The 72,089-nt window shown below is 42.1% G+C and overlaps 2 long non-coding RNA genes across 5 annotated transcripts in view; both read right to left on the bottom strand.

The window, feature by feature from the left end:
* Nucleotides 1-14,965: 14,965 nt before the first annotated feature.
* LOC121824350 (uncharacterized) lies at nt 14,966-67,288 on the bottom strand. Of its 4 annotated transcripts, XR_013046332.1 has the most exons (5): nt 66,831-67,288; nt 64,703-64,997; nt 56,300-56,544; nt 27,315-27,465; nt 20,049-22,448 (listed from the first exon to the last, which is right to left on the bottom strand). It is a non-coding gene; the product is annotated as an uncharacterized LOC121824350 (long non-coding RNA). The 4 variants fall into 4 exon arrangements; XR_013046330.1 differs by lacking the exons at nt 20,049-22,448; nt 27,315-27,465; nt 56,300-56,544 and adding exons at nt 14,966-16,595; nt 16,773-16,894; XR_013046331.1 differs by lacking the exons at nt 20,049-22,448; nt 27,315-27,465 and adding an exon at nt 54,263-55,861.
* Nucleotides 67,289-71,959: 4,671 nt separating this feature from the next.
* The window catches only part of LOC143269720 (uncharacterized), a 3,407-nt gene continuing 3,277 nt past the window's right edge, over nt 71,960-72,089 (bottom strand). Inside the window, exon 2 of the long non-coding RNA XR_013046329.1 lies at nt 71,960-72,089. This exon is cut by the window's right edge and continues 2,380 nt beyond it. This is a non-coding gene — a long non-coding RNA (uncharacterized LOC143269720).

Below are 72,089 nucleotides of genomic sequence, written 5' to 3'. Positions count from 1 at the left end.
AGACTAGTATGGCCAAGTGCAGGTGTAGATGAAATAGGATTCTCTCCTCTCTCTCTCTCTCCACACTGAAGTGTTAAGAACTCTGTAATCTAAGTTTCCCTGCTTATTGCTGTAGAGACATCTCAAATAAGATTAATGTGGTTAACTTCTCAGGGGGGGTTGGAATTGTCTTGAAAGTTGTGGCTAGAGGAACAGGAACATGACTTAGGGGGTGCCACACTAACAAAATCAGCACTCCAATCTATAATGCACCTGCACCTGACCTCCAATTTGGCTCAAGGAGGGAGTCTTTTTGTCTCTCCCATCAGTCCAACAATGTGCCTGGGGCTACTAAGACACTGTGAAAGACACTAATATACCAACACTCCACTGCTGTAGAGCTCACAACCTAGGAAAAATTCAAAATAAGTTAAAAACTCAAAACCTATTCAGTGGCATAAGTGCTGTAGAATTAAAGTAGCTTAAGAAGAACCACATCACAGAAGCAAAGTCTTCCAGTCTTAAGCCAACCCTCTCCAAGCAGTTGCCCCAGAGAGAAACGGGACATGGGAGACCCTCTCCTTGTGTACACATTGGGATTCAAAGATTCTAAAAGTGTGTGTGTGGCTTGGACCTCCTGCAAAGCACAACTTGAAAACATACCTCAGAGCATGTGCACGGTGCATGTATTGCCTGCTGTGCCCACACCCCTGTCAGCAGGGCATGTGCTTCCAGATGTTTTCACAGTAGTAATTATGGCTCACATTCAGCTATCTACACCCTTTAGTCTGGTTCCATCGGTGACCAAGGATACACATTTGTTCAGCAGCTGGACAAAGACAAGGGTGCCAAGCCTTGTACTACAACAATTTACCTCTCTTCTGAGCTAACGCACATTAGAAATTAAACCTCCCCCCTTCAAACTGTCAGCTGATACCATCCCCTCCATTACATTATAATAAAGACTTTGACAGTGGTTTATGTGTGATTGGTGGTTGGAGTCATAAAATGAAAGAGAAAGGATGTCTCACCTGTGTGCATGATATGTTACCAGGTCTCTAGGAGAAAAAAAAAATCTGAGTTTGTTGAATATGAACTAGTTTAAGTCTCAAGTACTCAAATAGCTATATCTAGAACTGCCATCCATATGTTTTCTTCACTAAGCAATATTTGATGCCGGGACATCTATATCAGTCCTTCCAGAGCTCAGAAAACGTTGAAGAAGATGGAGCCGGAAGAACGTAGGAGTTAAAGGGTGGGGTGCTGGAAAACGCTATCTTCTGGATACCACATAACCACCGCACTCATGAGGTCACAGCAGTGGTGCTTACCTGCACAGGACCGGCATGGGACTACACCTATCAACAATCCATCATGGATGTGGGAGAGACTCATGAGGCCCTGGACCCCTTGCTGAAGAGATACTGACAACTGATGGTTGCTAGGGATGAAAGACTCATTTTCTTCAGTGGTGTGGCCCCACTAAATAATTCCTCTACCAGTGCTCTTATAAGCCACCCTAATTAAACTAGGTCTATCTATCTATCTATCTATCTATCTATCTACCTATCTATCTATCTATCTCTATCTCTATCACACACACACACACACACACACACACACACACACACACACACACACACACACCAAAGAGAGAGAGTGAGCGAGAGAGAAACACATATGCAAATAAATATAATTTGTAAAAGCAACAAGTTTTCTTGAAGTCTACAACACTAGAATAGATGGTACAGTCTGGAGACACTTCAGGTGGATGGTTGTCATTGGCAAAATGTTCCTGGTACCTCCATCCCTCACTCACTGTTCTTGATGGGTGAGTTTAGAAAGAACATATTGACCCTCATCATCTCCTCTGGTGAGCAAGCTGTCAGGTGGTTGTGTTTCTCAGTGGGAGGCCAGAACCCCAGGCCAGCTAAAAGGGTGCCTGTCCATTGTTCCTTCTAGGGCCTTCATGAGAAAGCCATTGACCTGGCCTCACCTAACTCTTGGTCTTATCAGTCATGAAAGTACTATGTCCAGTTTCATTTCCTTGTGGCTTGGTGTTGTGCCTCAACAAATGCTAGCATTGATTCCCCCTTTGCAGATAAGAAACATTTTAAAATTCCTTGTAAGTCATAGAAGTAGTGGTGTCAGAATTTAAGGTCTGGTGGTTTGAGTCCAGAGACCACTGAGTTAATTTGGGTAATAGATTCTTATCCCATTCTCAAAGAGCAAAACACACAGTTGTTAATTCTTACAGTGTTAGAAAGCAAAATTTTCAACCACACATTTGTAGGCACAGGGTGCCAAGGATTTCAGAACCAGAAGAGAGTCTCAAAAAGTCTCCCCAGCCTTTACAAGATCCCAGAATCTTTAACATCATTAGCACAAAGCACTGTTTCAGTCGTTAATGTAAAAAGAAGAAAATATACAAGCTCTGCTGGACAGATTGACTAAGAAAATGTGCTCTTCTATCAGAAGTTTCTAGTTTTAAGATTCCCTTGTGTTTTAGTGGCACCAACACACAAAGGGAATTAAGCCATTTTGATCTCCAATAATGAGAAACATGGCTGATGTTCAGACCTGAAACTATTTAACACAAGCTAATCCTTGAAACAAATCTGGAATGAAATGAGGGAGAGAGAAAAAAATCTCATGATGGTAGACATCAACTAATGGGCTGCATTTCTTTCTTCTCAATTAGAAATGGCAGAGGGGTTTTAATTATTTTTCCTTAGCAAACACATCAAAACATATCTACACAAAAACACAGCAAATATGTTATAAATGTATTTAAGCCAAAGAGCTCGTCAACACTGTTTGCAATTATGAAATCATTTGGGGATATGGTATTTTCTTTTCTTTCTTTCTTTCTTTTTTTTCTTTGTATTTCTTTTTGAAGGAATTGTTTTTCTCTTAGATGCAAACCACATCACAGTCCATCAGACACAAATCTTTTATTGCATCTTCAAGAGCAAAAATGCAAATTGTGCAGCAAAGGCACCACTGATAAGATGCAATGATTGCCCCCTGCCCCAATCACAGAGACGATCTCTTTGTTTAGGAAAGATAGCAGGGAGCGCCATGGCCTCAGAAATGGGCCTTTGAGTGTGCGTGGGAAGTGGGGGGACACACTGAAATTAAATGCTACCTAAAGAGTTCCAAGGAGAAATTATTGGGAATGCCAGCTCCCCAGGTGAACTTTCCAAATGTTTCCTTGTCACTCTGTGGCAGTTGAATGCTCCGTGGAAATGGGATTCAACAACAGAACACACTTAAGAGCACAGCGCCAGGAGTGACTCTGCCTATGTGTTAACTCCTTATCATTTAACACTGTGAATCTACCTTCTTTGTGACTCAGTTTCTTTAAGAGTGGAAGTATGTCTCATAGATCATTGCCTAGCCCAATTATCATCAGAGAGGCTTTCACCCAGCAACTGATGGAAACAGATATAGAAACCCACAGCCAAACATTAGGTGGACCTTGGGGAATCCTATGGAAGAGGGGAAGGGAGGATTATAGGAGCTGGAGGAGTCAAAGACACCACAAGAAAACCCACAGAATCAATTAATCAGGCATCATAGGGGCTCACAGAGACCGAACCACCCAACCGGAGAGCTTACATGGGACTGACGTAGGCCCTCCGCAAATATTTTAATGAGAAACCTGAATCTGAGCAAGGGCAAACACTATTCCATTTTAAAAATATATTAACCTGAATCACTGTGAGGTCAAAGCTTGGGCTTATGGAAAAGATAGATCTTGAACCTCCAAAGACAATGTAGCAAAAGCTCCAGAGAAAGAATGTGTTCTCTAATAAGTGGAAATATACCAAAGTGAGCTACTCCAAGACGAGGGAAAGTTTCTGTGAGCACCTTGAATAACATCTGCTTGAAGTGGCCATTCCGGGAAGGAAAAAACTGGACAAGATGACTTCAGCAATCTTCCAACCTAAGATATTATAATTCATTGGCAAGCATCTGGGCACCATATTAAATTAATCCCTTTTTTGTTGTTGTTTAGTCTTGGCAAAAGTAAATTGTATTTTTCTTTCAAAAATTTCTACTGACTATATGGTTTCTTTGTAGAAGCAAAAAAGATGCTGAGGAAAAGCAATTTCTGCTCAGGATTTCCAGACATGGCTTCTGGTGGAGTAGGGTAGTGGGAATGTACGAAGTATAAGTAGTTTAAAGTGCAGGGGTTTGATATCATGGCTTTGACTCTGCCAAGCTTCATGACTTTGGGCAAGTTATTTAGATCTTCTAAAATGGGTTTCTTTGTCTGAAACAACCTACTTCACATGGTTATTGTTACAATAAAATAGTGTACCTTATTAAGTACCCTAAAGCACTTAGCACATGGCACATACTGAAATGGCAATAAGTGGCAACCATGGACTGTCATAGAAGAAGGCTGGCTTGGGGAACATTATGTATGTTTTAGCTTCTGTATTACATAGGTACTTGACCAAAGAAGGTTACTGAATAGTTCTGGATGTTGAAATAAACTAATATTTATTTATGTTTAATAAAAGGAAACATTTTTAAATCATTTTTACACAACACAGAACCAGGGTTAGTGCCTTAAGTAAGCATGTTAGCCCAACTAAACTTCTATGACCTAACCTGCAAAGTAGGAATACACCAGTTTGGATCCTTTTAGCTTCAAGTAACAGAGTGTCTGGATACAGTGTGCTTTAACAACTTGGGTATATTTGCCTAATCTATCACACACTTGAGAGGCTATCAGTTTCAGGGAAGATCCTGCAGCTCAGCTGTTCAGAACGGGCTAGTCTTGGCTCCCCATCATGATGCCAAGAAGTCTACAACAGCTCCAAGAAGTATATCCTCTTGTGGGAATGCCCAACGCTTCAAGGTAGGAAGGGCTCCCTCTTGTATAGTTTGCTTTTCAGCAAGAGTAAGGTCTTAACCACAGGTCCCTAGAAGGGATCTCCTTGGGGATAATTGACCAGATTGGAGTCACATGTCCATCCTTACACCTATCCCTGGTTAAATGTCAAGATACCATGGCTGAAGCTTTGTTCATTGCCTGGAAAGTGCTCCACAACAGCACATATCTGAACAAATCAAGTTTTACTAGTAAGAAGAAAGGTGGAGGGTAGTAAGAAAATGGTAGCAATTTACCAGCATCTGCCAAGGTGTTGAAAAGTTTAAATGATATTACAAACTGTTTAGCACGTGATAAGTACTCCATGCATATTTATTTGTTCCTGTAATAGTTAAAACGTCTTAAAGCCATTATCATCTTCAGCTAAACTACTCCCAAAAAAAGAAGTATTGGTTTACAAAGATATATTAGAAATTTCTTTCTTTCTTTTTTGGGGGGCCGGGGCAGGGGCAAGTTTTGAGATGGAATTTCTGTGTAATAAGAGTCCTGGCTGTTCTAGAACTCACTTTGTAGACCAGGCTAAGAAATTTCTCTTTCAATCATAAAACTACTGTTCAGTATATATGTCATATCTTTTCTTAAAATTTTAAAATTATATTCATATATAAATTTTGAGTCTCTAATTCATTTAAACTGTAATCCAATTGATGGGAATTAGATTCGACATTCCTATCAATTTCTAACAGACTTCTGCATCGTGTACTACATCCCTACCAACATACCACAGTAATCCTCATCATCATTCCTTGGGGATCTTAGGAGACTTCTATTAATATAAATTGTGTTTGGGGGTGCTATTGAATTATCATATATAGTTCAGAAATCTATTGTACCAAAATAGGAGGTGAATATTGATTTATAACAAGAGATACCAATGTCAGTTTGTCCAAAATCAAGAGTTTCAAAGGCAGCCTTGATTAAATATTTATTCAGTACTGACTTTTCCATACAGTGGTTTTGTGTCTTCTCCTTTTCTTTTCTTTTCTTTTTTTAACAGGGTCTAGTACATATCCAAGACTGCTCTTGAACTCAAGACCCTTCTGCTTCAACCTCCCAGGTGCTAGGATTATAGATAACTGCAACCCATGTCAGGCTAATCTACTCTTGAAATACTATATCCTACACCTTTCTAGATATCCCTTGACCAAAGTATTGCGTAGTGATTATTGTATGAGGACAATGAAAGGATCTTTATTGACTGAGTGATGTCTACATTCTGTGTACCCACTATGTGCCGGGCACTGTAAGAGAAGCTTCACAAACAGTTTCTTGTGGAATCTTTCTATAGTCCTCTGAGTAAGAAGGATGAACCGCAGAGAAGTTGATTGCCTAAGGTCCAGCAGCTAACAGAGGGGAGAATCTCTATTTGAATCGCCATTTCCAAAGCCCATAGAGTCCATGGTACATGACAAAGGCCCCTGAAGCTAAAGCATTTTTAACTCTAATCAAAAATGCCATTCACACATTTCTTAACTACTTTCTTCTCTCCTTTCTTCCTTCCTTTTCAAAACACAACTAGTATCCAATAAAACAACTATTTCTAATCATCATTAATTAGAAATAAAAACAACCCACCCAATTATTTTCATTTCCATCTCCACACAAATGCAGGCGTACATCACCGTGATGAGAGGCTTAAGTGAATGTGTGATTATTCTATAAATAAGCCATCTCAATCTGCTATTAGTGCCGAGGAAAGCTTGGTTGCCTACTGATGGGTTTTTACACTGATAATCAAATCTCTCACCCTAAAAGTGAAGAGTAGATATAGAAGCCAACTAGAAGATAAAAATGTAACATTTATTTTTTTCCCATGCTACATTTGAATCTACACCTAGATCTCCTTTAGGACCAGAGCACCCACTCTCAGCAGCTGTGAGTATGGAAAGCTTAACATGCTGTCGATGCCTCCATTAGTTCAGCATCTGCTCAGCTAAGGGGCCAATTCACTTTGAAATCCACCATCTATTCCCTCACCCTCCTCAACAAGCCATCAACCCCACTGTCTCAAATACAAGTAATTCTGCAGGCTCCTCATGCTGACACCTCCCCTTTACCTCACATGCACTTAACCTGAAGCTATGACTCCATTTTCAATTCCGTTTCTCTCACTCCTGTGTGACTTCTCTGGGCTTTTTGTTGGGGGCGGAGCTACTTTTGTTTTTGTTTAGTTGCTTTGGGTTTGTTTGTTTGTTGTTTGGGTTTGTGTTTTGTTTTGTTTTGTTTTGTTTTTTGGTTTGGTTTGGTTTGTTTTTTTTTTGGTACAGGGTCTCCCTACAAAACTCTGACTGACCTTGAACTCACGGAGATTGGCCTACCTCTGCCTCCCAAGTGTTGGGGTTTAAGGACATATGTTACCACATCCGGCCAGTGTGTAAATTCTCTGGAAGACACTCTTTCAAACAATCACACATGCTCGGGTCCTTGCCTCAAGCTCTTTTAGAGAATCCAGTTAAGATGTTTGGCTCAGAAGTGATGCCATAATAAGGCTGGTTGTGGTAGACCATGCCTTTAATCCCAGCACATGGAAGAGAGAGGCCACAGATCTCTCTCTCTCTCTCTCTCTCTCTCTCTCTCTCTCTCTCTCTCTCTCTCTCTCTCTCTCTCTCTCTCACACACACACACACACACACACACACACACACACACACACACACACTTCTAACTTCTCACACACTCTAAAGATAACTTTACCACCTCCACACCAACCACAGGGACATTGGGGCATCAGCAATAATATACTAATTTCTGTGAGAAAAAGAGGGAATAGGCCCAAAATGGTTGTTTCTTCTTAAGTGCTTTATGCTAACCATTGTTTCACAGGGCAGAAAGCCACAGCTTAGATAGCAGGCCCTCCTCCAGTATGGGTAAAGCTAGTGAAGTGCACAGAAGTCAATTTCAGTTGCCCACAGACATCCCTCGTGGTTCCTTGGGACTCTACCGACCTGTGCAGGTGCAATGATAGTTGTACCCACTTCTGGAAACACCTGGCTGATGGAAAAACTCCCTCTCTGCCATCCACACTGAAAGCAACAAACAGAACAGATAGACAGACAGGCAAGTACCTAACTTACAGATTCAAATCCTTGCGTGGTCTCAAATTATCAGAACATGAGCTAAGACAAACTGCTTCACCTTTCTTTTGCTTTATCATTTCATCTTTACTGCAGAAGTCATTTTAAAAAGTACCTTTCACATGTGGTTATGGCAAAAAACTAAGTAAACTGCTTTGTGTAAGGTGCCTGGAGTCACTCCTAGCATAATAATCTTCCATAAATAGGAGACACCATTGCACATCATCAGTACATACTGGAGACTACAAAATGGGTACCCCACTCAATTTGGAGGACCATATGAGAGAAAAGACCACCCTCTGGTGAAGCAGACGAAAGCATCCTGTGAGAAAAGGGATTGTCTGGAGAAATGGCTGTGTCTGGAGGAGCCACTATCGAATGAGAAAACGAACATTCCCCAAACCCAATGTCAGAGATCCAGTTACCAAATAAAGCAAGGCACCTAAGGAATAGGCTCCAGAAAGAGAACTGGTGCCTAATAATGGAGGAAGTTGTGATCATCTCAACTATGCTATGACATGCTTGGCCAGTAGCATCTCTAACAATAAGAACATGTCTGGTGAATAGAATATTGGTCATAAGAATTTGCTGTGCTTATTACATACTGTCTAAAGTGGAAAGAGTCGCCTTTGATGGACACAAGTACTCTAATTATGAAAAACTTAGGCTTGATCACAAAGAACAAGTAGCTTACAAGAGAGTGAGCTTTCAAACCCACAGCAGCAGCAACAAATGGGCACTTAAAATGTAAATTTTCTGCTCCTGTTTCGACCCTTGAAAATGAGAGGCTTTGGAACCAGGGTTTTCCACAGAGCATTTTATAAGCTGTTGAGGTAGTTCCAGCTGAAGTTGGAGATACATAGACGGTCCATGAATCTGTGCTCTGACTCACCACTCAGAAGCAACTTTGGAATGCTGGATTTTATGTGATGCTGCCCAACACCAGAGATGGGTAACATGGCTGTGTGCCAGGTTAATCTCCTTTTTCATGCACAATTGGCCTTCGGCTGCACCATCATTTCTTGAAACTTTTATTAGTGAGAGATAAATTCCAAGGGCTTCTTGACAACCCTAAATGGATGGGCAAACTTTCTTCTCAACCTACTAACTTTCTTAATAACATCTGTCTTCATCGAGCCTCTCAGCCATAAAAACATCACTAGATCATCAGATGTAGAGAAAAAGATCTGCTCACCACCTACACATACAGCTTGGATAAAACTTTGACCTAGAAAAATTCCAACTAACTGCATCCCCTTGACCTCTTCCCAAATTCACTCAATGCTGAAACATTTCAAGTGGGCATAATGACTTTCCTACAATAGAATTACATATATATATATATATATATATATATATATATATATATATATTGCTTAGAAACTGGTGTGTGTGTGTGTGTGTGTGTGTGTGTGTGTGTGTGTGTGTGTGTGTGTGTGTGTTTCCAGATACCAAAACCACTATTCTGGGACAAAAATACTCTTTCCTAATATACTAGGTCAGGATCGTCATAGGTAACAGATGAATAATGAATTCTTCATAGCATCCTGATATGTGTTTACTAAGGAGAAGGATGATGGAGAACATGACGAAACCACTGTCTTCACAGAATTTGGTCTGTCACATTCGTTTACTTCCCTTTGAACTCTGTTTTAATCAAAGCAGGTTGATTTCTACTTGGTGAAAATGTTTCATTTCAAACCACTTGGAGTTTTATAGGTTTTCTACCGCATTTTATTGGATCCTTGTAAATCTTATGAAATTCTGGAATGTCTAGACCATAAAAACCTGTCATTTGAACGTGTTTTCTATGGAGATGTTTCTTCTCCAGGCAGACTCACATGTTTGCTTGCACAAATGTGTAGAGGGGGAAAAAAGTTTTAAGATACTCCCACTGTGCCTGAGTTAAAAGATCACCTTTTTTAGCTGACTGGAATTTTACTTGTCACGAATAGACCCTTTATTGAACTATCAAAAAGGCTGGAGCCACTCATAATAATAATAATCATAATAATAATAATAATAAATTTTACTTTTCAGTATGCTCTCCTGGTGTCTCTCACTTTCAATTCTTTTAAATATATATTAAATATATCTATGAGAATGTTAAAATCAGTGATGGACTATTATCATGAATGAATGCTCTTCTTCATTGAGAAAGATGTGTGCTAGTGACTGAAAACCAGATTCCAACATTATTTAAGAGAACCCACCCCCCTCCACCACCCATTAAAAACTCAAACAAATTCTGGAAGAAAGAAAAAGTGGTATATAGATTTAATGAAACAGGACAAAGCCCCTGAGTGCTATGGAATGAATTGACCCTTTCTTCTCACAAAGTTTATCAGTTTAGCCTCATGGTAAGCAGGAACAAATTGGCATATAATTTTCCATTTATTTGTCTAAAGCATTGACTGCCAGTCATGCGTGAGGGTTCCTGTGTTGTCTCTTCTAAACTTATTTGACTCAAACTGCTCTGTTACCAATGTAAACCATATCTGTGCATGGGTGAGCATGAATGGCGAAATCCAAACCATGACTTTCATGTTAATTTTACGAATTTTATGCAAAACCACTTTCGTACCCTAAAAATGAAGGGAAAATGTGCCAACTCTGCTCATATCTTCAGACGGTTGATGTCTGACTCCAGGGAAGGCTTTGACATCAAGAAATCTTTCCGTTCCTGGAGAAGGAGTGGCAGTCTGGCGCTGAGCATCAAGCAGGTGCCCTCGCGTGTAAAGAAAGAGCGGCGTTCGTTTCTCAATCTTCTACACTGGAGCCACCCGAGTCCACCCTGGAGGATGGGTGAATGCCTGAAAGAAGCAAGGTGATAGAGTTTTCTCCGACCCACAGGATACACAGTTAGAGCTGTGATACTGTCACACCCAGAATCTTCCCACGAAGGATGCTGCCACCAATTTAGGCTCTGAAAACCTGGGTTCCCAGTTGGTTTTCTCTGACACTTACCGTGCTCTGTGACTTCATCCACCATTTCTCTGCGCTTTGTTCTTGATTTGAACTAAAATGTAGCTGACACTTTTAAATCACTTAGTTGCCTAATTGAATAGCTCACTAAAAGGTCTCTCCGGTCTTCAGAAGCCAAAGATCAAAAGCATTTGAGTGACATTTGAACATGCAGCAGCACACTGAACTGGCCTGGGATTAACACAGAATTGTTAAACTCATAACCCTTATAAGTTGATCCCGCAAATAAATATTAAGAATGTGATCATAATATGAACTGTCCCCTTCATAGCAGATGACCTTGATTTTTATGTTTTCTCCCAGATCTTCAGAGTCATGCATTCATGTCACTAAGGAGAGCAAGTTCTAAGATCACAAGAAGCTGTGAGATACAATCCATAATTCAGTCTATCAAAACAAAAGGAATGGAGAGGGGAAATCCAGAATGGCTTATCTTAAAATTAAAGAGACAGTACAATAATTCTTAAAGAAAAAAAATAACTCTGTCTGCCCTAGCACTATATAAGAGGTGAGTTCAAAATGTATGTAGGGTTTTAGTGACAAGAAAATCTCGCTAAGTCAGTGATCTTGGTGTCACAGGCTCCAAAAGACTTACTTACTATGACCTAGATGTAAATACAGTCCGACTCTCAGAAATGAAACCATCCTGATGCACTGGGAAAAGAAAATATTCTAGAGGTAAGAAGAAGCTGCTTGACCCAAGAGCCCTGCCTCTTACTAGTCAGCTCTCCGTCCAGGTCATTTCCCAGCCTGCCAGACGAAAATAGCCACACTGTAGATAAAATTACGTGAAAATTATACTTTTGACATGCATGCATGTAACTATTTTTAATTATAAATTAATTAGTCATATTATGTAATAACATAATCCCTTTCCACACATATTTACCTGCCATCAAAGTCTATGAAAAATAAATTATATTAAATGGAAATGAAGAAAAACAGCATGAACTTTAAAAGGTCTAAATTATAAAGAACTTTCAAAAATACCTTATTCTGTTAGAAAATACTACTTCAAGCCTGGACACTGAAAAGGAATCAAAGTCACGGAGTTGTTGTAAAAATCAGTTTTAATAGCATTTACCTTACTATGGAAAGTATTTATGACCCCAAAATACATGAAGTAACTCTAAATTGGAAATTTGGGGAGAGAGGAGAGAAAGCATCGTTCATACAGCATCACAGTTGGGTTAGGAACAAGCTCCTAGCAATTTCACACCTTGCACAACAGGCCTTTGGGAAACCCAGGATGAGCAGTTGCACATTCAAAGCAAGGCGTGCACTGAGGTGGATGTCAGAAAGAAACAGAGAATCAGTGTGCATGAGACAGAGGGGCAGCAACAGGAAAGGGAGGCAGAGACAGACAGCAGAGAATTTGGGGGGGAAGAGCTGAACTTCAGTCTGTTGCTTGTATTAAAATATATTTTTTATTATATATTTATATAATTATATATGTAAATATATAATTATATATTATATATACATAAATCTGGCAATACACTCAAGTAAATTCCAACTTCACAGTAAGCCAGTGGGAGTATGCTTTTTAGCACAGGCTAAAGGAGTTGGAACTCAGTATCAGACTTTGGTTTCTAATTCTTTGATCTTTCTCTACACTGCAGAAAGAAGAAAATCACTTGCTAAGTTTTCCAAACCTGTCAAAGAAGATGCTTAAATAAACAATGACTTTGAATTACCCTTGAGATAGAAATGCCCATATTTCCAAAGTAATTGCAATAATTATCTATTTTTCTTCAGTCACATACTCTGCGTAGGCAAAAATAGCCTCCAAGTTTATCTCATTTTATCTTCCTACTGGACCTGTGAGGTGAAGGTTATCATCAATGTGCATCAAATCTGGGTGTGGTGGTTAATAGGTGACTGAAATACCAACTCTTCGGGAAGTGGAGGCAGGGGGATGAGGCGTTCAAGGTCCTTCCCAACTACACAGCGAGTTAAAGGCCAGTTTTGGTTACACGAGACCCCATGAGGGAAAGTTAAATGAAAGCCATAAAAAAACTTTTCATAGATGAAGGAACTGAGGCAAGGGGCCGGGGGATGAAGAAACATGCTCAGCTACTGAATGGTAAATGAAGTTCTAACCCAGGCAGTGAGTGGGCTTTCTACTCTTCTTCATTATATTTCCACACCCCCATTTAAGTTTATTACCAAAGTGGAACAAGTTGTTTTTTAAAGTTTCCATAGAGCAAGTTGTGGTCATAAATTGGAACATTCTCCTGTAGGATTTCTATTACTGCCATTTCCTTCTCTAAGTACAAGACACACCTTGCTTTCGTGGCCCAAGAGCTCATCTTACCTTTAAAACACAATATCAAGGCTCCTTGTTCGCTAGCAAAATTCAGTAGGGGGTCCTTCCTAAATGTTCTCTCTCACTATGCAAAGACCAAGGACTTCAACTAATAAACATACCAACTAATTAATACATAATAATTCATAATTCATGTCTGTCTCAACATGATTGTACCTGAAGAAGTATTGCAGTATAGTAACTACAATACTAAAAAGCATGTATGGTCTCATCAGGAGATAGTGTCCCCCATGGAAAAGAACCATCCATGAATTTGGTTCTCAGATAAACATGAACTTCAATCCTGTATCTACTACTTGCTGGTCATGTGATTTTGAACTTCTCAGCACCCCACTACTCTCTCTAAAGTTAAATAATAATATCAGCTCTAAGGCAATGCCAAGTCATTTTGATATCAATGATCAGGTCCAAAAAATTCTCTTGTTTGATATCATTATTATGATTGTAAGTTGCCCTTGTTTTATAGGACATCTTATATATTCTTGCCACAGAGTAATTTATAAAAAGAGATGAGAGGGCTGCAAATGTAGCTCAGTTAGTAGAGTACTTACTTGCCTGGCATTCAAGGAGCCCTGAACCCTCAGAACCTAATAAAGCAGAAACTGAAGTACCTGGAGTCCTGAAAGTGGAGCTAAGAGGGCCAGGATTTCAGAGTCATGTGCCACGCAAGCTGCATCCTCCAGAATAAGAGTGGAATGACTGCTGTGGGAGTAGCCAACTGCTTCTGGGCTGGACTCGAGTTTCCATAAGCCTGGTTGAGAACTCTGAACTGTCGAGGTTATAGGCCCCAGTGGGGAAGCTACAACTGTCTGTTATCAATCAGCTTCCTAAACATTCATGTTTATGCCCATGTATTCCTACTGCTCCCAAGCTTCATGAGAGAAGCTTCTTACTGCAGTGTAACTGGCCAAAGTGCTGAGGATAAATTGCAGTGGAGTACTCAGGCCCCTATAGGACCTCTATGTCACCTCTTCCGAGGCTCGGGGAACATCACAGAAGAGGGGTGGAAAGAATGTAAGAGCCGGAGGATGCATAGATAGGCAACCAAAAAAAAAAAAAAAAACCCTCTTCTGGACATGGCATACTTACTGCACTCATGACCTCACTGTAGCTTTGGTTATCTACACACAACCTGCACAAGAGTTAGGCCATCACTGTTTCCTCATGCATTAGGGAGGGAACCATGAGGCCCTATCTCTTCCTGAGGTGTGAGTATTGACAACTAATGGCTGTTGGGAGGAGTGTCATTTTCTTCAGTGGTCTAGCCACTGACAGGTCACTTCTACCTACACTGAGCAAGAAACTCTAATGAAACTCAGTGGGTCACACACAACAAGAAGGCCTGAAATTAGGAGGGAACACTATTGGGATGACTGCTTTCCTTCAGCCAGAGAGGGAAGGAAATAAGAGAGGGAAATGGGGGATGAAAACAACTAAAATTAATTATGAAAATGTATGAGGAGGCTGGAGAGATGACTCAACAATTATTAAGTGTACACACTGCTCTTGCAGAGGACCTGAGTTCAGTTCCCAGCACCCATGCGAGGCAGCTCACAACCGCCTATTACTCCAGCTCAGGGGACCTGATACTTGTGGCCTCTGTGGACACCTGCACTCACTTCTACATGCTCATACACATACAAACACATATACATAAGTAAAAATAAAATAGGTGCTTCTTTTTTTCAATAATGTTTGTTTGTTTGTTTTTCGAGACAGGGTTTCTCTGTGTAACTTTGGAGCCTGTGCTAGAACTCACTCTGTAATCCAGGCTGGCCTCAAACTGACAGAGATCCACCTGCCTCTGCCTCCCAAGTGCTGGAATAAAAAGCATGAGCCACCACCACCCAGTTAATAAATGTTTCTTAAAATAAAATATAAATGTATGAAACTATAAAACGATAAAACTAAATAAGAATCAGGGAAAGTTTTAAGTTCAAGGTCATCCTCTGTCACATAGTGAGTTTGGGGGCCAGCCTGGGCTACATGATACTCTGTGTCAAAGGGGAGGGGGGAATCTTAATGAAATCCACTTCAGATGTGTCTTGATCAACGCGATTTTTTTCACATTGCATGAACAGTCAAAAAATGCTGACAGAAAGATCTAGTCTTTGGCTTCACAAAAACTGATCATCCAAATTGCTCTCACGCCTCTCCTTTCCATAAAGTAAACCTCCTTTGGCAGAAGTGAGCACTCCTGTGCCAAACCTTGGTGAAGCCAAACTTGAATGTAGTTTAGGCATTCATTCAATGGCATCGCAGATTTCTCACCCCCTGAGACATATGGTGTGCCGCATTTCTATAAAATACGATGGGAAAATCCTGACTCCTGGCAATCTGGTGTGCTGGGTGCCCACTGTCGGTGCTCACCTTGTCTTTAAAAATGAGCAGCATGTTAAACAGTGCACTGGGTGCGACTTCACCAAAACATCATCCATTTGCTTCTGGATGTCAAGAGAAGGCTCTCGAAGCAGCTAAGACACTGCATTTCCTCCCACACAACTGTTTGTTCAGTATTTGGTTTCCAGAGGTGCATCAAGTGCTCAGGTCGTTAACAGTCTACTGAACCAGTTGAACCCAAATAATGGGGCCCTTATTTCCAACAAAGTATAATTCAAAAAGTATAGAAGAGCCTTCCCAAACTCAACACTTTAAGCAAAGTGGAGCCGAAAGCTTAGCTGTTGGGGAAATGCTAGTGCTGGAAGAACTGAGGTTGAAAGAAAAGTGTTCACACGTTTGTAACATGTTTACTGGGCATCTTGGGCTCTGGGAATAGAGTGGTAATATAGATGATACACTCTACAGGTTCAAAGCAAGCCTGTACACAGGGTCCTTTAGACTGGCACGACGTCTTGGGAATTTGTTAGAGCCAAGAGATCCGAGATGGCAGGGGTAACTGATGGACTTTGACATCACAACCCTGGTATCTACGTCCTGCTTCCTTGGCCCAGTTCTAAATCTCTCTGGGCTTCAGCCTTGTCATTTAAGATAGGAGTGTGGCCTGCAGCTCTGTTGTGGGACAGAATGCGGAAAGTGCCAGCATCACACATGCCACTCAACCAACAGCCATTTCGTCAGGTCCCCCAGCCACACCAGCAGATCCTCCAGGAGTAACAGAAATGTGACGAGCCAGAAGCTGGAGGCCAAGGAAGCCCAGGCCGTCTCTGCAAACAAGGCGAGGCTTTCTGTAGCCAAGGTGGGGCATCAAAGCTTGAGAACACTGGGTACAGTTGGACAGAACACAAAAGCAGCCGGCATGGCTCACACATCTTCTTGTTGTGTCTCCTTGTTTCAGACTTGAAATGATTCAAGCGATTACTTCCTTAAGAAGCAGAAAATACAGAAAGAAATAACAAAACTTAGACATCTGAATCTGAAAGTCTCTTTTTTCCCTGCCCCTCTCCCTCTCCTTTCCCTTCCTCCCTCCCTCACCACCACCACCCACCCCCCCAACACACACACACACTTATAAAGGCATGATCTTGTACTCTACACTCACATAAAATCTGGGCACCAATTGCTTCTTGTAGCCTTTCCCAGGGTTTGAAAATAAATCTCAAATGCTCTGCCTCCACTGAGCTCAGCAAAGGTAGCAGCAGCTTGGACATACAAGTGCAAACGCTGGAAAGAAAAAAAATAATAATAACAGCCGTGGCCAGCTGCCAGCTCTCGGCCAATCAGTGGTTGAGTGTTTGGTTGCATCAGAGGCTGGGGCTGGGAGCTGGCTGAACCCCTGCAGCTGCCCAGTGCAACTGGAGACCACCCATGCTGAAGTGGACAGGCATGAGGAACAGTGTGCAACAATGGAGAACTCCAGAGGCCCGCAGTGTCGAGCCTTCACCTCTGTCCCCCTCGGCTTAGTGTGGGCTCAGAGAAAGTCGAATGAGAGAGAGAGAGAGAGAGAGAGAGAGAGAGAGAGAGAGAGAGAGAGAGACCTGGAATAAGCCAGCAGGCTCTGCTGTTAAATCACTGTCTCAGGCCAGCAGCAGAATCCTGGAATGGAAAAATATGTTTCTAGTGGAAAAGCACCATCCCAGGCTTCCCAGATCTCCTCTGAACTGGCGGGGCGGTTGCTCGATCTCACCCAACTTCGTTAACATCTTACCTGTGGGCAGCTGCAAAGACTGTTTCACACCTCTCTCTCCCAGTTCTAACACCTAATACTTCCTGATTGCCTCACACAGACACACAGCAGCTGCTGGTTCTGAAGATGGGCTTTTTCATCCGGGACTTGCTAGTGAGCCAGTCTGCACTGCTCTTGACAAATCTGGTTTCATTTTAAAGTCAAAAGAAAGGCCTCCTTCTCTGAAGCCTAACTCAGACACAAGTTGTGCCAATTGGTTATGAATGACAATGATGTGTAATGGAGGACGAAATAGACAAAATGACCAAAATAAAGAGCTGGGCCTGGGGTTCGATTCCTAGCATAGCATAAACTGAAAATGGAAACCCATGCCTAGAATCCTAGCTCTCAGGAAGTGAAGAGAAGAGGATCAAGGTTCAAATTCAAGGTCATCCTCAGCTACATCATGAGTTCAAGGCTAGCATGAACTACTTAAGGACTTGTTTTTAAAAAAAAATACAAAACTAACAAGAATAAACTGATAAGTGACAAACATTTGCTTCTTTAAAGCAAAAAGTTGAACCTAGCACAGAAAGCTATGTGTGCAACCTTTAGCACTGAGTGAAACTGTGGTGATATTGTGTTCCCCAAAATATCGTGTACCCGAATAAACTTATCTGGGTCAGAGAATAGAACAGCCACTAGATACAGAGGCCAGAAAATGGTGGCACTAACGCCTTTAATCCTATCACTTGGGAGGCAGAGATCCATCCGGATCTCTGTGAGTTCAAAGCCTCACTGGAAACAGCCAGGAATGGTGACTCTCTCCTTTAACCCCCAGGAAGTGATGGCAGGAAGCAGAAAAGTATTTAAGGTGTAAGCAACAGGAACTAGAACCTGGTTAAGCTTTCAGGCTTTCGAGAAGCAGTTCAGCTGAGATCTATTTGGATAAGGACACAGAGGCTTCCAGTCTGAGGAAACAAGATCAGCTGAGGAATTGGTGAGGTGAGGTGGCTGTGGCTTGTTCTGCTTCTCTGATCTTCCAGTGTTGACCCTAGTACCTGGCTCGGGGTTTGTTTTTATTAATAAGATCTTCTAATAATTTGTGCTACATGAAACTTCTACTCCCAACTGATGGATGTCTCTACCAAACAAACCTAACCCACCACACACACACACACACACACACACACACACACACACACACACCAGCTCCCACCATTAATACTCAGGAGGAAAGTTAAACCTGAAATTCAAAACTGGAGAACCCTTTACTTTCCAATTCTAGATAAGTCTAGAGACAACCTGTCGGATTTAGACCTGTTTGTGTATTTTCTCAGTGATGTTAATCTACAGAAAGATTTGAGAACCCCACAGAAGATTCCTTACATCATAACCTTCGTCCTGTACCAGACAGCTAACTAGTATCACTCAACGGTATAGCCTGGCTGAGTACAATAAGAGTGCATCACAGAGCGCAGGGCAACACAGAATGCAGAGCAGCACAAGGCGCAGGGCGTCACAGAGCTCAGAGTGTCACACGGCACAGGGCATCACAGTGCACAGTGCATCACAATGCACAGTACATCACAGAGCACAGGGCGTCACAGAGCACAGGGCGTCACAGGGCACAGTGCGGCACAGAGCTCAGGGCATCACAGTGCACAGTGTGTCACAATGCACAGTACATCACAGAGCACAGGCATCACAGAGCACAGGGCGTCACAGGGCGCAGGGCGTCACAGAACGCAGGGCGTCATAGAACGCAGGGCGTCACAAAACGCAAGGCGTCACAGGGCGCAGGGCATCACAGGGCGCAGGGCGTCACAGAACGCAGGGCGTCACAGAGCTCAGGACGTCACAGGGCGCAGGGCGTCACAGGGCGCAGGGCGTCACAGGGCGCAGGGCGTCACAGGGCGCAGGGCGTCACAGGGCGCAGGGCGTCACACAGTGTAGTGTGTCATAGGGCAAAGGGGCTCACAGAGAGCAGTGTAGGAAGAATTTGCTTTTGCGACATGATACACTCCAGAAGCAGATTGGAAACCCTAGAGGTTCGGTCTCCAGCTCTTAGGAAAGAGCTCCAGACAGAGGAAATGGAATCGTTGCACTTGCTCCGTAACTGGAGAGATGCCCAGCGATGCCCCACACCCAGACCCAACCTCGTAGAACGTGAGCTACCATCTTCTGAGTTGTGGAGCCCTGGCTGTCCTGGAACTCACTCTGTAGACCAGGCTGGCCTCCAACTCACAGAGCTCCACCTGCCTCTGTCTCCTGAGTGCTGCTGGGATTGAAGGCATGAGCCACTACCGTTGGTTGTTACCGTCTTGTAAAGCTGAGTCTCAAATGTTAGTGCACATGAGAATCTTAACCAAACTTCAGGTCCCTGTGCCTCACAGGAGCTAAAGAGAAACGCAAAGTTTCCATTTGGTTCAGCCATGAGTGCTCGGGAATTCCTCTAGCACTTAGACAACTCAGAGCCAAACAGCACCAAGGCGTAACTGGGATGCCTGGGCTGAGAGTGCTCCGGCCACCAGCTAAAGACTGGGGCAAAGGGGGTCCTCTCTTAGGGCTGGGGAAACAGCTAGGTCAACAAAACACTTGTCTTGCAATTGTGAGGACCTGAATTTGTTCCCCAGAACCTATATATTTTGTGTGTGTGTGTGTGTGTGCACGCTATCATAGTCACTGTGAGTTCGTATGTGCATCGTATGTCATGTTGTGTCTGGGAACAATTTCCCTGGAGTCATCCACCGCCTCTGGTGACAGTCTTTCTACCTTCTCTTACGTACAGATCCTGAGCCTTGAAGGAAGAGATTTGATTGAATACATCTTATTTAGAGCCGCGTGCTCCAAAGTCTCCCCCGCTTTCTGCATGTACATTGTCCAGACCTGCCCAGGTTCAAGCCAGACAAAACCCGAGCACTGAAAAGGGGAAGTGGATACAAAGTCCCTCCCCTAACCAAGAAGCTATGTGCAATTGATTTTGATGACCTGCCACCCATCTCTACCTGAGTGAGAGCCTTTGTCTAATCCACGCAAAGGTGATTTCCTCCTCGATGAAGCCCTGAAACCTAAATGAGAAGGGAAGTGGAGGATCTTCCCCTGGAGCATGGCACAGAATACAGCCATGCCTCAAGTACCACAGAGTATTAATAATGGATGTATTCATGTATCTAATACCGGGTCCTCAGAGAAACACGGCTAGGAAACTTGGCCAGGAGCCTTCCCCACGGGTGGCTCCCATCAAACATCAGCAATGTTTCAATCTAGAATATGTTTATGCCATATCCGCAGAAGTCCACCCAATTACATGGAACTCTGCATCTCTTTCCCCCAGTCTATACTCAAAGATCTTAAGTGTCCTTAATATGCAATGGTTTCTAGGAGCTCTACTGGCCTGGCTTCTCTCCTCTGAAGGTGCTTCGGGGCTCAAAGTCTTAAAGGTGCCTGACCCCTGCCACAGGACCACAGCATTCTACACGTAGGATGGGCTATTTAGACACTGTCTAAAATACACACCCAGGGATGTGTGTGTAGGAGATGTTTCCTCTACCTTTTATTTCTTCTTTGCCCCCAGATTTTGTTTTCTTTACTCACGCATCCTAAACCAATTGATCCTTTCAGCCCCAATCCCTCTGCTCCCATTGTCATTTAAATTCCTGCCAGTCAGTTGCTGGCCCACTACCAAAGGGGCATTCTTGCAAGGGCTGTTCTTTCAGAACATAAATTTACAAGGTGTTTTAATATAACTGGTTTTAAGAGATGGCAAGTAATCCCTCTAAGTATTAAAGCAGCAGTGGAGTGCTCCTTTCCCCGACATGCCAACACATTCACACGTTTGTCATCCCACAGGGCCAGCTTTCTTGTGCCAGCTGAGGAAAAACGCCTAGGTAGGACCTTTGTTATTAAATCGCTGTCATATCACAACAGTAAATGCAAACATTATGGAATCTCTGGCTTGTGAGAAACCATGTCTCCGAGAGACAGAACGAATTTGCCTTGAGACAGGAGCAATGGTCCTTTCCACTCAGCATTGGTTTGTCTAGTGGCTTGTCCTCAGAGCTTTCTAGGGGTTTGGATCACGTCACCCTGCATCACATTGATGTTCCACTTTCTACCCAGAACCCAGGCATGCTATACTGATATACTCTCAATTAGAAATGGTGAGGTCCAACAGTATGGCTGCCTAAACAATACCCGAACAGGGACAACACCAATAGACATGCTAACATGGAAGGGGGAAACTTCAGGGGGGTCTACCCCTAGACAAAGAACTACAGGCCACTGAGGAATGCTGGCACAGGGAGAAGTAGTTTTCCTCAAGGATAAGCCCCCTAACTGGTTATCCAATACCAATTGGTCTACCCTGAAATCACATGCAGATGAGTACCACTAAACACACTGAGCAAGTTATATTTATGTATCTATGTATTTGTGTGTGTGTGTGTGTGTGTGTGTGTGTGTGTGTGTGTGTGTGTGACAATAATAAAGAAAAAGAGGCCATGAATTGAAAAGGGGCAAGAGAAGGACATGAGAGGGATTGGGTGTAAGAAAAGGAATGTGGGGGGAGGAGATAATGTAATTATATTTACATTTCAAAAAAACGAATTAAATATATATACCCATAGACACGATTGCTCTCAACCTTAGTCAGAGAAGATTCTTTTTCACAGTAGGCAGCAGACAATGGAGAGATGCATTGGTCAGAGTGCTAGGAAAAAGAGACCAAATGCTCAGCCTTCAATGGACCTCTTTCTCAAGCCCCACCACCGAGGCTCAGGAAACAGCACAGAAGAGGAGAGAGAAAGAAGAGCGGAGTGGAAGGGTAGAGTGGAGAGCTCTGAAATGCCACCCTCTGGGCATGGCATGGCTAGTGCCATCATGAACTTACCGCAGCTGGACCTAGCTGCGCAAGACAAAGCCAGGCAAAATCCTGACAGAGATGGGGTGGATGGTCTCCATGCCCCACGGAAGAGCTACTAGCCGTTTATAGTTTTGGGGAAGGAAGAATCACTCATCTTTGTGGGTGTGGCCGTTGGTAGCAGTATACAACGCTTCTCTAGTGAATGGCTCACATCCATTCTTGTTATATGGCCATCACTAGTTGGTTATCTAAAAAAAAAAAGTTGGGAGGGGTCATGTTGTTGAGGAATATTTAGGGATAAATGTGATCTCAGTTCACTGTTCGTTGTGTATATGTGTTTCAAATTCTTGAGAATAAAGAAAAACTTTTAAATGTATTTACTATATACATTTGAAGATGTTAACCATGATATTATGAAACAGAAATCACTTTTTTTCTCATGAAAAACAAAGAAAATGAAAAATATGCTGTAAAAATGATAATATGAAAAAATATCCAAGATATATTTGTAGAGGAAAAAGCAGATTTCTAATCAGGAAGCACAGTATGGGCCCTATCTGAAAACATGGTGTGTCTTCCTGCCTTGGCACTCATGTGCCCAGAGCATAACCATACTTGATCGTGGAGTCCCAGGACAATCACATAGGACCAGGTACTCTTTCTGGAGAGAAGTTCTCCATCTTTTTACTTAGCCATACGTTTTAAATTTTCTATAGTGAAGCTAGAACTTGAATAGAGACAAAAAGTAAGGGATTGTTTGGTCTCTTCAAATGCCACAAAAGACTGAAGCATGTCCAAAACAAATGACCTTTTCCACCATTCCCTTGAGAAGGTGAAGGAAGAGAGAAGACATTTGCACTGATTCCCAAGTGTGGGGGGGGGAGCGGGGGGAGGGCATAACTTTCTATTCTAGGCTGATGACTCTGCTAGCTGCCCACACAGTTGGTCAACAATGTAGCAGGCGTTTGTAATTAACATGGACAGAGTAAAGAACACACACACAGGTGTGGGAGGGATGGGAGACTTTTGGTGAGGGATGGATGGGGAGGCAAGTCAAAGAGACAGTGGGAGCTGGGTATGGTGGCACTAGCCTGCCACCCCAGCTCTCAAAAGGGCTGTGGTAGAAGAACAGCAATTTCAAGGCTAGCTTGGTCATACAGCAAGAATCTGTCTCAAAACAAACAAACAAACAAAACACCAACAGAAGAAAAAGCAATTGAAGATACAGAGGTGTGGGGGTGATTTGATGAATTGCATCTTAATTTATTGAAACCCAAAAACGTTCCACTGTGAAGCCCAGAGTATAAATTCAAATTAAATCTAGCCGAGCAGCTCAAGGCAAAAGAAAAACTGCACAGTTAATGATCTCCTAGCAACTTCAAAAGCAGGACTGGGCCCCAAGTCGAGAGGCAAAGAGGTTATGGAAGGTGCTGGAAGCTTCCCACTGGGTCTGTTCAACAGAGTAAAATAAGACCTGAAACTGGCAGATTGCTGACCACACCCCTGAGGCTCGGGACACTACAAGACCAAGGAACCCGGAAGCCTGGATGCTCCTTTTAACTAGAGTCCTGGGTGCAGGCGCAGCGCCTAAACACAGGGTGTCTGGCTGCCTCTACGGGAACCAAAGCCGGCTCAGAGCTCACCTCCCTCCCTCTTGGTTCAGGAACATATTTCAAAATGCCACTTTATTAACATCTAAACAAAAACACCTCTCCGACAGGGATGAAGGAGCACAGAAGAAGCAGTATCCCCACCTATTGTTCTGCCCCATCGAAATCCTCCTGTGATGGATTGTAAAAGGCAGCTATGGAGGAAACTGTGGGCGACCGCTGAATTCAGAACAAACGGTGAGGCCTTCTGAGGAAGAGGGCTGATGGATTAAAATGCTCTGAGGAAAGACATCTCACACCGCGCCCGAATAGGCCATGCCGGAATGAGAGGAAATTCGGCCTGCAATTTCCAATCAAGGGAGAGCTGGCAGAGCGACAGAATTTGAGGCTTCCTCGGATTTACACTTTATCTGCTAATTAGCATTAACATGCGCGGTAGAGGTGCCTCACCAGCTTGTGGCACAATTTAAAAAAAAAAGGAATGTGTTACCATCACAGAATGTGTAATTACTTTAAGCACTGGCTGAAAATTGCAGGGTTCTTCATTGCAGAATTTGTATATATTTATTGTTAGAGATAAACTTGTTGAAGTATATCTAATCTAATTTTATGTTATAATTCCTGTTTAAGATAATTTTAGTGTCAGCAAGCCAAGAACTGAAGTAAATACTGCCGTAAATTGTAATACATTAAAATACCAGAGCAATGCATCCATTCAACCGTGACTCGACTCATGCATTGTTTAAGGGCAGAGGAAAAGAGAAAATTCTCCGATTACATCAAAACGCACATAGGTCCTGTTTGTTCCCCTCGCCTGTGTCAGGTCAGCGGGCTGAGGGCATGGCCAACATTGCCCTCCTTCCGGTCCTTGGAAACGGGAAGAATGGCTTTAAAAAGAGCCGTAGATTTCCATTTCCCTCAGGTAGGATTTACTGTTTTTGCAAAAATCTCCTCAAACGACTGTTTCTTCCCACATGGCAAATGCACACTAGGACAGATTATTTGGCTTTACATCATAAATAGGCTATTATTTGTTTTAACTTCGAGTTAAGGCGTAGTTTAAATTTCTCCTTAAATTGTTAAGCGAGACAATTTAGAGCTACGACAAGGAAGCTACAGTGTGCTTTTCCATAATGTGGTGTGACGGCAGGGGCTACCAAATCAAGCAAAAGCAATTTCTTATGGGGAGGGCAGGGGGAGGTGAATTACAGGGAGAGCCCCGCCTGCAAATGGGCGCTCTCGGGCTGTTTGTTTTGAAGCAGCGCTCTGCCAAGCTTGCTGAACTCGCAAAGATGTGGAGATAAGCTCTGCCTCTGGAAAGAGACTGCCAGATCTCCTGCTATTCCTAACCCATAGCTGACCATCCCTGCCTTGGGATGCCCTGCCTTCTCCCAGGGCTGGGGGTACATGCATCACGGGGTCACAGTTTGTGTTTCTAAGATGTGAGAAGCTTTCACAGCTGGGTTCTACTAGTCTCATGGGGAAGGCATTGAAATCAAGGGTCCTACCGGTACTGGGTAGGGCAATTCTTTCAGATACTGTCCTAGTATTTTAATGTCTGCCTGCTGACCTCCCTGTTGTAAGACAAATAGAGGAGGAGAGGGAGACTAGTGACTGAGGCTATCTCCAAGCACTGATGCAGGAGTTGCTCCGCATCCTTTTGCCAATGCGCTGCAATAATTAATTTCAATATTTTAAAAGTCCTGATATATTAGCCTTATTTTAGCCTGGAGAAGCAGGCTTGCTCAGCGCCTTCAAAATTTATTTATTTTCTTTTGTTTTTTTATGGCTCCTTTTTAACTTGGGAACATTATATTTTCTGTTCAGTGATTCTCAATTATACAAGCCAAGTGCATAAAATATAGGACCAGAATGCCTACATAACCTGGCTACTCTGAGATGATGGGAGTGGAATGGGCAGAACGGAGTCTTCCCCCAGAGCCCAGGATGCCTGGCAGTAGCAATAACAGCAGCAGTTCATGGGGCTCACTCTGGAGGCTATCACATTGAACAAGTATTAACCCTGGCGCTGGGGACAAGGACTAGGCAAGTATTTACAACACACTGTTTCTGATGCACTCTGAGGCTCCAGAAGGATTGAGAAAAGGACGACGTTTGTGCCAGCCTCATCCCTTGCAAGATGAGCCAGGCTGTGGTGTGCACTTGAAGTAACTATCCTTAGTTCACCTCCGGAAGTATTCGCCTCACAGTGCCACTAATTCCCCTCATGCAGTAGCCACCCGTTCCCTCATTTTGTGGAGAGTGTTTTGTATAATCAATCTTAGTAATCTGAGTAAAAGTTACAAATGACAGTGTAAAGCCACACAATTGTGCATGTGTGTACAAGGCAACCAGCAGCTTGAACAGAGAGTTGACTGTGTTGGCCAGATATGGACACAGATGCAAGGGACTTCTCTAGGGCTGTCTCCTGTCTTGGCCCATTGGAACTGCAATAACAGGATACCGTAGCCCAGGGTGGCTTACGAATAACAAACATTTATTATTTACAGCCCCGGAACCTGGGCAGTGCAAGCTTAAGACACCAGTACACTGGATGCCTGATAAAGACTCACTGCCTGGCTCATTGCGTCCTGTGTTCCGTCACAGGCAGGAAGGGCAGGAGAACTCTCCAAAGGACACTAACCATGAGCCACTCACCTCCTGAGGCTCCCCCTCCTAGTACCGTGAGTTAAGACCTAGTTTAAACTCCTCCCGAAAGTGTTCAGGGCAAATGAACCATTTAAATTGAGGGAGGAAGGCAAGACCTTCTGTGTGTAAGACTAGAGGGAAATGATTTCTGAAACAAGACGTTCTCGTACACAAGGACTTGTCAGGGTTCATATGAAGTAGTGTGAGCTGCTAGCCCTAATTAGAGCTTTCCTCACCTAAACCCTTAACTTCTGCCTTGTACCATGTATACCCTGGAAGCCCGACACTAACACTGTCCTTAACCAAGCCCACAATGGATCATGAAGGGTACAAGGCAAACTGGGTTGCTGTCCCCTGCAGGCTGTACTATGACTTCATGTTCAAGCTCTACATGGATTTCCTTGCCTTGCCTTCAAGGCAATTTCCATACAGGTTTTTGGATAGTATTATTAATTATGATACCTTTATTACTCTAATAGATTCAAATTTAAATTTTTTACTGTTGGTGTAGCTATAAGAAGTAGGCTGGCATGACATGCTGCTGTGCAGAGTTCAAGTTCAAGTTCAGCGATTGATCAGTGAGGGAATAGAGCATGCGCCTGCACAGCATTGAAGGGAGTCTCAGAGAAGAATAAGATACAAAAATGCAGAAAGAATTGATGCAAGTCTACTGAAATTACCAGCAGCCTATATCCCTCCTGCTGTAAGGGTAGCTGTATGAACGTCACCATGAGCGCATCTAGAAAGTCCCCTCTGCCTAGCCACACACAGGAACTATGCCATTCTGTAGAGAAACAGAACCAGGGACAACCCACAGCCCCACAGGAAGGGAGATAAGGAAGAACATATAATGACCATGTCCTCTTCTCTTCTCCTGCCCCCATTGGCCACACTCAACAAGAGGTCAAAGAGCAGGAGATTTTGTTGATGCCTCTCAGAAACCAGAGCAGGCTGAAGAGCAGGGGGAATCCATTTGACGGGCTTTCCAGAGCAAGTCCTTTAACTTCTGCAAAGAAATGCCTTATGGAAACCAGGCATCCCATGGGCTCCCATACAACTATAAATCCCTCCAGTAAAACCAATTTGTTACCACTTTTCACTTCTTATGGATTTTCACAGGAGTCCTTGGAGGCCAACAATTACCATTAACTGCGGTTGTCACCAATGTCTTAGAAACACACATTCCTGGAGTGCACATGTCCAAACATGCTAAGTGGACTTTTAACTATCTTTTACCAAGAACTACATTTACAGGCTCTTAATTATGTCCAAATTGTTTACATTTTCCTTCGGGATGGGGCCTTGTTAACCACGCAATAAAAAGAAGTCCCTTATCTTTATGACTTCAGACAGAGTTCATTTCGTCATCCCCATAGCTGTATTACTGGGACCTGTTTTTTTTTTTTTTTAATTCTACTTCTGTATTGTATGTATGTATTTGGAGGGGGAGCTGTGCATGTATATTTGTGCACATGTGTGTGTAGAGGACAAAATTCAACATTGAGTCTTCGCTCTATCACTCTACACCTTATTCTTTGAGAGAGGGTCTCTCCATACCCCTGGGGCTTACTGACTCAGCTAGATGGACTAGCCCACAACAAGCCCACTGGGATGGACCCCAGGGTCCTCCTATCTCTACCTCTCCAGTGGTAGAATCCTAAGTGTGCTCAACTACACTGGGCTTTTTACGTGGGTGCTGGGGGTTGAACTTGGGTCCTCACGCTTCCATAGCAAGCACTCTGCCAAGTGAGCTATCTCCTCACGATCATCAGAATAGTCTTACCTCAGCATCTTTCTCTAGTCTTGACTTTAAGACAAAATTCTACACATCACAGCGATACATCTTTAACTCTTACACGCTCTCCCTCCCTGTGGTAACTGAGGTTCTACCTGTCATAGATTATTGTTTCCACTCCGGATTGCTGTTCAGTGGCTTTAGAAGGAAAATGACTCTCCTGTAGTGCCTTGCGGAACTTGTCTTTAGGATCATGACAAGTTGTTCTATCTATAATTTTGGCCTACTATGGCTACTGTTACTTGTATGAGGTACACTTCCTTAGACTCACCTAAATCCGCCTTTGACCTATGTTTCTGCATCTGATGAGTTAATATTCTTATGAACAAAAAAAGGCTCTAACTTCCTCATCAGGAATCCTTTATTCAGTGAGAGAGGTAGTTTTAACTTACAAAAAAATATATATTTTTTTCCTCTATGGTGTCTGATAAGGTTTCTTTCGGTTTAGATTTAAATGGATGTGACTGAAAAATATTTTTATTTTCTCTAAGAACAGATTTGATGCCCAGAACAGCTCGTGTTGTAACAGGTGTGGTGAGAAAATGAGAAATTGTATCGGCTTTAGACCAACACAGCCCTGGGCAGTAGACCTCGATCTCCTGCTACTGCTCACTATCTTCGGCTAACTCTTTAACCTCTCTACTTGTTTTTCCTACACTACAAATGGTGTAAGAAGTCCTGCTTGGTGTCAGCTTTGTGTGTTTGTTAAATGGGATTCTGTAGGCACAATACCTAGGGTATAATACTTAACCACAGTACTGCCCATCTCCTGACTCCTAACTGTCTTTCCCGTCACACCCCTGGTGTCTTTGTAGACCTTTGCTCCAGGCCAGATCCATGAACAAGTACTTTGCAGTTTTGCCTCTTTTCTCTGTGTGTTCCTGCTGCCTTCTCATCTTTTTTCCCCACATGCCTATCAGAGTCAACAAAGCTGAAGATGTAGTAATGTGCATGTTTAAATCTAGCTGGAATAAGATAACAGGGAGTGATAAAGATTGTGGGAAACTAGACAATGTTTATCTACAAACACCCCAAGCACAATGCACACATATGATTTATTTGCCAAGTAAAATAGTGCAGTAAGTTGAACTTGGATATGGGTAGCCATTTTGCAAAGCTACCTTCCAACAAATCTATGGGCAGTCACGGTTCCCAAGTCTTAGATATTATTGTGCTCTGATGCTTGAATTTGAGTTGTAATTATGAGCAATTTTCTATAAAATCTTTCCTAAAAACATCTACCCATGGTATGTAAGAAACAACTTTGCAGATGTGTGCATGCAATAATCAAGATTTATGTGTTTACTTTTCTCTACTAAAGAAGCTGTAGACATAGCCAAAGATTGTCCCAGATATACATATTTTAGAAAGCTGATAAAGAAAGCTAAGAATGTTTCCAGAAACTGGTATACACCAGGCAGCTACACAGCAACTCAGGAGGGCAGTTCTGTGAGCCATCAACATTCCCTGATTCTCAGTGTACAAGTAAGGTGCATAATGAATGCCAACAAAATGGTAGAGGCACAGACTTCCTTGCCTGTCATGTGAGCTAGGTAAGTCACTTTATGTTTTTCATCAGTAGCTTCTACTTCTACATAACAAAAATTAAGACAGGAGTTTTTAGCAAGGCAGAAGTGCTCATGTCTATAATCCCAGCTTTCAAATGGTTAAGGCAAGATGATTAATTACCATGAGGTGTCATACAGTGAGCTTCAGGTTAGCCTGGGCTACAGTGTGAGACTTTAACTCAAAAAGATTTATAGAGAGAGATAGATTAGATAGATAGATAGATAGATAGATAGATAGATAGATAGATAGATAGATAGATATACATGGATGGATGGATGGATGGATGGATGGATAGATTATAGATAGATAGATGATAGATAGATAGATAGATAGATAGATAGATAGATAGATAGATAGATAGATAGATAGATAGAGATGGATATTAAATATAGATGTTATAGATAGATATAATATAAATGCAGAAATTCCAATGAATTTACAGCTATCAGGCCAGGAGCTTTCAGACTTCTTCTTCTTCCTCCTTCTCCTCCTCCTTCTCCTCCTCCTCCTCTTCCTCCTCCTCTACCTAGTCCTCCTCCAGCAGTGTCTCATACAACCTAGGCTGACCCTGAACTTCCGATCTTCCTGCTTCTACCTCCTGAGTGCCAGACTACAAGTGTGCACCACCACTTCGGTTCTCATACTTTGTTCTTGAGCAGGCCTCAGGACTGAGCCTGAGAGGAGCAACTTTCATCAGATCCCATACAGAACAAAGATGGTGTGTATTCACCAGCAAAGAGAATACATGTGCTACCTTAAGGCAAATTACATGTGCTCATCATCCTGAATGTGATATTTTAAATAGATTAGACCAAGACCATTTGGTAACAATAACATAGGGGCAGAATCCTGTGTCCTCAAAATTTATGTGTTGAAGTACTTTAGAAAGTGGCTGTATTTGAAGAAGAATGTTTAATAAATGAAAATAATGTCGTTAAGGTTATCGTTTAATTTAAGAATAATACATTATTTTTCCAGCGTTGGGATTGTGATGGTTACTGGTAATTGTCAACCTGACAGAATCTGACCGCTTTTGGGAGGCAGGCCTCTGGATGTGCCTGTAGGGGATGATGGTGATTTCATTCACTGAGATTGGAAGACTCATCTGCTGTGGGTGGCACCGTTCCCGGGCTGCGATCCTGAGCAGTGGAAACAGAGAGAGGGAACTGAGCAGCAGCAGGCATCCACCCCCCTGTGTTTCCTGGTGTGGGTGTGCTGTGACCAGCTCCTTTAAGGGCCTGCCACCTTCAAACTCTCTAAACTCTGAAGTCACATAAGCCCTTTCTCTCTGAAGTTGCTCTCATCAGTATTTTACCACAGCAAGATGAAAAAGATTGAACCTGGGTCCCAAGGGCAAATTAGGGCAAGGGTTCTACCACAGAGCTGTTTTCCTGGCCAGACTTGAATCTAATATGACTTGTGTCCTTATACAAAGAGGGTATTTTAACACTGGTGCACAGAAAGGAGAGCCAAGAAAATAGCAACCTAGAAGCGCAGGAAAGAAATCTCAGAACCGGTCTCTACTGACACCATGACCTCAGAATTCAACCTCCAAAACTGTGTGGAGATGAATGTCTACTGTTTAGCTTTAGGACTGTGGTACTTCATAAAGACCTCCCTACTAAACTAATAAAAGAGCAGTAGCCATAACTCATCAAACATTTGCCGTGTCCTAGCACTGAGGTAACCACACAACTTTTGAAACTAGATTCGTTTTTTCTCTTCCATTTCCTTCCATATAACTACCAATATCAAACAGAAAAACTGAAAAAGATTAACAGTCTTTTAGCACTATAGCACTGTGGAGATGTAGGAGATTATAATCCAGCCAGTATGATTGTCATGAGGGTTTCACAGACTGAGAATAGCCAATGTGGACCTCTCTTGCCTCTTCCTCTTCTCTCTAGGAAGAATGTTCTGAGGCCATCCATCCAGCAAGTAGCAGACAGTCAATGGCTGCATGCTGGCACCAGGGCAAAGCTCTTGGGAATGAATTGCTGAGGGGAAGAAAGGGACAAGGACCTGGAGGAAAGGATGAAAAGAGATGAGAGTTCCAGAGATGAAGATGTTCATTGCTGAGCCCAAAACATGGCCATGTGGGCAATGTAAGGTTGAGAAAAGAGAGGCAGTACCACTGAAAGAAGCCAAAGATGTTTCCGATATATCAAGGCAATGGAACCAGTCCTGAAAGTCAACCTGCTATGTGGAATACAGGAATTTGTGGTAAATATCAAAGGACCCAACTCACTCAACCTATGTGCTGGGACAAGCTTTCTTTTTATGAGTGTTTGCTTCCAAGTATGTTAGTTCACTATATGCATGCTTGGCATCTGCAGAGGCCAGAAGAGGGCATTAGAGCCCCTTAAACTGGAGTTATAGACTCTGGTTGTGAGCTACCTCATAGATGCTAGGAACCAAACCCTGGTTCTCTGCAAGAGCACCAAGTACTCTTAACCACTGAGCCATTTCTCCAATCCTTATAGCAAACTTTCACATGTTCTCAATGGGCAAAAAGTAACAATGATTTGGGCATGAATTCTGTGAGAGCTTCCTTTGGGTGTCAAAATGTAATGCTGAGATTTTGCAGAAAACAGTTATTGAATACTCAACACCACTTACAAAATAAGCAATGCTAATATTGCTGTGTTGTTTCGATTTGGAACTGAAGCCCAATCAGGGTGCCTGATCAAAACATTTTTTACTGAGCAGGTGCTTTGCATGGTGTCTGGCAATGGCAATTATTTGATAATTAATTTTGAATATAGCCAAAGAATCATGACAGACACGCTCCAAGTTCAACATCAACAAGGTCCAGGGCAAATGAATTTGGAATGTGGTTACTGAATATGGGGTGGGTTCTTGCCCAAAGATTCAGTGCACCCTGGCGCGTAGCGAATTGATGTCAGGCTCTAACACAGCTATCATCACAATGCCAGAGCCAGGCTCTTTCTTACGCGTGTGCCATGTGGAATCAAATGTGGATCTTACACCTGTGGTGTTTGCTTTTTTTTTTCAGACAAATATGCAAACTGATAACAAGACCATCTGTTTCTTCATCCTCAGATATAAAAGATTACTGCACATGCAGAGAACTAATCATTCTGCTCTTTCTAACTGCTCGGCTGATTGCATAAACATCTTTGTATAGTTCCATTTTAATAAGTTGCTTTAGAATTTGCTACTCCTCAGGCTTTGTTTATGTATTCTTAACTTCCCAAGAATGAAAAATTATCAAGTAAATTTCTTCAGTTGCAACATCAACAACAACAAAACTGCTCTCTTAGAACTGAAATCAAAATTTCTATCCTGTGCTGCTTTACGCAATGTGAGGGTGCGAGATTCGAAAGTCTGGAATGTAGCTAGAAATCAGGACAGAGGGAATTTCTGACAAAGCAGTGAGACCCTGTGAGAGAAAGTCGTGTTGGCACTTCTGGTTCCTCCATGATTCCGGTTGACTTTGTTGGGGACTATTCTTCACTATCCAAAATTTTCAATGCCCAGAAAAGAACAGTGGCTTCCTGGTTCCTTTGACCTTCTATCCTTTCCTAACCAAGGACCACACAAGAAAGTCTTATTCTTGCTCATTATTGAAACTGTGCTGTGTCTTCTGGAAGGATCACTACAGAAAGCAGAAATAAAGAAAACTAGTAAAAAAAAAAAAAAGAAAGAAAAGAAAAAAAGTTTGGCCCCCCAGACATCCACAGAACACACAACTGACAGATTTGAAGTAAATCTATCCAAGATGCAGCTGGTGAGCCAGCCATCTGTAGTCATTCCCCCAACCTCCCCCCTACACCCCGACATCCACCCTATTTGTTGAGAAAATACAGAAAGGGAACAGAGTTCTGGCATCCTGTTTCCAACCCAGCCAAGCCAGCTGGGTTTTAATAGGGTTAAGAAATGACAGATCTTAGAGTTTTTATTCTTAGTTTCCAAACTGATCATTCTTTTTAAAGAAATAAAAATAAATAAATAAATGTGTCCCTCCCTTTGTAAAAATAAATGGACAAAGCCCATGGGAGTGGTCCCTACATTAAAAGTAGGGACCTTGAGAGTTCTGGTCTCCATAACGTTCCACTCATGCCAGGAAACCATAAAGTAAGAAAACATTAGAACACTTAAAAAAATTATCTAATCTTATCTTCTTGACTGACATTTAACTTTTAATAAGAATTTACAATATATATAAAATCTACATTTTTATAGATATATAGATATAGATATATATCCATATGTGAGGATACTTGATCAAAAATGTTTTATTGATGAGTATCCAATGAAAGGAGTCTGGGGACCACTGCCCACAAAGACTGACAGTGTATTGGCAATGTCTATGGAAACTTAGGATCCAGTTAAAAACTCATAAAGTTAGAGGATGAAAATCCAGGGAAGAAGTCGCCAGAAGACCCTGATGAACCTATCATGTCCTGTCTGCTGTTTTCGTTGTTAGCACATATTTTTGTTTTTTAGATTATTGTATCGAGTGTGCAGGCTTTGCAACCAGGCAGACTCTACCACTACAGCTCTTATTTAAAATTTAGCAAGGTCCTCCCTCAACGGTTCCGTCCTCAAGTTGTTTCTGTAAAATGGAATTATTAGGTGGGCATGATGACGCATGCCTATAATCACAGCACTCTTGAGATAAAAGTATCAGGAGTTCAAAGCCAACCTAGGCTACATAGAGTAAGGCTAAACTTTGTGCTTTAGTTTTATCATAAATAAAATGAGAAAAAATGACATTAAATTGAGAGTAGGAGAAAAAAATCTTTAGAGTAACAAAGGTAAGGTAGTGGTGGTGTAGCCCAAGGCCAGTCTGGGCTTATACATAAGATCCTATCTCAAAAAGTAGAAGGTGTACATTAAAATGGATTACTAACACTTATGCTGTTTGGCTTCTTGCAAAGGCTCAGTGAGATCATATACAAAATCACTTCACATGTCACTTTACATCACTTAATACATTGCCTGTCATTCACTGAGCTCCTAATAAACCATGGTTATTACAAATTCTGCTTAGTCTTTTCTTCAAATACTACAAACCCAGCTCTCTAAGCAAGGGAAATCCCAAAATCTCAGTTTGGGGCAGTTGTTCCTGACCCCCTGAGTGAGGGTAAGGAGCTTGCCAAGGACAGCTCTGTTTCCATGTGGATTTAGCTGCTCATTGATACCATTTCATTTATCACCAAACTAAAGTACAAAGATATTGAGACTTTCATCATACAAGGTTATAAATACCTTAAGGTTATGATGAGTGGTGGAGTTGGGATTTGAACCCAGGGTATCTGGCTCAGAGCCCTGTGTTTACCTGCTACTCGAGCATTTCTCAGCCTCAGCACTATTGACATCGTGAACCTGCCCAGTCTTGGCTGCGGTGATGGCCCAGGCTTTGCAGGGTATATAGCTGCATTCATACTAGGTACCAGTCACACCTCCTCCTCCCATCAAAACTCTCTCCATTCTTTGCCAGATATCCCCTGGGAGCAAAACCACTCCTACTCAGGAACCACAACTTCAACCTTGTTATTCTAAAGATTTTTTTTCTCTTAATCTTAATTTAATGCCATTTTTCTCATTTTATTTATGACAAAACTAAAGCACAAATCTATCTTAACCACAGATTTGATGTCAAATGTCCTTTAAAAGCCTTATGGCCAAACTCTATCCAGGTCACACGGGTGAAGATCTCTGAAGCAAACCGGGTGTGCAGGCCTTTCGGACTCTCCCCAGGAAATTCCAGTGCGTGGCCAATGGTAAGAGAACCAAAGCTCCAGCTTTTGTTTCCTGAGACAATCCATAGATTCATTCACTCACCATTTAAAAATCGGTCCAGTTCTCTAATTCCAGCCCAGTATTTACTATTTCTTTCCTGTTCCCCTTTTCTTGAATCTCCACGCTCACATATCTCCACTCTATAGCCCCTTCTTCTGTCACAGGCTTCAAGCATTCCGTTTCTCCCGCCATACCCTCCTGGATATGTGCTCCACTCCAGTCCTCCTGAAATGATCTTTCATTGTTTATCCTTGTCCTCACACAACCATCATCATTTTTCGTCTATCTCCGGCTAAAGTCAGCTGACACATCGTTTCTTTTGGAAAACGGCCTTGACCCACTTACTGACTCTCATCTTCCATACCACCCTGAAGAGTGCTGACATAGTCCCTCTCCACAGTCTGTTGTCATCTTTAACACTGCCGGGCTCCCTCATTTCAACCACCTGCAGTGACAGTTGAGTCTCCCACGGGGCTCTGTCTGTGTCCTTTACCTCTGAAGGCCCAGCGTTTGCCTGAGCCTGGTACCTCAGGGAGAACACAATGAATGCCTGCTGTGTGAACACACGGACAATTTGTCTCCTTTCCTCGTTGTCATCTTTTCCCACCCTCCCACGAGTCTATGCGGAGGTCCTCTTTCTTCATCACCTTCTCCTTGTACATCTCACCGGTGCCAAGCCTCCTTCCTCACCCTGAGCCATCTGTCCACGTGAGAGAGCAGTAGCAAAGCTGTTTCCACTCTCAGGGACTCAGGAGCCAAGCCAGGCAGCTGCGGCTAGAACTCATGTCCAGCTTTGAACTCTCTGTGAAGCTATCATCAGCAAGCTTCAAGTTGTGGCGAGCCTTCTAAGACTCACATCCACTTCTGTCTGCACCGCAGTTCTAGGCTTGCACACTATAACCCCGTGGTGACATTGGAATGACTAGTTCTCCATGTGTCCCATGATGGAGGACAATCTGATTTGTTCATCGGCACCATTATCCATTGACTTCATACAATGCCCCATCAGTTGTAGAGGTTTTTTTTTTTTTAATGCATTAAATAGAAGACGTGATTGCTCAGTGGGTAAAGTGCTTACTCTGCAAGCATAAGGACCTGAGTTCGAATCCCTAACACTCTCACAGAAGCTGGGCATGGGGCATGTGCCTGGATACCAGTGATGGGTGGATGGAGAGAAGTAGATCCCACCTAGCTGAAACTCAAGCTTCAGTCCAGTGAGAGACATTGTCTCAGAAAATTAAGATGAAGAATTACAGAGAAAGACTTCAAACATCAACCATTGGCCTCCACAGATGTACACATGAGTGTACATACCTTCACACATACACACACACACACACACACACACACACACACACACACACACACACACACACACAACCAGATCACTGTGGAAGTCACTGTAAGTCTGGAAAATGACTGACTGACATTGGAGTTGGACCCTGAAGTTTCCTTATTGCTTAGTCAATAAGTGCTCACAGACCGAAGTTTCTAGAACAGTCCTCCCTCAAAATAACCTTTCACAAAGATCAGCAAGATATACATAAATGTATATCTTTCCATCCTCAAAGAATAATAAAAAAAAATAGTGGTTTATCCCGAGTAGAAAAATAACTTCCTTCAGAGTTACCAAAGTACCATGCCATTTGCAATTTGTGTTCCTTAAGAGCTGTGTTATAAAGATGTCAAAACAAAACCACCACTTATCACCAAAAGTGGAGTCACACTAGTTAAGGTTTTGGCATGGTGGACAATTCCTGTCATGCTTGTTTTATTAAGATCCACTGGAATACAGAAGAGGCTTTTGTCAGAAACAGTTGATGAAGGTGACTCATGGTGAGTTTTAAATAGGGAAACATTCACAAGAAAGGAAGAGAGGGAGAAAGATTAAACAGAGAGTAAAATCCTCCAAGATTATTTTTCCTGTTTAAATGGAAACTATTCTACAGAGATTAGATAAATAGAAGGTTCGGTAAAATCAACAAAGAAGTGAGCACTAGAGCAAATGGAAGCTTCTCCACTTTGTAGAGAAGTTCCAGTGATGCTCCATCAGATAGCCAACCTCCTCCACAGCTTTCTGGGAGTTAATAAACCAAAGCCTGCTGGGCAGTCCCGACTGTAAACAATGGAGGTCAGGTGACCATGTCCATCACTGCTGTATTTACTCTTTGGGCTCTTTTCTCTCTGAGCCACGATTACACTGGTCATCCCACACACGCCCAGTGTTCTTTAACCTCTAAACCCACTCCTTTTGTATAGATTTGTTCAAGAATAAACACTAACTGGCAATGGAGACTCTGCTCTTATAGTATATTAAGCATGCTACCACTTGCCAGAATGCAGTTCGGTTGTTACACGTACATTTATAGATAGACACATATGTGTGTCTATATTCAGACAAATAGACTTCTACACAGAGAGACTCTGCATATGAAAATGAGACCTTTATTTGCTTGTGTAATGTGTCAAAATATTAAAATTAGAAAATTCAGCCAAGTACTTCAAATTTTGCCAGAAAAAAAAATCTTTTAAACTCCATGCAAAGTTTTGATCCACTTTCTTAAGAACATCAAAAGTATCAAGAGCCAATCTCAGCTCACAGATGATCTATTTAGTGCTTAGGGACTGAGCTGAAAATGGAAGAAAAGTCTCCCAAAGAAGAAGAAACAGCAGTAATGAATCAGTCTAAATGGAAAGGAAAGCAGAGCTGGGATTACACACGTGTTGTTCCAGCACTCAGGAGGCAGAGGTGGAAGACTGTGACTCCCAGTCCAGCCTGAGCTACATAGCAAGACTTCCTAAAAAACAATATTTAAAAATCAGGAACCAGACTTTTCTAGGTTTTCTAAAATTGGTCTTCATGGCACCAACCTTATTGGAAGAAATGAATGCCAAGTCGTTACCCTGACCCGAGACAATAGGAGCAGATGTAAGTCCCAGAACACTGAGGCATCTTCCGTGTCGTCCCCACATTCGCCGTGAACACCTCCCTGTCCTTGCTGCTCACCTTTTCTTTAAGCTGTCCTCATCCACCTTCTCTCCTGGCTTCTGATAGTTTTCCCTTCAAAGCAGGAATGAGCTGCCCCTGGGTGTGTCACCCTAACTAGACTATAAACCTCTAGAGATAAAATCTGAGTCCCTATCGGTTTTCTGAAAAGCCTGTCTGTAAAAGCTAAGTAAGTAGCTAGTGCGCTAAGCTAATATGCAAAAAAAACAAACAAACAAACAAAAAACAAAAAAACAGAGCACCACTGCTTCGTTTTCAGACAGTGTGACACACTGCTGTCACTCGCTGCTGTTAGGAGCTGCAGTCCTGTGATTCTAGGAGGTGAGCTGAGAATTGGCCAGCATTTGGGTGTTTTTTATAGAGTAGTTGAGGGGGCTGGAGAGATGGGTCAGTGCTTGACAGCATATACTGCAGAGTACCAGAGTTTATTTCCTAGCACCCATATTGGGCATCCTCCTATAACTCCAGGTCCAGGGGATCTAGCCCTCTCTTCTGGCCTCCTTAAGCACTGCACTCACATGCACAGACAGACAGACAGATAGTCTCACACACACACACACACACACACACACACACACACAATATATATATATATATACAATATATATATAATATATATATATATAATATAATATACATAATGAAAAAGAGTAATTGAAACTGCTCTATTATTTAGTGGTAATTCATTCTTGTATTGCCATAAATTAGATCTCAGTCACTCTAAATGAATGATACACATCATCAAAGGTTATCAGATCCTTCACTAGAATAAAAAAAATTTGTGGTTTTTGTGGGGGTGGAGTGGGGGATATATGTGCTTCTTGGGGGGGGTGTTTGTTTTTCTGTTTGTTTGGTTCTGGTTTTGGGTTGTTTTTAAAGAAAGAGGAAAGGAACATAAAGTTGGGTGGGTAGGGAACTGGGGAGGATCTCGAAGGAATTGGTGGAAGGGGAAAATGTCATCAAAATACATTGTAAAAAAAAAAAGAATTGTTTTCAATACAGAAAGTTAAAAAAAAGAAACCTGTGTGCTGGAAGAGACAACCTTAGCTGCATCCCTCCATTCATCTATTAAGCCATTCATCCCATTGGTTATCCTCCAGTTTGTTTCTTTATTTCATCCTTTACATTTATAGTGATCAGGTCTGCAGAACTGGGATGCACTAATCCTCAGTTAATCAACTCTTGCCGTCGTAGTTTAGTGTGTGGCTCCGTTCTACCTTAGTCCATTTTATTTTATTGCTGGATTACTCTAATAAGGTAATGAAACACATTTATCTCCATATCCAGCTAGCTACAGATCAAATCACTGACAACAGTGTATCTGTGTTTTCCTTTCCCTCACTCTCTCCTGTGCGAGGAAAACGTGATCTTTTAGTTTTACCCTATGCGTATGCAGTATGAATGCCCCGTACACTTACATCTAAGCAGTAGCCTTGTTCACACCTCTTTAAAAAGCAGGTACATTCACGTCTTGATGGCAGGATACATGCACATTTTTTGCCTTATGATACTCGGTGAGGTTTGGTCGAGGTAAATGTGGCCCTGGTAGAAGTTGCCAGCCTAAAGAAAACAGCTACTCTGTAGGTTGTCTAATCTTCTTGTCCTACATCACAAGACAGAGGTATGAAAAGAGCCAGAATTTTCTTCTACCGCCCTTTTCTTCATCACTTACTGTCATCTCAGTGATGAACAGTTATTGGGGCTAAAGTTCATACAGGAGCTGCTATCTGAATACAAGTTGAGTGGTTTCAATTACTTTGCAGAAGGTCCATGGTGTTGCAACATTTAATCAATATCATTTTGAATCTTGTTCCCTTTTTTTAGATTGTATCTCTAGAGAGATGTGTCCATGTGTGCGAACTTTACCCACCCAATGTAAAAAGATCACAACTTCTTCTGTTCCTAGAACAAAATACCTCAGGTGGGTGGGGTGCGTGTAAAAAGAGACTATTTTAGCTCACATTCTGGAGGTTCAAGTGCATGGCACCGGGATCTGTGGAGCTCTGATGAGGAGTTTCCACATAGATCACGGCATGGCATGGTGGTAAGAATACATACAAGATGAAAAGATCATATGATATGGCAGGAGGCAGGGAGATTTGGGAGTGAAGCTTGCTCTTTCTGTAACAATACCTCTTGGATAACTAACAGTCTGTGTGATGGGTGCTAACCCCTTCTCAGTATGATACCCCATAACTTAATGACCTCTTAAATATCCTACCACCTCAACATCACCAACAGGGGCCAGGCTTCTAATACGCTAACAGTTAGAGGGCAAACCACATCCAAGTCACAGGAAGAAAGAAACTCATTATATACCACTGCAGAAGTATTTCAGATGACACCAACAAATGCTCAGAGTAATCATGGACTGTGGAGCTGGGGGGCAGGGCGTTGCACTACTCTGCAGACTGCTTGTTTTCTTCTTGGAAGCTCAGTCCCAACCAGGCTCCAGTGTCTTTCCCAGAAGCTTCAAAGACCCATGCCCCAGCTCTCTGACCCATCCGTGATTTTACTTGGATAAAAGTTCTCTGTGAGTTTTCAAAAAAGACAGGGTGTCTGGGGTGGTGTTGTCCACTGCACTTCCCCCACCCCACCCCCACTCCCCCACCCCCCACCCACCCCCCCACTCTGCTATCCTCAGTGTCTTTCATAGATGGTGATTTTTTTTTTCCATTTTATTTCACGAAATGCTTTTGACGTGTGTTACTAGATGTATGATGGAAGAGACAGAAGTTAAAGACTCAAGAAATTGGACAAAGGGTGAGATGGTGAGAAGAGAGCAGAAAGAAGGCTCTCTGGATCCTAATGCGATCCTAGTCCCCCTCTTTGCAGGCCCACAGCCCCCCAAAGAAGTCATCATCAACCCTTCCTTCTGTGGCGATTGGAACCACACGTTACTCCAGAGCAGCTCCTTCCTCCTTGCTTAGCCATTTTTCTCCCAATAATTAGAAAGCGGGAGGAGGGGGGCATGAGGCCAGGAGGCAGAGAGATCTCTGAAAACTCACCTTGGTACACTTGCGCTCTGAAGCTCTGGCTCTGCTTCGAGCCACATTTACACAGAGCATCTCTGGCGTGTGCGCTCGCAGGACTGTGCAGGTGTCCCCTTCCAGGGGCCGCTTCGGCCACTGTCACCGCTGTCCTTTGAAAGCTCTTCCTCAAAGTGATGCTAACAACAGCCCCGAAAGACAGTGGTTTAGAGCCACCCACTCCGTAGAATCCAAGCAAATGTCACTGAGTGGAGGGAACCCTCGCTCGGGTTGGAGTGAGAGGGCTCTTGAAGATGTCTCACACACAAACAAAATCCCTCCGTTGGCTTCTCCTCCACCCTGGTCACTCTTCCCCCATGGCCATGCTTTGTTTCATGGCATCTGCCACCAAGTACCACCCTCCTTAATCATGTTCCATAAATTATAACAAACCGTAGCATTCCACAAAGAATCGAATGCAGCGATGCCTTTGAAATACAGGTCACCACGAGCCTCGATATTTCATACCTTGAACATCTTCAACATCTGACTGATTTCACTTGGGTTTCTATTTTCAGTTCTTAGCAATAGACACACTGGGAGGCACTAAAGGCCCTCTGTTAAGGGTAGCGTTAGCCTCCACTTGCTGAAGAACAGTTTTGCAGAACCCACTCACGGCTACCCCAGTCCGTGTGCCCCCAACATCCAGTTTCACATCTCCCTGGCCTCGGAAGGTTGCGAAAGCCCTCCCTCACCAAGCAAGCACCTGCAGTCCCCAGGCATCTATGAAACTGCCCTGGATTCCCTGGGGCTCTGCATACTGACGTGGGCTTCAGAAAAGGGGATGGCTGGGTGTGCCAAGCAGACGGTTTTTATTCTGGCATTTGCCAGAAGGGAAATTGCTAAAATGTTTTAGGGCCCCCTCAGGAAAATAAAAATGTCACAGTGCCTTTAGCTTTTATCCCTCACTAAAATCAATGTTTTCTAAAAGAGAGAAGCTTTTAGTACTCTTGTAAGGGTTTTGCTTCAGATCCAGCTCATGTTAATTAGGCACATACTTTTGGCCAGAGTTTTTAATAACTTCATTCCCATCACAATCAGCTATGAATCATCTTCCCATCACAGTTGTGGAAGCAGGATGGAGAATTCAACAGCCTACACAGGTCACACAGTGTAAGGGCAGAAGCAGAATCCGAATCTGGCTCTTGGGACTCTGTTTTGTGTGCCTGTACCATGCTGTGCCACTGTGCCTTGGCACACCATGTATCTGCGAAGCAAGGGAGGTTATGCTGAACAGCATTGTGGCTGAGTCCTACATGGAGCTAACTTGCTTACTCCGTTTTTGGACAATCCTCTACTGAGAAACATTCGTGTTCCAGGCACTCTTTCAAGTGGCAGAGAAATAGGAGAAATCATGAGAGAAAACTCTCACCTCTACTGTGGGCCATGGCCAATAAACAAGATGGAAAAAAAATCAACTGTATGGTACTTTAGCACTATGTCAAGTACTAAGTACTTAGGAGTAAGTACTAAGAAGAAAACTGTTCCTAATGAAAGGATGAAGCTTTAACAGCCTACCAGCAAAGCCTCCCTGAGCAAGGAATAATTTCTGGAGTTTTGGTTGCATTGAGCTGTTGTTGGTGTTTGTTGTTTGGGGACAACAGAAGCATCATTTCATTTCAAGGAACTGCATGGTGAGAAGCAATTTGATGTTGTTAATCAACGGCCCCTGACTTACCCATCATCCTGGCTTTGGCTGGTGTATAAGGATGCATCTAGGGATCGAATGCATTGACATGTTTTGGATAGTTCTAGGTTATTTCTGAAGCCACAGAAGAAACAAGAACAACACTCAGAACCAGCTTTCCAGGGACTGATGCCCCTGATTATCAGCTTGTTATCCAAGTGGGTTAGAGAACTTACTGTGTCTATAACAAGTCACCTGGTGACACTGACTTATAAACAAAAAAAGTTTTAGAGGCTCCCGTTTGTGATCACAGGGAAGCTCTGTTCTAAGGTGTCTCTTGGGGGTGTCAGCTGGCAGCAGTGGACAGAACATGTCAGGACACACTATCAGCACACAGAAGAGAGACTTGGGTCCCACTGTCATCTCAAGAACACACACCGTCACGTAAAGGTTTCTCAGCATGCCCCCGCCTCCTAAGAGTTCCATCAGCTCTCCACAGTGGGGTGGGGACCTAGGGACACTGGGGGCCAAGCCTTTAAGGGACATTCAGTGTCCAAACTGAAGCACTGGCCCTTCTGTACATTAAGAAGATCTATTGTGTACACACACACACACACACACACACACACACACACACACACACACTGTGGTACCGCCACATATCAGCCTCCTAAGAGGCAAGATGACAGGGAAGCGTCCACAACCCATGCAAACCTGCACTCACCAGTGGGTCTGGTGGGGTTCCGTGTTACATTTGTAACACCCACGTTCCACACAGGTACAAAGTCTGGGTCTCTCTCTCTCTCTCTCTCTCTCTCTCTCTCTCTCTCTCTCTCTCTCACACACACACACACACACACACACACACACACACACACACACACACGAAGTAAAATCAGCCATGAAATCTTGCTTCTTTAAAGGAACACTGACGTCAGTATAGATCGAGTGTGGCACACAGCCAGTGCTAAGAAAATGTTTTTAATTTAAGGTGTGACTATAAACTAAAAAGGCACAGTTCGAGGCCAGCCTGGTCTACAAAGTGAGTTCTAGGACAGCCGGGGCTATTACACAGAGAAACCTTGTCTTGAAAAGCCAAAAAAAAAAAAAAAAGAGAGAGTCATGATCACATAGTGAGAAATCCAAGGCAGTGTACTTAAGGGGTGTAAGGAATTTATTAGGACATAAATTGGAAAAGACAATTCACTAAACAGAATCATCACAGGGTCCTGAAAGTCTGAGGTCCTGTCCCACACTGCTCCTGCTGCCTAAGTCAATCCATCCAAGCCCATGAGGGAAAGAAGAGAGCAGGCATATGTGCCTCTCAGCTCTTAAGGGTAACCCCCAGACCATGCCTCAGGAGGCTGGTACTTCAAGGTCATTGTAGCTGAAGTTTTCCTGGTCCTCCCTGGCCCGAGGTCAGGACAAATCTCTCTCACCTACCAGTCCCACAGCTGCTTAGACCCAAGCAAACACACAGAGACTTGTATTACTTATAAACTGTATGGCCGTGGCAGGCTTCTTGTTATGTAGTTCTTCTATCTTAAATTAATCCATTTCTATAAATTTATGCCTTGCCACATGGCTCCAGGCTTACCAGTATCTTACATCATGTTTCTCATGGCAGTGGCTGGCAGCATCTCCTGACTCAGCCTTCCTGTTCCCAGAATTCTCCTCTCTCTTTGTCCTGCCTATACTTCCTGTGTGGCTACTGGCCAATCAGCACTTTATTTATTAACCAATCAGAGCAACATATTCAGAACATATAGAACATCCCACAGCACTTCCCTTTTCTTTTTTTTTTCAAAAAGGAAGGTTTTAGCTTTCACATAGTAAAATTATATATAATAAAACAATTATCAAGCAAGAATTACAGTTACAAAAATATCTAGTCTATTTATAATATCTAGTCTATTTGTATTTAACTTATCTAACTTATCTTTTATCATAACTAAGGAAATTATATCTAGTCTTCATCTACATCAAAGACCTCAGAAGGATATAATATTACCTGAGAAATGAGAGAAGGACACAAGCAACTTTCAGGAGTCTTGTGAGAGTAGACAGGGACAGCTGACAGCCTGGACAGTTATCCAAAGTTTCTCTGTAAAGTTGGGGCATCTGTCTTCAGTCCACAGGCCTAGAGTCTCTCAGTCACTTCTCTCTGTGTCCTGTAGAATGTCTGGCAGTTTCCTCTGTGAAGCAGGAACCTGAAGGACCATTTTGCCTAGCAAAGTTCAGTGGTCACCTTCCTATGGGCCCTACATGTCCAGTCAATCAAGCAGTCCAGGCAAGAACAGTTTCTTGCCCAAATGGCTATTTTTGCCAAAAAGAAGATAAACTCCATATAGAGTGTCTTTGATGCCCATCCTCCTCTCTGAAGTAAATCGGTGCTGCCAGGAGCAGACATGTCTCACTGTCCAGAAAGTCTAAATTTTTAAAACATTTTAAATGCCATATTCTGTAGGTCTTTGAAGTGTTTGAAGATTAGCTACCTAATTGAATTATATCTATGAATACCTAGAAAACTTAACTTGACTATAAGTTTGATTATCATAGAAGACTAATTATTAATCTGTATTTCTTAATTATCCATTACAATTTAAATGAGTTACATAAACATAATACTTCAGTTGGGAGTAGAAATATATATACAGTATAACAAAATAAACTTTAAATTTGTATCAATAAACTAAAATCCATAACAATGTAAAACATTTTAAACAAGTTGCTCTTTAAAAGTAGATCCAATAATCTACCCTTTGATCCTATCATATCTGTAGGTCAGTAGAATAGGTACCCACTACATCTCTAGGGCTGGTACTTCAAGGTCATAGATAGAACAGGTATCCGCTACAGAGCCAGAAGTCTGTCAGAGAAAGGGACAGCACATGACCATTGTCTGTATGTCCTTGTCATCAGACATGTGTGCAGAGACCCAAGAGAAAGTGATAACATAGCAAACACTCACTGAAGTTTACTCTAGGTGTGTGGTTATGGCTTTCTCCTCTTTTCTTCTTCCCTCACTTCCTTCCCTTTCTCCCAGCTTCTTTCCTTCCTTCTCTCTTTTTCTCTCTTTCCAACCTTCCTTCCTCCCTTCTTTCTTTCATGTCTTGCATTGGTCTTGACAAGCCCTTCCATGTAGACCAGGCTGCCTTCGAACTCTCCATCCCCCCATCTCTGTACTGCAGCCCCACTTCACTGATCCAGTCTTCAAACCTTATTCACTGTCCTTGGGTTCTGCAAATACATTTCTCACAACTCAGCGATGTCAAGAGCTTGGTTTCACTTCCACTCTGCTGTGACTTCCAGCCCACTGGTTTTATATATTGGCTCCTATGCAAAAGTTTACCTTTTAAATTCGGCATGAAAAAGTTCATAAAAATGTTACCATATAACTGGCATGTTTCAATGCTAACATTCTTTCAATACACTACCCAATACCAGACTGAAAACACCCATTCTGTGGCTACTTGGTAAGTAACTGCATTATTCTGGAAAATGAAGATAAACACATATACACAAATTATACAGGATTGCTTCTATACAAACTCAACGGGTATAAGCAGTTATAAATTTCAATGTTAAACCAAAATAGTCAAGATGGGTGAGGTTTAGAATATTAAATGTTGTATCTTTTTTAAATGGTTGCTTATGCTTAGAATTTTAAAAAGGGAGAAGTGATATAACCACGGATGGACAATTAGTTAAAAGAAGAATGAGACCCTTAAGTCTAGCAAATCTGGGCTGAAATTCCTTACGATTTGTGTGATGTTGTACAACTGGCTTAAGCTCATCCAACCTTAGTCCTGTTGAATTTAACAGAACCTGCTAAAGTTTTTGTGCAGATTAAATGAAAAACTCCAGTAGAGAGTTCTTAGGCCCATGTGGCCACCAAATGTGTTCAGCAAACATTACCTTCATGTGGAGATATATATATACATACACATATATGTATGTATGTGTGTATGTGTATGTATATGTATATGTATATGTATGTATGTAGTATGACTGTTCACATTTTAAACCTGTGAGAGGCATAAAAGTTATATGCTCTTGTAGTTTTAATAGGTGCTTATTAGCAGCAAGATCCTTTATTCAGTATATGACCAAACCCTAATTTATGAGTTTTCTGCCAACTTAAAAGGTCAGATTGGCAAAAATATCCCCACCAGGCACACATTCGCACACACTATTTCTGGTCAATATAACACACTGTCCCTAATTAATCTTACTATCACCAATCAAAATCCTAAGGCCCTTTGGAAGATTTAAACATTCAGAAAATCTGACTTTATCAAGTGGTCGACAGCACAACGAGATCCAGAATAACAGAGATTTGTGTTTGATGTTTATGAAATCACTCTGTAAGACTCATCACTGCTTTAGTGCTCACAGTGTACTGGGTACCACACTGAGCACTACTCTTTGAGGATGACCGACCTGTTTGACACAACATTGAGTAGTACTACTACTTGAGTACTAACTACACATTTGGTGCAACATTTCCCTACTCTTTCAATAGCCATATTAATGGAGTATTTTATGGGAGAGAGAGAATTAGCCAATGCAGCTGCTTTTTTTCTCTTTGGGGACCCACCTCCCACTTCCCAAATAAATACATGGAGTCTTATTCTTGTAGCATGAATCTTAAAAGGTCATGTTAATAAAAACTCAGAGCCAGGTCTTGAGGTGAATGCTTAAAGATCAGAGAAGCAGAACAAGCCACAGCCACCTCACCTTGCCAATTTCTCAGCTGATCCTGTTTCCTCAGACTGGAAACCTCTGAGTCCTCATCCAAAATGAATCTCAGCTGAACTGCTGCTCAAAAGCCTAAAAGCTTAACCAGGTTGTTCCTGATTTTCACACCTTATATACCTTGCTGCTTTCTGCCATTACTTCCTGGGATTAAAGGCATGAGTCACCATGCCTGCCTATTTCCAGTGTGGCCTTGAACTCACAGAGATCCGAATGGATCTCTGTCTCCCAAGTGATAGGATTAAAGGCGTGTGTGCCACCATTTTCTGGCCTCTGTATCTAGTGGCTGTTCTGCTCTCTGACCCCAGATAAGTTTATTGGGGTGCACAATATTTGGGGGAACACAATATCACCACATATTCTTACTTATGAATGCCAGGCTTTAGTTTAGCTTGTTTCTAGCCAACTTTTCTAACTTAAATTATCCCGTTTCTCTTTTACTATGTTTTGCCTCTGGGCTTTTTACCTTTCTTTCCTTCTTACTCCATGGCTGGCTGTGTGACTGCATGGCTGGTCCCTAATGTCCTCCTCTCCTTCTCTTTTCCCTTGCTCCTTGCTCTTCTCTCTGGAGCCTAGATTTCTCTTCCTGTTGAATCTCTCTGCCTAGCAGCCCCACATATTTCTCTCTCCTGCCTAGCTATTGGCCATTCAGCTCTTTATTAAACCAATTAGGTGTTTTAAACAGGCAGCAGAAGACAGCTTTACAGAGTTAGACAAATGCAACATAAAAGAATGCAACACATATTTGCAACATTAATATTCCACAGCATTCCACTACAGGCCAAAGTCCTTGAGTGAGTAAATGCAAGTGCCTGACTTTCAACCTGTTTTAGATTAATCCAAAGCTGCAGACTTATGGCCCTTGGATTGACACCTCAGGCATCTTGGCTGGTTAATTAAGCCTAAGTCTTGCCTTCACAGTATTCCAGAAATATTGTTTGTACTTCTCATTTGAGAACATGAAAGTGCATCTCTGATTTACAAGACTGAAGTCAAATTTTAATACATATAATAGCCCAGCTAGAGAATTCAGGAAATATCTAGTCAGTACCGTAGCATATTTGGCTCACAAACATTCAGCGATGTGTGAAAAACAACATTTTCATGACTAGAGCATTATGATAGTTGTAGCTACTAGGTCAAGTCCAGGGATGGTGCTAAGAATCCTTCAGTTCAAAGGACTCCACCCCTAACATAATTATCCAACCTAAATATTCACTATAGAGTCAATGTTGGAAAACACAGGTGTAGATAAGACAACCCACAGAAGAAAACAATCAACCGATAATTAACTATTTAAATTATATACAGGTATAAGGGGGAAAACAGATGGATCACAGAAAATGGTTCAAAGTGGGATGCTTCAAAGTCCAGGGACCACAACAGAAGCTTTGCAATTGGACAAATAAGCATTAAACACTAATCTACTCTTAACTAATCATGCAAATTAGGTAACAACTGTCCTTTGACTTTTTTTTATTATTTGGGGTTTTTTCTTCACTGTCACTTTTGATTTATTATAAGTATATTGGGGCTGGAGAGATGGCTCAGAGGTAAAGAGCACTGGCTGTTCTTCCAGAGGTCCTGAGTTCAATTCCCAGCAACCACATGGTGGCTCACAACCATCTACAATGAGATCTGGCTCCCTCTTCTGGCCTGCAGACAGAACACTCACTGTATACATAATAAATAAATAAGTCTTTTTTTAAATAAAGAAAGAAAAAAATAAATAAAAATAAATAAATAAAAATAAAATAAAAAACATATAAAAAATAAAAATAAATAAAAATTTAAAAAATAAATAAAAATAAAAATAAAAAGTATATTGGCCTTATAGAAAACTAATGGCAATTGAGAAGGTGTATACCTTGTCCCTACTGCTCCTGAGGTAATTGCCCTGGGAGAAGGTTTTACTTTCCTATGGTACAGGTCATGATGATATGACTAAAGTTTTGGGCTAGATTTAGTATGATGTTGATATTTTAACTATCTTAATGGCATAACAAGTCACAGAAAGGTCCCCAGCTTATCGCTATAGGAATGGTTGTACCCCAAGATGAACCCAGAAGAGAACCCCAGCCTCCTGCTGAGCCACTTCGGTTCCTTAGTAGATTTGGTGTCTTTTCTCGTAATATTCCTCTCATAAAGTCATAAGATTCCTCTTACCCACATTTTTTTTTAAAAAGTAGTTCTCAGTATGTTGCCTTAACTAGCTTGAAACTCACTGTGAAGACCAGGCTGGCTTTAGATTTGGGCCTGTCCTCCTACCATTGCCCCCAAGTGCTGGGACTGCACATATGCCCACCAGGTCTGAAGCTTAGCTTCATTGATTTTACAAGTGTGCCAACACCATGACACACAGAGAACCTAATCACTTCTCAGGCAAGCAGTTTCTCCCAACCTCCCCGACCTATGGCTTTCACTTCCCAGCAGGCCATGCTTTCCAGGGTTTTTTTTTTTTTTCCTTTTGGACCAGGAATCCAATTTCCTTTCATGACATCTGCACCATCAGAAGATCAGAAAGGTGGCTCTGAAGCCACCCATGGAGAAGCGTAGAGTTTTCCACTTAGGTTCAAATCCAGGCCAGTCTCAGCTCACAAGGTGGGATGCAATTAGGTCTTGGGGTTGAGAAAGAGGCCACTTGTTGAGGAATATTCCTTCACACTGTGTGAAAGAATGTGCCACTGTGATTGGTTTAATAAAGAGCTGAATGGCCTTTAGCTAAACAAGAAGAGGTTAGACATGATTCCTGGGGACAGAGAGCTCTGGGAAGAAGAAAGGAGGAGTCACCAGCCAGACATTAAGGAAACAGGATTGGCAGTACAAAGTAGAGGTAACTGAGCCTTGTAAAAGAGCATAGATTAAAAGATATGGGTTAATTTAATGGGGCTGGAAAGATGGCTCAGAGGTTAAGAGTACTAGCTGCTCATCCAGAGGACCTGAGTTCAGTTCCCAGCACCCACATGGTAGCTCAGACCTGCCTGTAACTCTAGTTCCAGGGGGTCTGACACCTTCACACCAGTGCACATAAGATAAACTTAAATAAATTGTTTTAAAAAGATATTAATTAATTTAAGTTATAAGTGCTAATGGGACAAGCCTAAGCTAAGGCCAAGCTTTCATAATTAATAATAAGTCTTTGTGTCATTTTTTTTTTTTTTGTGAGCTGGAAGCCCAAAGAAAACTCCATGTACATGTGGCACCCAATATCTAGCCACATAGATTCACACAAGGTCTGAGAAAGCTTAAAAAAAAAAAAAAAGTTGAGAACACAGAGTCAAACTCGGCTTCCTGGTGACTATAGTCTCTTGGTTACAGGGACATTGCTACATAGAGAGAAATGGCTACCGGATGTTGCCTTCAGGCTGGAGCCAGCAGCCAGTGCCATGTGCTAAGCTGAGCCAGGGTGGCAGCTGACACAGCAGTTTAAGATTTGTCTCACAAGATCAGAGAACACTCAGATGCTTAGCAAAGCCAGGTCCAGACACATAAAACCTCTCAAAAAATAAAATATGTTTTAAAATGTGTGTAGGCTAAAAGAGAAAAGAAAATGGGCATAGACAGTCATTTTTAAAAAGTTTAAAAGAGAGTAAAGTAATATACAAAATAAGCCACATAAGGATGGAAAATATTATAACACAAGGAGTTTGGGCCTTATGTGATGCTTTGTTAATTTTTAATTTTTTGAATACTAAGGAACAGAGAATGACAACTGCTGAAAGACATTGTATTGTGAAGGGGACTGCTGAATTAAACCAGGCTAGATACTTTAGGAATGCCTTAACTTTAAAATGCAAGTCAGAAAATATATTGCTTTGGGGAAGAGCTTATGCTTTTGTTTCCACAGAAAACAAAAGCCTGTGGATTCATTCAAGATTAAAGAGGATCGGATTTGATTTGGGGAGAACCCCTGAAAATTCTTGCTACAGACATAAAGAAATAACCCTAGAAAAACTACAAGGCAGGTGATGAATATTTTACCTGCTCAAGCATAAAACAAAAAATTATCTTTGACTAGCTTGTGTACAATACACAGTCCACACTTGTGTTACTGCAGATATGTGGGTTAACTTTGAAAGTTTGTCTGTTTTCAGAGCAAGGGGACCAGACACCAATGAAAATGGGTGGCCCGGGTGATCCAGCCTCTCAGAGTGCCTCTGTTGTAGTTTTCTCAGAGTTCTGCATCCAGAACAGCCTCGAGGCTGCTGGCTGAGATGGTCCAGACTCACAGACTAATCTAGCCAGGACAATGAATAAGCTTTGCACTTTCCCATTGCACAAAAACAAGACAACAAATGTTATGGCTAGCTCTCCCGGGACTTGATCATCCCAGCCAGATTTTCTCAGTGTCCCCTAAAGATGTTGTCATCCCCAGACAGCGGGAAGTAATATAGAGAACACAACGCCCATATTCCCAAGAGGTGGGGTGGATGATTTTTGGTCATTTGGTAGTTTATGGACATTTGTCGTCATTTGGGGTGGGTTGGTTACAAGTTGTTATTGGTCATAGTCAGGAAGAAAAGCTGAACAAAGGAGATTAGATTTGGGTATCTCTTTCTCAAGGAAAAAAGGGAGGATATAGTATAGAAATTATGAGATAAAAGGGTGCTACTAGCCTCAAATATTTTACATTGGTATAGATTTTTGTATATTGATACAAATTTACCAAATACAAATAGACTGGACATTGTAAATGTAATTTTTATATGATAATTTTTTTTATTGTATACAGTTTTATTGTGTTAGAGTTAAAACCTTTCTTTTTTTTTGTTTAGACAAAAAGGGGGAAATGTTGCTGCATATTCCTCTACACTGTGTGAAGATTTGCCACTGTGATTGGTTTAATAAAGAGCTGAATGGCCATTTGCTAAGCAGGAAGAGGTTAGGCAAGATTTCTGAGGACAGAGAGCTCTAGGAGGAAGAAAGGGGGAGTCACCAGCCAGACGCTGAGGAAGTGGAATGGGCAGTTGGAGTAAAGGTAACTGAGTCATATAAAAGAACATAGATTAAAAGATATGGGTTAATTTAAGGTGTAAGAGCCAATGGGACAAGCCTAAGATAAGGCCAAGCTTTCATAATTAATAAGTCTGCATGTCATTTTTTGTGAGCAGGTGGCCCAAAGAAAAATCTGTCTACAGCCCCTGGTAGAAACAAGCACTTTATGTGTACCACACTGCACCAGGCTGAACTGGCCAGCAATAATTTCCCCCCCTGGGAACCTTGAAATAGTTCCACTTTTCCCAAAAAAACACAAGCTGGAGTATCTGTGCCTTTTTTGGAAGAACTTCTGAGACAGTCATCCTAGGAAAATCTAGCATATCCCTTCATTGTCTGATGCAGCAACCCCACCACTGTTTACCCAAAGAAAATGAAACCAGTGTGCCCACCCTTGCATGACTATCAATAGTATTCACCATAGCAAACTCAAGTGTCTTTCCACAGATAAACTCAAGAAAATGTGGTGTGTATGAACACTGGGAAATGCTGTTCAACCATAAAAAAAAAAAAAAAAAAAAAAAAAAATGAAGTCCTGTCATTTACAGCAACGTGGGTGAAGCTGGAGGAAACCATGTTAATTGAAATAAAGCAGATACAAAAAGAAACCCAGATACTTCATGATCTTACTCATTTTCAGTCTTTAAAGATGGATATCATAAAGGAGATAACTAAATAGCCATCGTCTGGAGATAGGGATGTTAGCATAGAAGGTGAGGTAGGCAGAGATGAGCCAATGGCACAAGATTACAGCTAAGAGTAAATTCTGGTGTTGTGATGCATAATAGAGTAAGTAGCACAATGGTGCTGTGTGTTTCAAAACAACCAGAAGGCGGAACTTCCAGTGTTCTCCCCACAAAGAGATGACAAATGCTTGAAGTGGTGGGTATGCTAAATATCCTGAGTTATCATCACGATAAAGGTATGTGCTTTGAAATGTTGCATTGTACTCCATAAATACATACATAATTATTGTGTGTCAACCGAAAGTAAATGATGAGCAAGGATGGCACTGGCTTTTGGCAAAACAGTGGACAGATTTCTAGTGCTATCAGCCTACTACCTAGAGCAGAACCTTGCTGCACCACGATCCTGCCTCAGCTCATCTGTGTGACCAGGACCATCTGTGTGGGCCCTGCCTGGGCTTTCCATCATATCAAAAGTAGAATTTTATCGTTTTTTCTAATCTAAGTTAGCCCTATATACACTTATGCATGTGTGTGCATGCACACACACACACACACACACACACACACACACACACACACACACATGCATGCACAGTGGGATACGATATATATAGGATAGATCCATGAATGCACTTGACCATGTGGCAGCCTTATCCTTCTACATCCTTCTCTCAGAAGAAAGCTGTACACACCTGGGGTGTTCCTTGGTGATGTTTCAAAGGTGAAATAAAATGAGACTGTTTTTAAAGTCTGTTACTTGGTGACTGTCCCACCAAAGTCACTTAATAAACTATAGTTATAGAGTGTGGTGGTGCATGCTTATACTCCCAACACTAAGAAGACAAACTGGTGGGGATCCCTGGGGCTTGCTGGCCAGTCAGCCAGTCTATAGGAAAGTTCTAGGCCAATAAAATGATGTCTCAAAAAAAGTGGACAGTACCTGGGAAACAATATCCAAGGTGTCCTCTGACCTTCACATATATACTTGTGTATTGGCACACAGATAAACAGGCACAAACATAGTCATGCCCAAAAATAAAAGAGGAAAATGTGTTTAGTTGCCATTATGATGGTTATCCTTGTGGTTGTGCAATTTTGTCGACTGTAAAAATGCATATTCACTAATGTAACAGTGAACTAGGTTTGGTGAAAAAGTATCTATTTGAATGTTCTAGAGCAGCAGTTCTCAATCTGTGGGTCACGACTCCTTTCATGGGGGCCAAATATTAGATATTTATATGATTCATAACAGTAGCAAAATTATAGTTATGAAGTACCAATGGAATAATTTTATGGTTGGGGAGGAGGGTCACCACAACATGAAGAACTATATCCAAGGGTCACAGCATCAGGAATGTTGAAAACAACTGTTCTAGAGCAACAGAATACATAGAATGAATGCGTATTGAGAAGGACCATGTTAGTTTGCATAATACAGTCTGGACTGTCTTCATGTTGGAGAAACTAAGAACCCAGTTGCTTCCCAGTTTATCAGCCTAGTTGCCTGTCAGTCCCAATCTGGTGCTGAAGGCCTGGAGGATTCCTAGAGAGCCACTGCTCTTCGGGAGCTATTGAAAGGACAAAGGAGCTGTGCTCTAATATCAGTCAAGCTTTGTAGTAGCTGCCGCAGCAGCACCAGAGCAGGTAGACTTATCAGCAGAAGGCAGAAAGGCAATAAGCAAAGTGTTTTTCCTCTCCTACCTCCTTTTATCTGGGCTACCACCAGAAGGTGCTGCGCACCTTTAGGGTAGGTTGTCTCACTTCAAGTATCCTGATCAAGAAAACCCCTCACAGATGTGGCCAGCCACATATCACTTAGCTTATTCCAGAGCTGGTCAAGTTGACATAAGGATCACCATCATCCAGACAAGATCTTATCATTGACCACTCTTCCACAACTGGAGTCGTGCTCTCTACCATGTGAAAATGGGAACAAGCAGTGCAATTTCAAAGGGTGAAAAATGTCATACAGAAGAACACGATGTGCTGGATAATGACTGCTACCGTAGGGAAGGTAATTCTGTGTTCCAAGGAGATTTCCCAGAGAAAACTGCATTGGTGTTCAAAGCTGAATAGCAATAAGTCGGGTGAAGAAAGAATCGGACAGTGGAAGTTTCTAGGCCTAGAAATTGGCAAGTATAAAAATCTTGAGGTGAGGACACATCTGAAATGGAAAGAAAAGAGAAAAAAACAAATAACAAATGTGCTTTTGGTAATCACACTGGAGAATGGCTAAGATGGCATCAGAGACCAAAAAGGACCAGATCTGATGGGCACACGGGTCATACTAAGGGATGGAGATTTCCTCCCAAGTGCATTTGGAGTGACTGGCATGGAAAGCCAAGGTGAGTTTTAAGCAGGCAGATGATGGGGTTTGACTCTGATTTTTAAAAATGTCCTTTTTAAAGATTTTGTGTCCTTTTTAAAGGTTTTGTGTATGTATGTATGCCACAAAGTGCATGTGAATGTCATAAGACAGCCTGCAGGAGTTAGTTCGTTCCTGCACCATGTGGGTAACAGGACTCGAACTCGTGTAGTCAGGCACCTTTACCCACTGAGCCATTTTGCTATCCATAAAAAAAAAGTGCAGTTTCAGACTTACCATAAAAAAGCAAAATTCAGAACAAGAAGAACCTTATAAAGAGAATAACACAGTAACCCAGGGTGGACTGACGGCAGCGTAAACAACGAACATTTCACACTCTCCTTTCCCGGGTTGTTACGATGAAGCACTGAGCTCACAGATATGCAATTAGGACAGTCTCTGGCATCAAGTCGATCCTCAAATTATTTTAATTCTCTTCTTCTAACTCTGTTCACAGCCGAGATCTCCATTTCCTCCAAAGGCTGTAAAAAGGCAGACACAACGCATGTAACCGTGGGTGCCAGAAACCTGAATTCTCATCAGCGGAATGTTGATACAGCAACATTATAATAAGTCCAAGCAAATGCCAGTTTGAGGCTGGTGCATATTGCTTTGTATTACCATCCTGTTAACTCTCCAAAAACTATTATGCTTGAACACTGTAAATTCGGTTTTTAAAAGTAGCACGGGAACATAATGTGTTTGGAATTCACACTCTAGGATCACTGTTCTCCTCTAGTCCAAGGAGAAGATTTTAAAACTTGCAATTTAAACCTACACCAGACTTGTCCTGCAGTTAATGCTGAAGGCACAATCTAGCTGAATTAAAGCTGCATGCTTTGCCACTATCAGCTAATGGATACTGTAAAAGGGTTTTTATAAAATACATGCAAGGAATACAACATTAGATGCAATTCAGAAGAAGGATAAGTGTAATGGATGCTGGAGAGACTCTGGATTAGAGTTCCCACAATGCCGCAGGAAACAAGGGAGCACCATGGAATGAGTAAGGAGCTAAGCTCTGAAGCGACCTCCTGGACTGGTTCCACCCTCTCCTCAGTGATTCTCCTGTGTGTGACAGGAGACCTTCTTAACCTCTCTGAAGTCAGTTCCCTTGTAGGTGGGTTGCCAACATAAAATCCCCTCCCTGATCAGATCATTTTTATACATATCATCTGTGTAAAGTGTTTAGCGGGGCGCTGGCATGAAGTTGAAAGAACCATGCTTGTCTTTATTGCCCTCCAGTACCCAGAGGCTCAGCCGAAGAAACTGGTATTATTTATTCTGGAATTGAGATGACTGAGTGCGTAATTTAGATTTTCATGATGAAAAAAAGAATACCACAATGTACTGAGTCCTCGGGGCCTAGATGTTGTGCCAAGGATTTATGTTTTTTAAAAAGAATGAGAAAACAAAAAAATCATCCCCCAGCTTCTGAAGCTGGCCTGGCATTCACGGTACAGTCTTGCTGTATTCTGTAAGACGTACACCATCTAACAGAACACCAACCTCAGGCCAGGTGGCTGAAACCATGATAGACTGAGACAAAGCCAAGCCACTTCATAACTTTGTCCAAGCCGAGACAAAAGTAAGATCACCCATGGTGCTACTCTAAAGCTGTAGCACATCCTTCTGGTGCCTACAGTGAATGAAAACTGCCTATTTAATGACTCCAGCTTTCCACCCACGCCAGTGTCCATTTACTGAGTTTCTACACGTAAGATTGTCTCTGCTTTCTGAAAGTATCTAATAGAGAGCAATCCCTCCCTTCCATAAACCACACACTCAAAGCCCAAATTCGGTGCTGGGATCGATACAACAACTTTTGTTTTGTTTTTTTTTTCGAGACAGGGTTTCTTTCTCTGTGTAGCTTTGCGCCTTTCTTGGAACTCACTCTGTAGCCCAGGCTGGCCTCGAACTCACAGAGATCCGCTTGGCTCTGTCTCCTAAGTGCTGGTATTAAAGGCATGTGCCACCACTGCCCGGCACAACAACTTCTTATTGAGATACACACAGTTGCCCAGATACCTTATTGCCTGGTGTACTTTGTTTACCCAGGGGTCTTTAGTCATTTACTCCTCTGCAAGCCTGTATGTCATAGTATTGCTAGGGAGCAGCAGAGGGAATCAAGTTGATTACACAATTCACCCAAGATCCCTACATAGAAAATGTCACAAGACAAAAGCTCAGACTCAACGCACCTTAGCGCTCAGGAGGTTGGAGGCAGGAGGATTGTCAGAACATTAAGGCCCACAGTTTCCTCCTCATGAATAGAGATGATTCAAATGAAGACTGAGTGAGACAATGGTCTGCATTAGACAGGGGAGAGATCTCTCTATAGGGAGGAGGAAATAGGGTTCTGACAACGGACTGACTGTCCTGCCAATAAAGAACTATTTTATTAAAATAATATAAGGATAGTAAAGAAATAAACATTCATGACTTTGGAAAATGCCAAGCACTTTGGGGGTCAGGCAAAGAAAGAAGGATTAAGCCAGGGGGAGGGGGGTGCGACAGGCAGGCAGACAGACAGACAGAAATCCCATGCCTATAACTCCATATCTCCACAATTGGTTCAGGTATGGTGGCCAAAGACTGGTTGGTACTGACACTGCCTGTGAAGACACGGAAGTCACTGTAGCCAACATTATCTTTTAAGTGATCAGAGGCACTTGTTCGTATTAACAAAGGAAAATTGATTTTTTTAATATTTCAAGTATATCCTAGTAATTGAGTAATATACGATTAGGGCTTTTTTTTTTCCAGGCCAAAGAGAGGATAGCAGGCAAGTGCACATTTAATGGGGAAAATATATAGCTTGCACACTTTAAAAATAAAACCTAACAGTTTGCATATTTAGCACCTCTCAGGCAAGAATCTCAGAGTGTTTTATCAAAATGAATTACACCTCCTCCCCTTCCCCCGGCACTCATGAAGAAGCTCGGTTCACGATTGCCAGAAAAGGCTCGTGAGAGCAGGAGAGTCCTGCAGCTCACAGAGAAGTGGACTTCGTCCTGAGAGGTCTTGGGGTGAGCTTCTAACAGGCGCTCACAGGCAATCCAGTTTCCAGAGAAGTGATCGTCTTTCTTCAGTCGGGCCCTCTCTCCGCCACCTCTGTCCCTCTTGGCTACTCTAACCCGGTTTCTCCCTCCCCTCGCCTTCCCATCTTCCCCCTTAACTCAGGGAGAGCAATCATTTAGTTTTCCGTGCATTTCTTTGCACTGTCTCCAGGGGAAGAGAAGGAAAGGAGAAATTCAAAGAAGGAGGTGCGCTTTGAAAACCCTGCCCTTGAAGGAGGAATGGACAAGGTGATGAGACCCTCGTGGGGCCCCAGTAGGCTTTATCTTACCTAAGTTTTGTAGAATTCACGTATTTAGGGGGGAAAAGTTGAACACTGAATTATCTAAGAATATTCAAGTGATATAGCAATGAATCAAACAGACAAATCACTGCTTTCAAAGGGGCACACATCTGAGACGGCGAAACCAAAAAAACAAAATAATTGAGGCAAATCTATTATACTAAAATGAGCAAAATGCTATGGGATGCAGTAGAAATGGATGATAAATAGAAATCCCAGAGGTGAGCTTTCTGAATGAGGTGGCTCTGAAATAACTTCCAAGTCAGGCACAGTAGCTCACACTCTTAATACTAATAACGGGGAGGGTGGGGCAGGAGCATTACCATGAGCTCTAGGCCAGTCTGAGCTACAGAGTGAAACTGTCTCGGGAAGAAGGAGAGTCCTCACTAACGTCATATTTTAAGCGACGATGAGAAGGAATCAAGGGAAGTGTCTGTAAAACAAGCAGGACAGAAAGAAGGGGTGTCGAGGAGCAGACTATCAGCAGACAGTTCCCAGAGTGAGCCTGAAGTAGGAAAACTAGGAGACAAGAAGGAGCAGAGGAGAAAACCAGAGCAGGAGTTGGTAGCTTGTGTGCGATCCTCTGGACTACAGAGATGAAGCCCTTGGCTTTTGTACCACCTCAAATGCGTAGATTTAGTGCATAATGCTGTTTTTTTCTGTTCTTGGAATTCACAGCTCTCTCTCTCTCTCTCTCTCTCTCTCTCTCTCTCTCTCTCTCTCTCTCTCTCTGTCCCTCTCTCGCTCTCTCTCTGAATGTCCTTCTGCAATACTAGCTGCCAAGCCCCAGAAAAGTCCACAGAACATCTTACTCTACATCTGCAGTAGGCACCTAACTCACTGAGGCCTACATAAGTATCTGTGTTAACCTGTTGATTTCATTTCAACAGATGTCATTTCAAAGCATCAAAGTCGTGTCAAATACAGGTACCTCAAAAAGTGGTTTGACCAAAGTCTGGATTTATTCACATGAAATGAAGTCAAGCATAAATAAGAATGATGGTTATTATCATCAATAATCATTTTAGGGGCTGAGGCTGAGAAGGGAATGGTATTGACAACCCCCCAAAAATGTTATCCACCATGCAACTTTTAGAATTATTATATATTGAAAAATTCTAGTATGTAATTGCCAGGAAAGCTATTTAAAGCAGAAATATGAGATTTAGAGTGCCAAAGGTGTAAACAACTTTAATCTGTTAATTTATTGCACATGTCTCTTAGAGCCAAGTTTTAGTTTAAGATTAGATCTTGGATATTTTTGTGTTTCTACAAATGAAACAAAAAAAATTTAAACTCAAGCGCTAAGCACTTTCCATCTTTCTGATGTCCCCCTATCTCTTTTGAAACCAGGGTGATTCTACAGCTTAAGCACTGTTGACCTATACATCATGGCTTTCCCTTGAAAGGCACTCTGAAGTTTGAAAGACTATGGGGGTACTCACCAATGTCTGCATTCCATCACCAGGTCACTTGGTAACAGGTTTGCTATAGAAACTATAGAAATGGGAGTTACTTTTTAATTACTCTGACAGCAAATGTGGTTTCCATTAAGAAAGATGATTCGTGGCCACTAGACAAGGAAAACCATCCATCCATTCATACAGAGAAGAGGTGTGAAAGCATGTAATAAACCTCATATTACATACTAGATCCAATTACCTGCAGCTTTCCTTTGCTTGCAATTCATATCCTACCTCTGCTTGGCAACCTATCTTATTCTGACCACTCACTCAATCCCTGACTATATGAGGGAGAGCCACAATAAAAATTGAGGCCCGATCAAGTATTTTTTTTTCAAAGATGATTCAGTACCCAAGGTATGTCACTTTTGAATAGGCCAATGTTCTCAAACTTTCCCAAAAGGCGCTGCCACCTCTGCTCCTAAGAAACACTATTCTCCAGTTACACCAACCATGAAACGTGACCTTTCTCTCCAGCTGGCACTGGGGTTTAGCCATAACCATTAAAAAGGTACAGGTGTGCTGACAATTCAAGCTAGCAGGAGAGAGGCATGATGTGAGACAGGGGGATGGGAAAGGGAAACTTACAGGAAGGCTTGCACAAAATTGAATCCTTAATATAATCTTAATAATGTCAGCTCTTTCAGCCAAATATTTGACCTCCCCTCTTCCCTTCACAATGTCATAATTGACTGAGAGCTTATGTAAAGCCATATTTCAGGGATATTGGAGGATTTTAATGTACATATTCAAGAATTTGCTACATGTGTAACTAGCCCAAATTTGACTCTACATTGTCGACTGTAATCACCATGTCTGCAGAACAAGGAAATATTCAGGGCTGACTCTCAAACAGGGAAGAAGCTTCAAATGGTCAGCTGACAGGGCAGAAATGAGAGCCATGACAAGGAAGGGAGGCAGATTTCATTTCCATTTATAAAAGAACTTGACTAGGGGACTGACCAAGAGCAGGGGACTCACTTCAGAAGACTTTGTTTCCCTTGGGGTGTTCTAAAAAGCAACGAGTAGCCAGTCATTCAAGAATGTCTGAGGAGTAGCCCTAGATGACCCAAAGGACATCCTCAACGTCTACCATTTTATTTCAGGTCCCAGATCTGGTGGGGACCAGAGACTCTCCTCTCTTCTAAGAACGTTCAGAAACTGCTGCTGCTGCTGCTGCTGCTGCTGCTGCTGCTGCTGCTGCTATGCATGAACCACACTTTAGAACATTGGAAATTGGGTACAGACTCACAGCAGAACCCGTCAACCTAATCAGCTTCATCACGCATTCAAGTTACTAAAAATTAAAGCAAGTGTTAGCTGTGCATGTGCTTTCCTAGGTAAACATCCTCAACACTCCTCAGAGTTTCCAAAGAATCTGTGCACCAGTTAGAAAGGAGAGGCCAAGACCACTATTCTTCTACTGTTCTCCACCCTCTCACCACGGGCTCCTACACATCCATCTAGCAGGCTTACCCAAAATGACATTTTCGTGCCCCGTAGGGATTTCCAGATACCTGGAATAGTCCTAGAGCTCCATCCAAAAGGCTTTAGATTGATGATTGGAAAACAGTGGACACAGAAAATTATTTGAGAAAGCAGATGGACTGGAGTTTGAATGTTAGCTCTTCCACAGGATGGGGCAGTTTTCAATACTTCAGCTTTCCTCTATAAGACCTGTGTGTACTTTCTTCTAAGACAATCAAATAACTAGTACTAAATTCCTGGCATGCGATGTTTAGAGAATCAGTTAGTTAACTGTTCCCTTCCTCTTCATTACATAGGAGGATAAATTAACAAGTAAATCATGAATAAATAATTTAAGATAAGAAATTAAGGTCATACTGAAAGAAGCATGTTTCTAGTCTGGAATTCAGGAAAATAAGAAAGGTATCTAGTTTTTAAAGACATATAGGTAGTTTTCTGTAGAGCCTTAAAATAGACTAGAACTGAAAGCTTTGGAGGACTTTCAAAGGAAAAATAAGGAATTATTACACCACATTTCCACCTTTCTTGCTTTGAAGAAATTGTGTTAGAAAACGCTTGCTATCCAAGAACTCTCAGCAAATATGTATCTAATTTTAATACAACACTATAAAACTGTCTGGAAAGTTTAAACTAGTTATTAACAGACGCTGAGTGGGAGAAATAGTCTCCAGGGGTAAAACGATTTCCCATGAGAAGAAGTGGGCTTAGGGTCTCCTGGTCAGATGCCTCTCAGATGTGACACCATAAAAATGCCACTAGGTTCCTTATCAGGGAACTGCGTGGTCCTCACCAGTACATTTTTCAATGAGCCTCAGCACAACTCACAACTGTGGAACCAATGTAAAATGTTCCCCCATGGTTTCATGCTCCATGTGACTTAACACCTCCTTTTGTCCCAGAAAGCTAAGCATTTCAGAGATTTCATGGCCCCAACACAGGTTCTAAAGGTGTCTTTCTAGTCTGTCGCATGCTGTTTTTTAAAACCACTAGAAGAGTTTAGAAGAAAGGCAATCTCTTTGGACCATTTGTCATATAATGAGAGTTCACAGCTCTCATTATATCTTCTTCTAAAACACTCTTGCCCCTCAAGGATAAATTTTTCCATTTCTGATAAAGTCCTTGTCCAACCCAAATTACAAAGAAAGGAAGTCCTGAGGGTAAAATGTGTTTACTGATTTTTTTTTTCCACGTAACATCTTCAAAGAAGTTGAAAGGAAGGAAGAACTGACCCTAAGGATATCTTCTGGAGTAATTTTTAAAAATACTGTGACATTTTGCTCCTCCAACAATTTTTTATCTCTGAGGAAGTTGAAGCAATACTGAAGAAGATTCTACCTCCCAAAGCAAACGTTCATCCCAAAGAGCTCTGCTTGCTTGTCTAATATAAAGATCATCTGTGGAGTCATTTTTATACCCCCAAGATTCACATTAAAGCCAGTTTAAAAATAATTTGCCATTTACATATGTTTTCACTAGATTGAAAGTCATACGTTCTTTCACCCTTACCATCCCAGCAGCAAAGACAGAATCACATTATCTTAGGAGGGGTTCATTCGGCAAGACCCAGTGCTAGGCCTCTGAATGAGATATGTTTCTCATGGTGAAGGGTTAAAAGAGGACACGAAGCTACCCTCTGGAAGTCATTAAGTTACAAAGCCCCAAGAAGATAAAAGTTTCCATTTTCTAAAATGTAAATCAAAAACATATTCATTAGTATTGCAAAACAAACATGCAAATCTTCCCCACTTGAAAAGCTCGGCTAAATATGTACAAGAGCTAAACCCAAAAATACATCTGGTCCTCAGTTACAGAGCTTGCTTTTTTGGTTTTATCTAAAGAGTTTGTCTGTCCTCCATGGTTGGCTTCTTGGATTATTGCAATTCATAATAAGCCTTTTAGCTAAGGATGAAATAAACAAAGATAAAGTCTATGTCCTAGTTTTAAATGGTCCAGATGGGATGATTTTTCCATATGCTTAGCACACCCACTGTTTATTAATCATGGCTAGCAGAGCTTAGAGGATTACAGGGTTTATTGCTTGAGCAAGGGTTGAAATTTACAGTTTGTGTAATCTCCGCACACCTTTTAAAATATTCTATCTTTTCTGGGTTGTTCTTTGTGCTTAACTCAGGTTGGGTGTCTGTCCAAATCTGGATGCGTGGGTCTCTGCAGCTGTGTCTGAGTGGGACATTATCAGGAGGCGGAGGTTCTCAGCCAACTGATCAAGAGGAGGCTTTTGTGCCCAAATTTGGAGACAATATCAGTCTTAAGGAATGTGTTACATCATAACAATGACAATGTGGGTAAAACTGGCAATACTTGACTCACCACCCTTTACAATGATTTACTTAGCGTCTGGCAATCTGTTCTTCATATGATGTTTGGTTCTCATAAACAGTTTCAACATGGGAGAGTACGGTGTCAAGATAACAGTCATATCATTCGTCATTGCAGAACATCTACAGAGCTTGCCAAGAAAATAAGGTCCTTTTATCTTGCGAGTCTTAGGGGTCCTTGCTTTCTGGAGATGGTTTCTCCTCAGCGTGCTGCATTGTCCTTTGAAACCTGATCGTCACCGCCTTCGTAGCGATGCCATGTCCGTGTGTCGTGAGTGAGATGGAGTCTGTGAAGGGTCGGCAGAGAGAGGAGACACTGAGGAGTCACAGAGAGGGGAGAAACCCCAAAATAAGTCAACGGAGCAACAAAGATGCCCTCACTTTGAACCTGCCATTTTTGCAATGGACACAGTCTTACATGAGAGGGACGGATCTGTTTTCATAAGTGGACCAAGGTCTTCACCATAGCTTAGTTGTAAAATGGTTAAAACAACAATGTGGGAGGTAAGAAGGAGAAATCTCTGTCTTTTTATGTGACAATCACAGTCTCCCGTGGATTCATGGGGAATCTGACAGAAGGCTTCCATATTTGGAACACCCCTAGAACTTGGAAGAAGAAAAAAGGGGGGAATATTCTTTAAGTTTTCTTTTAATAGAATTGGTTAAGACAGTTAATGTTGAAAATGTTCTATTAATCATGGATGCTTTTTATAGTATTTCTACATGCGTTCTGAGATGTGGTTTTATATCTTCAGCAAATGGAGAATGGAAGACCACTAAAAAACATAAGAATTGGCAGCTGTGGGTACAAAAAAACCTGAATATTCAGCCCTTCAAAAAAGACTTTGAAATCGCTCTGCTGGAGCCTTGTGTATAATAATTAAGTTCTGAACAGGAATCTGGTATGATATCCTACAGTATACTATGGGCCTATAGCACATGCCCTTATAAATTAAAACAGAGAACTGGTGCTCCGAAACCAATATTTTGCAGTAGTGCTACCTAAAGAATGAGCATTATGTCCATGGACAGAAACAGTCTAAATTGAACTTGGAAATCAATTATATGGCCAGATGATATATGACATCTATACAGAGAACACCCCCCCCCCAATATCTCACCAAGTCATTCATTTAAAGCATTGTTCTTGGGCAAATCGGTGCCAGGGAAAAACAAAGCCCACTTTCCTAGGCAGAGACTAAAGATATGCTGTGTGACTAACCAAGCAAGACACAGCTTGACTCTTTAGAGACTATAGTACATACAGAGCCTATGTCAAAAGTCAGACAGACCTGTCAGTTGCAGAGCTTAGTCACTCTACAGTGGAAATGAAAAAGATTCTAGAGCAGTGGTTCTCTATCTTCCCAATGCTGCAACCCTTTGACACAATTCCTCATGCTGTGGTGACCCCCAACCATAAAATTACTTTTATTGCTACTTCATAACTGTAACTTCGCTACTGTTATGAACACAAGGTAAATGTCTGTGCTTTCTAATGGCGACCCCTGTGAAAGGATTGTTCGACCAACAAAGGGGTCGCAACCCACAGGTTGAGAATCGACGTTCTAGATGGCCAACAGCAAGTGGTTCTTAAAGAATCTCTAACACACACACAGTGAACTGCTAAAGCTTCAGGGATTGGCAGGAAAGCACAGAGAAGACCTGGCTCCTTTGTAAGTGTGGTGGCCCCACCAAAGCTGTCCCTAGGCAAAGGAATGTTTGGCTACCGCTGAGTAGCAAATATTTCAGCAGCTTAACCAGCATGCAGGAGAGCTCTGTTTATAGCTTCCATCCTCAAAGTAATTATCTAGGTAGATGGCTCCCTCAGAAAATGACTCAGCTGTTTTTCTTGCTGAGTAAATGGCTAAACTCAGCGATTGCTCAAAGCAAGAGAAAATTGTGGAAGAGTGATTGGACAGTGTTTCCGTAACTATATTTACAACAGCTGGGTCAGAAAGGCCACCCTCCTGCGTGAACTGGTGGACTTTCCTTCAAACCCAAGAGCTCCCTTCCCTAGCTGCTACCCAGAAATCCCCCACATCTCCTTTGTGCCCGGCATCTTCATCTAGCCATGTGCTACTCACCAGTCTGTGTGCTCTCCCTCCCAAGGATGCTCTCACCTGAGTCCTCACTTCTGCTTCCAGCTGTGTCCTTCTGGGTCTGCTGCTCTCCGTCTTCCTGGGTTCCTGCAGCACCTGGAGAAAGTCCAGGTTCCTAGTCTGTCCCCGGCCATCCATGCTGCAGCATGCTGTAGACCACTAGCCAGAGCAATGTTCCCCCCAAAATCAATTTCACTCTGTCACAGTTGAGCTAAAAGTGGGCAGATGTTTCCCACTAAGCACAAGAAAAGCCAGATTTAAGTGAGTGGCATTCCAACTCCAGCTACTGCCATTCCAGCTAGTTCCCTTTATCACGCCACATAAATTTCTAACCTCAGCCCCCTCACTCTCCCTCTCTTTGTCCAGGTCCTCCCCATCCTCTGTTCTGTCTAGTTCAGGTCCACCCGGCTTCACCAGGCCTTCCCACAGTCTCAGTCATCTTGATGCCTGTCTTCTCTGGACCAGTAAAACTTAGTCTGACTCACTATAAACACAATGTCGCAGCCGTGTGCTGCCGAGTCGCTATCAGCAGCTTCATGTCTGTTTTCTTTTCAGAGTCCATGCTCAGAGATGGCAAGGATGATTTCTAACTGTGCAGGCGACAGTGAGTGCCTATTGCATGCCAGGCACAATGTTAGGCCCCGGCACTGAGCTCTGTCTCTGGAATATAAACTCCACCCGACACATATTGGTACCTGGCAAAATGAACCGGTAACATGGTTCTCTGGGTTTTAGTGCCTAGATCAGCCTTCACTGCTCAGCTTTGAAGATAATTCAAACACAACCCTGGAAGCCCTAATAAACAGACACTTTAAGATGTATCCAAGTCAATGGCCCAAAAGGTTCTGCTAAAATGAATACATTCCCCTATCATCTCCGAATTGGGTCTCTAGTTTCATTGAACAGTTTTTTTTACAAAAAAAAATGAACATTTGTGATATTTCATTATTTTACTAGGATTTTCCATGGTTACACCCATGAGTTACAGACACTTGTGAGGACTTCCCAAGAGAACTGGCCCAAACTCAAAGTTTCTGTGTGATTTTTTTTTTTCATACAAAATGCCTGACTAGGTTGCACCTATTAATAGCAGTTATTTTCAACTTTCCATGCTTTCCATAAATAAGGTTACCCCAAACCACTTCCACCTTTCACTGCTCAATTTAGATTTGGTCATTTGCCCCTGGAAGAACCCTTAAGGCCTGGTACCACCACGAAAGCATCTCACTGGAAACGCCCAAGCTGCTTCCTGACAGGCAGAATGAACATGGCACTGACTTTGCAAAGACCTTACAAAAGGCATGTGACCGATCAACGGTATGGAAGGCACAAATCGCATGTCTGTCTACACAACACAAATTATCCAGGTACAGCTCACCCTGCCCTTTGCTTACAGTTTTCCAAATGGTGAAAACAGTAGATGCCGACTGAAAGGGGAGGTTTGTGAAGCCCAAGTTGGCCCAGTAGAGAAATATATTTTATCCTACCACGTTTTTACATTTGCATACATGGCACCCTTCAAAGCCAGGAGTTTATATTTTCCCACCAAGGCTCAGCATGTGCGAAAAATGCTTTCCAAGAACTGAAGACTGGCTAAGATGCAAATGCAAATATGGATTTGTGGGCAAACATACACAGTTTAACCTGATCTGAGATCTTCCTTCCATAGCATCGACGAGCTCGGTAATTAACCCAAGTCTCCTTCAGACAAAAACTTTGAAGCATTAGGCCAGACTTAATTCAGTTTAACAACCTTAAAGTCTGAAACACAATGGCACAAGAGAGAGTCACACTAAAAGCCAAATGGTTTCTCAATAACTAGAATGCATAACTGGAGAAGGGGGAAATTCAGTAAGAGATATTTGTTAGTTCATTCTTCCTATGAAAAGGATTATCTCTGTGGCCACAAACAAATTCCAAGGGTTCTGATTCTATGACAGCTTTTCTCCTCTCTTGGAAAGGGAACAATATGAGAATTCTCCATTGATTCTGAACTCCAAAGGGTTCTGTAAGTCAGTATATGCTCGCAAGATCTGGTACTATAAGGGACAACAATCCTTACCTTTTGTTTTCTCTACCTACCACACTAACAAATGGTTCTTTGTTGTCAAATAAGGGATTTAGAACAGCACTTATAAATTCATGTGATCTATCTGAACCAGAAAAAAAAGTATCTCAGATAGTCAGGGAGACAGGGAGGAAACTGGGGAGGATGTTGCCTCAAACTCCACGTATCCAGGGTGCTGGACTTTGAGGCACATTATCTCATCCCTGGATGTGATTGATGCATGGTGGCATGTGCTATCTCTTTTTCTGTCCTTGAAAACAAAAGGAAAAAGATGGCCAAGAGAGATTACATGGAGATTTGAAATTTGTTTAATGCATGGTTATTTGCCTACATATGGCCTAGGCCTGTTTCGTAGAAACTGCCAAGAATCTTCAATGGTTCCCAGGAAAATCCAAGCTTCAACTTCATAACCCTAGCTTTTCTGAATCATTTTAATTGTTCCAATTAGATGCTGCATAGTGAACAGCCAAGTACCAATAACGCAGCAATTTTGCCAATCTGGATGTGAAAACCAAACAAAAAAATAGAGAGATATTCACTACTCAAAACAGAATTTCTTTCTGGTGGTCATTTTGTTTTTAACTTCTTTGGAAATAACATTTTATTTGGAGCAGGTTCAATTGCCCAACATGAAAAATGACAAAGGCAGGCACGGGTGGCATCTTGCCCCCAGCCCAGGGTCCTAGGAAGTAAACAAGTTTTGTTGTGGTGTGGTGCAGAGCCAATTCAGGAAGAAGAAGCCAAAACCCTGAATGAAGGCTGAGCTCATAAAAGTGTTCTTTTCCTTATCAAGATGTGGTTTCAGGCTCTCAGATTTCAAGGGTTTGCTTTGGTTTTTATTTTTCTTAGATCAGCACAAGCAATTCTCACATGTCTTGCCTTGGGCGTTAATTAATGCGAGCAGCTAACACTTCTAAGTGGGGTAAAGCAACAGCCATTAGCAAATAGGAACTCCTTATTAGGTACTTGCCATGGGAGAGGTACTGGGTTAGATGTTCCAAGGCCACCAAAGGCTAGGTAATATGGCCTCATCCTGAACACGGATGAGACATTTAAAAAAGGACAAACTACATGTCAAAATATGGTCAGACAAATCAGTGTTTTAGGTGTTTGGAAAAGAGCCTGGGTCAGTTAACGAAGGCTAATGAAAATAAGGGAGCTTTGAGCTGAGGCTGAGAAAAAAGAAACTCACACAAGTGGTGAAGAAAGACGGAGCTTCATAAGAACAAACAAATGCAAAAACATTTCTTGTTGAATCTGACAACGGCACAGTTAGAGCTCAAATGTTTTCTTTTTTTGTTTTCTCTATCTCTAACTGAAAACGATTTAAATGGTTTTTATTCAGGAATTCCCGCACAGAAGGAAGTAGCCTTTAGATAAAGGAACAATTCAGTTGAGGTTGACTACATTTGACTAAATTCTTGCAGACAGTTTGGTGAGCACTAATGGCACTATCAGAACACAAACATGGAACAAGTAGACACTAATAATAATAATAACAGTATGAGGAAATAGTGTGCCTGTGCTATGCATTGGATCTGAAGTCTGGCTTCTCTTCAGTCTGCATTAAGTGGTGAATGTAGAAACCGTCATACTTGACAGGCTTCTGATGAGTTCTTCTGACACTGAGCCTACATCATGTGGCTCTGTGTACTTAGTTCCAAGTGAACTCCCTGCAGTTGTAGTAGATGTTCAGTTAGCACAGGCTAAAATCAACACATCAACATCATGGCAAGGTGTGCTCAGGGGTACAGTAGTCTACAAATACTATGGAAGTAACTCACTGCTTTCTGATTGGATGTAAGGCCCATTTCACAGGCCTGGCCATGAATCCTAGGTTGGGTAGCTCACAAGCCCCAATGGGCGGACCTACTATTATTATTTTAGTAAAAGAGCGTAGTATCAAACTGCCCCCTAAATTTGTATCTTTATAACCATAGGTCAACACAGCCCTCAGTCCTCACCAGAGAAGTGTCTTTGTGCAGTAGGCAGAAACCCCACAAGTGGTCAGAATACAGAGGCTAAGTGTCTATGAGTGCTCAGCCACTAATTGGTACTACCCACCCACCAACCCCAGGGCTTAGAGACCATGCCAGAAAAAAAGCCTGGAAAGATGGAAAAGCCCAACGATGTGGAAGAACAAAGCAAAACAGTTTCTTCTAGACATGGCAGGCAGGACCACTGCCCTGGAACTCACAGCAGCCGTGGTTACCTGAAAGACCGGAATAAGATTCTAGTTCAGAGGGACGGGGGCTCAGGAGCCCCCACTCTTACTAAGGAGATATTGCCAGTTAATGGCTGCCAGGAGAGGGCAAGTCAGTTTTTTTTTTTAAGGGCGTGGTCTTAAAGTAGACAACCCCATACCTATGAGCTCATGGCCAACTCCAGCTGGACACCCTTAGTTTTAGAGGGAAACAGGAAGAAAACACAAAGTTTGAAGAAGGAGGGGAGGTAGGGGTGGATCTGGGAGGGTTTAAGAAGGGAGTGGGAGGTGGAGGTGATTAAAAGATATTACATGAAATTCTCAAAGAAAAAAATAGTATGTTATACAAACGCAAACTGGTCTAAATCACATGTCACGCTGATCGAAAGCTTAGCATAATAATCTGATGATTGTTTCTTTTGCATTAGTTGGTATAGATAGTTCATTGTTTCTGAAATATCTTTGGCCATCACTGTAAGCATGGCATTTTGACTCACCCGGTCAGCGCCATCTCTAAACAGAGAGAAGACTTGAAATTAGCAGGATTTTCCTTTTCCTACAGCTGTCCTTACATTCTTTTGTAAGAAGAGCAGAGTCTACAAAGTATGGTCAAGGAGAGGACCACAGAAAGAGAGGCGGGGGGGGGGGGGGGGGGGGAGGCTCCGAATGATGACCTTCATTTGGTGAAAAAGAAAAAAATACTAATTTAAAACCTTAGGTCATGAATTATTGGTGTGTTGACAGGGTGGCATTACCTTCGAGGAGACAGGCAGGCAAATGAGTTCCAGTCTGCCTCTCAAAGCAATAACAATTCACAATAGAAATTATACAATGTTCTAAGGAGTAATTGAGCTAGTCTGAAATTAAAAGAACTATGCGTACACAACATAATGAGAAGATTTATTAGAGGGAAATACACAGATGATGAGGGAATTAGTGAGCCAGCAAAGAAACTATGGAAAAGATTGCCCAACTCAATTCCACAGCTTCACAATGACTCTCGGGCAGC

Source organism: Peromyscus maniculatus, chromosome 20, assembly GCF_049852395.1.
Source record: "Peromyscus maniculatus bairdii isolate BWxNUB_F1_BW_parent chromosome 20, HU_Pman_BW_mat_3.1, whole genome shotgun sequence".
Taxonomy (NCBI): Eukaryota; Metazoa; Chordata; class Mammalia; order Rodentia; family Cricetidae; genus Peromyscus; species Peromyscus maniculatus.
This window is presented reverse-complemented; position numbering and strand designations above follow the sequence as displayed.